The 66,066-nt window shown below is 38.3% G+C and overlaps 3 protein-coding genes, 1 long non-coding RNA gene and 1 other non-coding gene across 5 annotated transcripts; 3 read left to right on the forward strand and 2 right to left on the reverse strand.

The window, feature by feature from the left end:
• Positions 1-18,453: 18,453 nt before the first annotated feature.
• Positions 18,454-21,139, forward strand: LOC133803865 (protein CUP-SHAPED COTYLEDON 3-like). The gene is made up of 3 exons (XM_062242009.1): positions 18,454-18,713; positions 19,364-19,638; positions 20,087-21,139. Exons 1-3 carry the CDS (start codon positions 18,512-18,514, stop codon positions 20,942-20,944), a joined length of 1,335 nt encoding a protein of 444 aa, XP_062097993.1. The 5' UTR covers positions 18,454-18,511; the 3' UTR covers positions 20,945-21,139.
• Positions 21,140-22,050: 911 nt separating this feature from the next.
• LOC133804177 (uncharacterized) lies at positions 22,051-23,825 on the reverse strand. The gene is made up of 2 exons (XR_009878339.1): positions 23,441-23,825; positions 22,051-22,282 (listed from the first exon to the last, which is right to left on the reverse strand). It is a non-coding gene; the product is annotated as an uncharacterized LOC133804177 (long non-coding RNA).
• Positions 23,826-26,028: 2,203 nt separating this feature from the next.
• Positions 26,029-29,501, forward strand: LOC133807227 (monosaccharide-sensing protein 2-like). The gene is made up of 6 exons (XM_062245412.1): positions 26,029-26,227; positions 26,389-26,518; positions 26,780-27,340; positions 27,551-28,491; positions 28,582-28,769; positions 28,878-29,501. The coding sequence occupies exons 2-6, from the start codon at positions 26,440-26,442 to the stop codon at positions 29,320-29,322; spliced, it is 2,214 nt and encodes a 737-aa protein (XP_062101396.1). The 5' UTR covers positions 26,029-26,227; positions 26,389-26,439; the 3' UTR covers positions 29,323-29,501.
• Positions 29,502-29,706: 205 nt separating this feature from the next.
• LOC133807228 (protein MULTIPLE CHLOROPLAST DIVISION SITE 1) lies at positions 29,707-33,533 on the reverse strand. The gene is made up of 5 exons (XM_062245413.1): positions 33,410-33,533; positions 33,066-33,317; positions 32,793-32,965; positions 31,893-32,280; positions 29,707-30,186 (listed from the first exon to the last, which is right to left on the reverse strand). The coding sequence occupies exons 1-5, from the start codon at positions 33,452-33,454 to the stop codon at positions 29,983-29,985; spliced, it is 1,062 nt and encodes a 353-aa protein (XP_062101397.1). The 5' UTR covers positions 33,455-33,533; the 3' UTR covers positions 29,707-29,982.
• A 62-nt stretch (positions 33,534-33,595) lies between these two features.
• TRNAW-CCA (transfer RNA tryptophan (anticodon CCA)) lies at positions 33,596-33,667 on the forward strand. Its single transcript has one exon. It is a non-coding gene; the product is annotated as a tRNA-Trp (tRNA).
• The last annotated feature ends 32,399 nt before the right edge of the window (positions 33,668-66,066 follow it).

The following is a 66,066-nucleotide window of genomic DNA, read 5'->3' on the forward strand; positions in this document are numbered from 1 at the left end:
ATAATTTAGATGTTATGCACATAGAGAAAAATGTATGTGGTAGTTTGATTGGAACTTTGTTGAATATTCCTGGGAAAACTAAGGAGGAATTAAGGCTAGACAAGACTTGGCTGCAATGGGTATACGTGAAGGATTAACTCCGAAAATAGATAAGAGACGAACATACTTACCTCCTGCTGCTTACACCCTCACTAAAGATGAAAGGAAGGAAGTTTGTTCCTGTCTATTTAATGTAAAAGTTTCAGATGGCTATTCATCAAATATAAGGTCATTGGTAGACATGAAAAGTTGTACTCTGAGTGGTATGAAATCTCATGATTATCATATTCTAATGCAACACTTGCTACCAGTGGCAATTCGTTCTGTCTTACATCAAAAAGTTTGAGAGATTATCACAAGGTTATGTTTATTTTTCAAGTCATTGTGTTGTAAGGTGATTGATCCTATTAAGTTACCCAAGTTACATGATTAAATTGTTGAGGTCTTGTGTGAGCTGGAGAAATACTTCCCACCTTCCTTTTTTGATATAATGATTCATCTTACAGTTCACTTGGTTAGAGAATTGAGATTTTGTGGTCCCGTTTATTTAAGATGGATGTATCCATTTGAATGATATATGAAGATTCTTAAGGGGTATGTCAGAAATAGAAGTCGCCCAGAAGGGTGCATTGTGGAATGTTATATTGCTGAAGAGGCAGTTGAATTTTGTTCCGAATACATGGCTGGTGTATAGAGGATTGGGGTAAATGAAGTTAATAATGCTAAGATTCAGAGTCGTCGGGGTAGTGTTGTTTGCGCAGTGAGTCAGGATGAACTAGATGAAGCACATCGTCTAGTATTGAAAAATATTAATGAAATCCAGCCTTATATCAAGTAAGTTTATCTTCATAGATATAATGCATATGTAATGTAAATATGTGATAACTTTCACAATTAGTTCACTAACAGCATATGTAATTTTGAAGGGAACATTTTAACTGGATCAAGACAAAATTTCCATCAAAGTCAAGGAACTCCAAATGGTTACAAGACGAACATTATCGTACATTTAATAGTTGGATAGAAAATAAGGTATATTATGTTGATTTTTTTATTTTATTTTTATTATATAGTAATGTATGTTGTTTGACTAGTTTTATTTTTAATAGGTTGTCAATGAATTGAAAAACACATCAAATAATGTGTCAGACATTGTTAAGTGGATCTCTCGAGGCCCTTCTCATAGAGTCATCAAGTTTTCATCATATGTAATCGATGGTACACAATTCAATACTAGGGAGTGTGATACCAATAGAACCACACAAAATAGTGGTGTTAGTCTTGTCGCTAGAACTATGCAAATATTCAGTGCGAAAGACAAAAATCCTGTTCAAAGTGATATGACTTTCTATGGAGTAATTAAAGAAATTTAGGAGTTAAATTATATCATAACTCGAATACCTGTTTTCTTTTGTGATTGGGTGAAGAGTGACAGTGGCATAATATATGAAGATTTTGGTTTCACATTAGTAAATCTAAATCGACTAGGGCACAAATCTGACAGATTTATAATGGCTGCACAAGCAAAAACAAGTGTTTTATGTGAATGATCCTTCAGACAACCAATGATCAATTGGGCTTACAATGCCAACAAAAGAATGGAATACCAAAGATGGTGATTTGCATGATATACCTATTGAAGAAGAATCAATCATATTCACTTCACCAATATGTAATGATGAAATTGATGATGATGGTGTTTGTTTACGTGATAATGATGAAGGTTTATGGATTGATAACCTAATGTGAGGTATAATATAATTATGTTTGTCATTATTGCAAAAATGATTTTGGTTTGTTTATGATATGTTTTTGTTTGTCATTTTTTTTCTATATATATAACTTATCATATTGATTTTTATGTTTCACAGATGTCAGATCCTTTTGGTGATAGTGATGAGGAGAAAAATCCTCAACAAAATCCTGATACTGAGCCAGAGATTACAGATGATAAAAATGTGCGAGGACGCATATGGATGAATAAATTGATTAAGAATAGAAGTGAAGGAAATCTTTTACCTGTAAAGTTCAATGAGTATGGTCAAGTAATAGGTACCGCAAGAAGTAATCGATCTTCAACGTTGGGTTCTATGGTGAGGACTATTGTGCCCATCACCTGTAACTCCTGGAACGAAGTTCTAGCGGAGAACAAAACTCATATATGGGATTTAATGAAGGTATGATTTAATTTCTTCTATTTTACTTAAAGGTTTTAAAATATGTGATTTAATATGATTATTATTTCAAACTTGCAAAAAACTTTTCAGTTGGAATATAGCTCCAAAAAGCAGACAATGAAAGACGCAGCAAAGATGTTCAGACAATGGAAGACTGACACGACAAGGAAGCACATCTTCAATGCTTTAGAGAAAAGACCAGATGAGTTTCCCCCTAGGAAACCATTTGGATTTGAGGAGATCATTACAGATGAGCAATGGTTAGAATTTGTCAACTCAAGATTAACACCAGAGTGGAAAGATAAGAGGTTACAAATGCAAGAATATCGAAGAATGAACAAATACAACCACAACCTATCTAGAGGAGGTTACGTGCGTGTGGAAGAGATGCTTCAACAACAGACTGGGCAACAATTATCTGATATTGATAGAGCTTATTTATGGACGATGGGTCGACTGAAGAATAAAGAAGGAGAACTTATTGGAGAGGCAGCTGAGGTTCAAAAAAACATTGTAAGTTTTTATATATATATTGAACTTATATAATCTATTTATTTTAATATAACTAACTTAAATAAATTACTTTTATTTTACAGGCTCATAATCGAAAACTAATTGAGGAGGGTCAATGGGAACCCCAAGGCCCTGATGATGTGTTGGCAAGGGCATTGGGCACCCCCGAGCCACGAGGGCGTGTTTGGGCTAAAGGTCACGGTGTGTCCCCCGCATTGTTTTGGGATACTCCGAAACCTACCAAAATGAAAGAGAAATCGAAAGATATTGTTTCGGCTAGCGCTATGAGAAATGAGTTTGAGGAAAGACTTTGTCAACAAGAAGAACGACATCGTCAACAAGAAGTGCGTCTAGAAGAACGTTTTTGTAAACAAGAGGAAATGTTGAGATCTTTCATGGCCCAACAGAGTGGTTCAGGATCCAATATTGGAGTCCCACCAGTAGTTCTAACCCCACCGGGACCATCTTACTATGTGCCCGACCCACAAGCACCATCTTACTATGTGCCCGACCCTCCAGGGCCATCTTGCTATGTGCCCGACCCACCAGCACCATCTTACTATCAGCCTGAACCACCAGTACCATTTGTGACTAAGGTAATTTAAATTTGATAGTTGAAAATGACTATGTATGTACATGCATACACACATATATACATAATGCTACTTATTATAATGTGCAGGTACCTAGTTGTTAGTTATCCATTGGTTCGCTATCCAATATTGTTGCATCATGCAAGCTCATTGACAAAGAGTTGGGTAAATCCTACCAAGAGGTGATTACTGACGCTATTAAGCCGGCGACACCTCTTCCTTATGCAAAACCTAATCAGCATATGTACATAGTCATTCAGGCTATTGGGCATCCTATATCATGGCCTAAGGAATTGGTCATCGTATCTGATGATATACATGAACAGGTGATGTATCATGTTTATATAATCATATTTGTTATTATATATTTCAATTTTTTTGTAAATTTTCTAATTATTAATATTATTTTACAGACTTGTTCTAGAAGTAATAACATATCAGAACGACCAATTGCTCCTTCAACACAACGACCCCGAGAAAGAATACAACGTTTGAGTGATCCTCTGACACAAGACACCAGTCCTTTGGAACAGATATACAATATTATATCTCGTTGGAATGACGATGACTGTGTCAATCTAGGCATAGATGAGGATGTATTCGGTCAGGATATTTCAAGTCTTTACATATGCAAAGAGGACATACTTCAATTTATTCGAATGGAAAAGATTGGACAAGGAGTTGTCGTTTGCTACATGAGGTATCTCACAAGTTTTTTACTTAGCCTTTCTTATTTGATTTATTTTAACAACAAATTTCCTAAATTATATTTTTGACTACTACTCTTGTTTTAATAGGTTGTTATACAATTTTTTGGTAGAACAAGGGCGCCAAAATAAGTTTTTATTTGTCAATCCTAATGTTGTAGCCACTAAAGGAAGTTCATTTGAAGAGCGTGTTCAATTTCTGTTCAAGCGCTGTTGTCAATTAAGATCAAGTGAGCAACTTATGATTGTCCCCTGGAACCATGGGTAAGTTCAAAAATTTGTTACTGCCAGATACTTAGTCCTTATAACATTTGCGTTGGAGACTTATACCAAGTATTGTTTTTCTTGTGCAGTGATCATTGGATGTTGATTATACTGGCCCCATATGCATATTACGTTTGTTGTTGTGATCCGGTGAACTCAGAACTGGAAAACCGTGAAGAAATTGTGGCAGTAATAGTCAATGCTTTCAACCTTTTTCTGACCAGTCTACCAAAACCTCCCGAGATTCCAAATAATATAGAAATTGTGCAACCGAAAGTAAGTAACTAGGACTTTAATTATACTTGAATTTTACTGATATTTTTTATATTAATTGCTTGATATTTTATTTAAATATTAGTGTCCGCACCAACCAGACAATGTGGCATGTGGATATTATGTGATGAGAATGTTCAAGGATTACATTGAACATTCACGACCTGGACGTTACTTGAAGAAAGAGGTATGTATATAAATTTATACAAAGTTAACAATTTATTTATTATTAAAGTATATATAATCAAATAATGATTAACTAATATATTTTACTTTGTATTTTTTGTAGCTAAACACTACGCCATATACACAAGCACAGATTAATGAAATGCGACAACACTGGGCGAACCATATGCTACCGATAATTCAAAGTCATCGTCCCACATATTTGGTTTTTTTTTTACTTTTACTTTTACTTTTTCTTTTTCTTTCTTACTAAATGTTTAGCTAGCTAGTGTAATATTTGTTAATTTTGTATGTTTAACAACAAATATTACAATTTTGTATATTTAGCTAGCAAAAACATATTAGATATACACATTTCGGTTTTATTAATGAAAATTCAAATTTTAAATTTGTATATAATTTAGATTTTTTAATTAATATATTTAATTCTATTTCAAAAAAAATTAATATATTTAATTCTATTAATTAATATACTGAAAATAATTATTTAATTTAAAAAAAATATACAAAAACCTATGACGTCTCCCATGGGGAGACTTTGTAGACATCCAACGTCTCCCCCTAGGAGACGTCATAGGTTGTACACGTACACTCTATGACGTCTCCCGAGGGGAGACGTTGGATGTCTACAAAGTCTCCCCCATGGGAGACGTCATAGGGCCACTTTAGATGACCCCTGCAACAACGTCTCCCCTAGGGGGAGACATTAAATGTCTACAATTTCTCCCCCATATAGCCATTGTTGACCCAGATTTTGGTCAACTGACACGGAGTCAGAATATGCTTGATGTGAATGAATGCGTTGAAAAGAACGTAATGACAAAAATAATAAGAACACGATATTTTATAGTGGTTCGGCCCCAGGATCTGGTAATAACCTACGTCCACTTAGATTGTTATTGATGTGAGAATCAAATGGGTGATCAAAGAACTAGGGTTCAATGAGTTTCACTGGCCTCTGAAGAACAATACAATATCTAAGATAGAATTACTCTAGTCACAAATAATTCCAAAGCCAAAAGTCCCTTCCTTGAGCTATCTTTTTCTATTTATAGGCTCAAGGGGGATTACATGAGATTGTTACAGATATTCTCTCTTGAATAATCGGATACCCAGGAGATTGTGTGAGTTAATTTCGGGATTTACAAAGATCTTTATTGTAACATTATGTTGTATGCGGAACCATCGACCAGACTGGTCGCAGGAAAGACTGGGCCGCCTCCTGCCTATAATGTACCGTCTGGTCGATACACTAGCAGAGTTCCTCCAGGTGTCAGCCACGTGTCCAGGGATCACTTGCCACGTCATTAATGCCAATTTTTTGGATAACATTTGCCCCCCAAGTTTATTTATTACGAGCAATAAATAAACTTTTGAGTGAACGACCCTTCGATGACCCTGCCATACGTGTCAGAACCCTTCGTGTGTTCTTGGAAAAAGCAACCTACTCCTATCTAATCATGACTTTTCGGTTCCCCAGTAATAATTCGACGGCTATCTCGCTTCCCCATACTTAGAAAAAGGGGAAACTGATGATTACACCTTTTTAACGCCACAGACAAACTTATATAACATCTCCGAAGTTTTCTTTTTCTTTTTACGCACGCTATTACTCATTCCAGAAACCCCAAAACCAGAGCTTCCATCTTCTCCTGGAGACCGTTCTTTTGCGCTTTCAAGACTCGGCCAGAGAGTTCCTTGATCTCCGAAAACTCCTATCAATCTTCACGACCATTTTTCTGGTAAGTTTTCGAATCTTTATGTTTCGTATTATTGCAGTGCATGTTCCTGTATGCTTTCACTGTTGAGTTTATCTGCTTCTGGGTTGAGATGTTTGTCAGTAGAATGTCTTGTGGGTGAAAAGAGTTACAAGTTAGTTTGATAGTTGGGATCGTACTTTTTAGGACGTAAAACCGAAGTAAAAATTCAATTTTTAGGCCAGTCGAAAAATAGGTTTTTCCCGCCCTAAGAGGAGTTGAAAAAGCTTTTATGAAAAACTTTTTGCTTTCACCCTTGGATCCGTTTCTCAAACTGTTCGTGTGAAATTTTTTTAACTTTCGTTAGAATGCTGCTGTATAAAAGCTTGACTTTTATACTCGACCAGCGTTATTCTAAAAAGTCCTTAAAAATTCTCTATCCTCACCTCCCCATTCTTCTGTTTGCAGACTTTGATGCCAGATTTATGGGGAGGTGAACGGCCCATCGACGACGATCTTCTCGCCCAACTGCTCGAAGGTGAAGAACAACCGACCGACCGAATTCACGAGATTCCTTTTTCATGATCTTCCTCCAGACCTCGTCCTTCTCCTCCTCAAATGGCCCGTTCTAAATCCTTAGGCAAGAAAAGACCCGAATCCGAAGATAGTCCAAACTCTCCTGCCCATCCTGATCCACAGGCCAGGGTTTCCTCAACCAATGGCCGAGAAAATCCTGCTCCTGACCCTAACATCCAAGCTAGAACCCGCCCTCGCCATCAGAACCTGCCTGATGTCGAGTGGTATTTCTCCCCGACCAGCCTAGTGACTCCTAGGATGCTTGCTAACTACCTTAGGAAGTATCCTCTCACAGGGGTCACTCTCAAAATTCCTGCTGCAGACCAAAGGGCTAACCTCCCCGGAGGTGTATACAGTGCTTGGTCTCGGTATCACATAGAGGCGGGGGCTATCCTCCCTCTTCATCCTTTTTATCAGGGGGTGGATAATTATTTCGATGCCGCCCCCTTCCAAATTACTCCAAATGGATATAGAATGTTGGCCGCACTCTATATCCTGTACAAACTTAAAAAGTGGCCAGAACCTACCCCCCATGAGGTCAACTATCTCTTCGACCTCAAGTCCAACCCTCAACAGTATGGGACAGGCTTCTTCCATCTTTGTCACCAGGAGACAAACCGGACGTTCTTGAGTGACACCACGCACATATCCAACGTGGGGCAGTACAGCAAGGAGTACTTCCTTACTCCGAACATAACCAGCAACAACTTGACCTTCGCTCGAGGAGGTAAGTGCTACTTTTACTGGTCGATGCCTTTCATCAGCAATTTTTCCTTCATTCTTCTTAAAATACTCTTTGTCTTTCAGGCCCATGGTTACGTCCGACCCCAACACCAGACATGGTGTTGAGGTCCAAAGCATTGGCCAGGATGACAGACGTGGAAAAAAGCATCAAGTCCCTGGTTACTGATGAAAATTTGAGGCTATCTGGTCTCCTGGCTCCTCGCCATGAAACAAGAGGACCCGTGGTAGCCGATGCTGCTGCTGAGGGGGTTCCCGAGCAGCAACCTCCTGCGTCCCCTCCATGAAGGAGGCCGACGGGGGTTACAGTCAGGGAACCCACGGGCAATCCTTCTGCAGAAGGGCCTTCTGCTCCCCAAGGCAAGGGGAAACAAAAGACAAAAGAGCCGGTTGTGGACTTGGGGGAATCCTCCGAAGAAAACGGAACAGTAAATTCGCTTTTAAATAGCTTGCCAATTCCCTATCACTTGTTTGACGGGGAGGGCAACTTTACATATACTCCAAATCTAGGGCCAGACTTCTTCGTGCCAGATAGTGAGTGTGTGACTAATAGAGTCAATAGTATAGCGACCAGTAGTTGTAGCTCGGGTATTAACTTTGTGATCTCTTTTCTGTTTGGTAAAGAGTTTTTATCTGCCTTTATCTTATCATTTGCATGTATTTACTTGTATGCAGATATGGCCATTCCCAACGTTTTTGACTTATACCAGGCTGAGGAGGAAGTAGAAGTTCCTCTGATTCGGCGGAAGTCATCCAGGAGACACAACGGCGAAACAAGCCAGGGACCTCTTGCCAAGAAGGGTCGAACAGAAGATCCTTCCAAGGACGTGCCAACTGGGCAAACTTCTGCTCAGCCTTCGGCTCCTGCTGAAAAGGAAGCTCCGCGTGCGACGACGACTCCTCAACCTACAGCTGCCAAGGAACAGACTCAGCGGGACGAAGCCCTCGAGGCCAAACTCTCGAACCGCGCCCTGCGAGCAGCCAAGGACCGCCTTGCACACATCGTGAGGTACGACCGTTGCAAGGAGGCGATGGCTGAGGCAGAGACTATGGGGGTTGACCAAATTCTGAACAGGGCCCTAAATGAAATGACCAGCGTAAGTGCTTCTTATCTCTTTGGCCTTAGTCTTTTACTCTTTGTAACAGACTCTAACTTTATCCTTTGTCCACAGGCTTTGCTGACTGCAACTGCCGCTCGTACCCGCGCCCAAGCCACCATCGACCAGACTCGGGCAAAGGCCATCGAGAGGAACCAGGTGAAAGCAGCCGAGGACCTTTCGGCTGCAGAGGCCAGGCATGCGAAGGAGTTGGAGGCGGTCACCCAACAGAGGGATGCTGCGGTGACAAAGCTATCGGAGGCTGAAGCTTCGAAGGCAGTTATGAGGAAGCAGAGGGAAGAATATCAGGAGTCCAGCCGAGTCCAATATCGAGAATGCAAGAGACTGGGCGAGGAGCTCAAGTCCAAGGACGAGGCCATCACTACTCTTGAGAGCCAAGTAGAGCAGCTGAAGCTTTCAAAGTACAAGAATGCGACGCTCCGGTGTTTTTATAACTTCTGGAAAAACAATCAAGGCGCCAACTTCGGTTATCTTTCAGAAGATGTTAGAAATGCTGAGCTGGCTCGCTGCACTGCTCAATTGGCTGAAGAGGAGGCAAGAGCAAGGATCCCTGCTTCCCCAAGCATCGCTGGCGCAGAGGAAGAAAGAGTTGCTGAGGATGCGACCAATCAGAATGCTGATAAAGACTCTCATGCTCCTAACGCCTCCTGAGCTTTTATTATTTTTTCTTTCTTTTTACTACACGACCCACGGGTCGTGATGTAAATACTATATCTTTTTTGAATTTGCTGCATGGGCAGCAAACTTTTCCTTTTATTTGAACAGTTACATCCAAGCAACGATGCTTGCGGTGTAAAAGATTGCTTTATAATGTTATAATATTTTCATCTACTATAACATCTGTCCGTATGACCGAACTTAGCATAGTACTTTGGCTTGATTTAACAAAATATAAATTTTGAAAAATACTCTAAGTACCTTAGCATGCTTTCGCTCATTTTGTTCATGTGTTTACATACCTCATGGTACGCTTTGCTATCGATGTGCCTTATATGCCCCCCAAGTGATTGAGGAGCTTTAGGTCCTTGGTCACTTGCCTTGACCATGACCTGTTCGAACATTCCTGCTCAGGTGAAAACATAATACTTTGTAATACAGCAAAACAACACACGTAATGAACAAATACTTGTAAAAATAAATTTACAAAGGTTGGCAAGAATGACTGGCTGTGCACACTCCCTTATAATCTCGTATTAAAAATGGACTAAACATGTCTTTACGAGTGATTCTAAAGTAGAATCTTACATATACGAGCGATTATCCATACAACGTGGCTAACCCTCTTTGCTAAATTTGTACAAAGAAAATTTTAATACAAGCCAGTCCTTTTAAAAAGGACTGTTCACTGATAATACTTACGTAGGTGTTCTCCATTCCAATAACGTGGAACGAGATCTCCGTTTAGGCGTGCAAGTTTGTAGGTGCCCGGATGAAGGACATCTTCAATCTGGTAAGGTCCTTCCCAATTAGGTCCGAGTACTCCAGCACTGGGGTCGCAGGTATTTAAGAAAACTCGTCGTAGCACCAAGTCACCGACATTGAATTTTCTTTCTTTAACTTTGGAGTTAAAGTACCGGGCGACTTTTTGCTGGTACGCAGCAACTCGGAGTTGGGCCTTTTCCCATATCTCGTCAATTGAGTCTAGGGACTCCATCATTAGTTGGTTGTTCTGGTCCTAGTCGTATGTTAGGCGTCGATGTAAGGGGGGATCAAACTCGACAGGTAACATAGCCTCATGTCCGTAAGTTAAGGAAAATGGGGTATGACCTGTCACTGTTCGATGAGACGTTCTATACGACCAGAGGACTTCAGGCAGCTGCTCTGGCCACGCTCCTTTAGCATCTTCAAGCCTCTTCTTCAGGGTGTCCTTAAGAGTTTTATTCACGGCCTCGACCTGCCCGTTTGCTTGGGGATGCGCAACTGATGAAAAGATTTTAATAACTCCATGCCTTTCGCAGAAGTCGGTGAATAAGTCGCTGTCAAATTGGGTTTCGTTGTCTGAAATGATCTTTCGGGGCAAACCATACCGGCAAACAATGTTCTTGATGACAAAGTCAAGAACTTTCTTGGTCGTTATGGTAGCGAGTGGCTCAGCTTCAGCCCATTTGGTGAAGTAATCAACTGCCACGACTGCGTACTTTACTCTGGCTTTCCCCATAGGCAGGGATCCAATCAAATCTATCCCCCATACCGCAAAAGGCCATTGACTTTGCATCTGTTTTAACTCGTTTGGGGCTGCTCGTGGAAACTTGGAGAACCTTTGACATTTATCGCATCTTCGGACAAACTCCATTGAGTCTTCGTTCATAGTTGGCCAGAAGTAGCCTTGCCTTAGAATTTTCTTTGCCAAACTCTGCCCCCCAGCATGATCCCCGCAGAAGCCTTCATGCACCTCTTTGATGAGTTCCTTAGCTTTTTCAGGTGTAACGCATCTGAGTAGTGGCATTGAATACCCTCTTTGGTACATAACACCATCGACCAGTATGTACCTGGCGGCCTGCCTTTGTAGAGTTCTGGTTTTGTTTCTATCTGTTGGTAGCACACCGTTCGTCAGATACTCCAAGTAAGGTGCCATCCATGTATCCTCCATTCGAATCTCCATATTGGTCTCAACCGCTTGTATGCTTGGCTCACTCAGTCTTTCTACTGGCACAATGTTCAAAGTGTCAGCATCCTTCGCGCTCGCGAGTTTGGCTAAGGCGTCTGCGTTTGAATTATGATCCCGCGGAATTTGCTGGAGGGTGTACTTCATGAATTGGGCTAGCAGGTCTTTTGTTTTATTCAAGTAGGCCACCATTTTTAAGCCTCGCGCTTGATATTCTCCTAGAACTTGGTTCACCACCAGCTGGGAATCACTGTAAATATCAAGTGTCTTTATGCTCATGTCTTTCGCCATTCTCAATCCAGCGAGGAGTGCTTCATATTCAACTTCATTGTTCGACGCGGTGAAGTCGAATCTAATAGCGCAGTGAAATCGATGCCCTTCCGGCGTTATCAATATCACTCCCGTTCCTGCGTGGGATTCGTTGGACGACCCATCCGTGAATAACTTCCACGAAGGAGCTTTCTCTTGAGGCTCAGGCGCACTAGGCGATTCGCACTGTTCGCTGTCTGGGAGTTCTGTGAACTCTGCAATAAGATCAGCCAAGATTTGTCCTTTTACTACTGTTCGCGGTGAATAAGTTATATCGACTGTCCATTTTAATAATCGCCCAGCCGCCTCCGGTTTTTGGAGGACTTGCCGTAGGGGCTGGTCAGTTAAAACTGTGATAGGATGGGCTTGGAAGTAAGGGCGCAACTTCCTAGAGCCCAGGATTAAGCAATATGCTAACCTCTCGATTGGTGGATATCTTAATTCTGGCCCGATCAGTCTCTTGCTAACATAGTAGACTGCTTTTTGTACGCCTTCTTCCTCTCGCACTAGTACCGCGCTAGCAGCAACTTCAGTAATCGCCAGGTAAATAAACAAAGTTTCTCCTTTGATTGGCTTTGATAATATGAGAGGCTGTGCCATATGAGCTTTCAAGGCCTGGAATACCTGCTCGTAGTCTCCTGTCCATTCAAACTTCTTATTTCCCCTAAGTAGATTGAAGAAAGGGACGCACTTGTCTGTTGACTTCGAAATAAATCTACTTAGGGCTGCGATTCTCCCGGTTAAAGTTTGTACATCTTTGATCCTTTCTGGAGATTTCATGTCGATTAGGGCTTTTATCTTGTCGGTGTTGGCCTCGATTCCTCTTGAATTTACAATGAACCTTGAAAACTTCCCTCATTCGACTCCGAACGAACATTTGAGGGGATTTAACTTCATCTGGTATTTGTTCAATACATCAAAACACTCTTGTAAATCCCTTACATGTCCTTCTGCCTTCTTAGACTTTACCAGCATGTCGTCCACGTACACCTCCATGTTTACTCCGATCAGCTCCTTAAACATGTGGTTGACTAGCCGTTGGTAAGTCGCACCTGCGTTTTTCAGTCCGAAGGGCATTACTTTATAACAGTATAAGCCTGTATCGGTCCGAAAGCTGGTGTGATCTTCGTCAGGGGGATGCATGCTAATCTGGTTGTAGCCCGAATATGCATCCATGAACGAGAGGATCTCGTGTCTTGCAGTAGCATCGACCAGCTGGTCGATTCTTGGGAGTGGGAAGCAGTCTTTTGGGCAGGCTTTATTGAGGTTCGTAAAATCCACGCAGGTTCGCCATTTGCCGTTAGGCTTGGGAACCAGCACTGGATTGGAGACCCACGATGGATAAAATGCCACCCTGATGAACCCATTCTCCTTTAATCTTTCAACTTTTTCTTTTAAGACTCTCGATCTATCCTTATCGAGCAGCCTTCTTTTTTGTTGCACGGGTGGAAAAGTCTTGTCTATATTCAGGACATGGCTGATAACTGCAGGGTCTATCCCAGCCATGTCTTTGTGTGACCAGGCAAACACCTCCTGGTTCTTCCGCAAAAATTCCACCAATGCGTGCTTCGTGGTTGGTTCTAGGTTTTTCCCGACCTTTACAACTCTGGTCGGGTCTTTTTCGTCGAGTTGGACCACTTCCAGGTCCTCGATGGGTCCAACGTTCAAAATCCCCAAAGCGAGGATCTAGATCTGTGTCCTCACTTTGGGAAACACCCTATTTGGTGACTCCATCATCGGATTGGGCTTGTGTATCAACTGTCATCTGCAACCTATCCGAGGTAGTGCTCTTTGGTGTTCCATTCTTTGCCTTTGTGATTGAGGCGTTGTAGCACTCTCTGGCTTCCCTCTGGTTCCCCAATACGTGTCCTACCTCTGCATCTGTCGGGAACTTCATGGCCAAGTGCCACATAGAGGTGATGGCCCGAAGATCAACCAGTATAGGCCTTCCAATGACGGCATTGTACGCCGAAGGACAATCGACTACTACAAAAGTAGCGAGTAATGTCCTGGTAGCAGGCGCTGTACCTGTCGTCACTGGTAGTCTGATCGATCCGGTGGGGGCGAGCCCTTCACCAGAGAAGCCGTATATTGTTTGGTTGCAGGGCTCCAGGTCCTTAACGGACAATTTCATGCGTTCCAGCGAAGACTTATACAGGATATTCACCGAACTTCCTGTATCGACCAGCACTCTCTTTACCATCATGTTGGCCATTTGGATATCCACGACCAGCGGATCGGAATGTGGGAACCGGACGTGTTGGGCATCGTCATCAGAGAAGGTTATTTCGCCTTCTTCTGACCGAGCCTTTTTTGGTGCGCGGTCCTCCACAGTTATCATTTCGATATCCTGGTCGTGGCGCAGGGTCCGAGCATATCGTTCCCTGGCCTTTCCGCTATTTCCCGCGAGGTGCGGGCCTCCACAAATGGTTAATAATGTGCCAGTCACGGGGGCAGGTTGTAAGGGTGGCGAGCGTTGGCACGTGGGCGCCTGCTCGTTGCTACCCGGAGCTTCTCGTTGGGAATTTCCCGAGGCCTGTACGTATCTTCTCAAGTGTCCTTGTCTAATAAGGAACTCGATTTCGTCTTTCAGCTGGTTGCATTCGTTAGTGTCATGTCCGTAGTCGTTATGATAACGACAGAACTTGGTAGTGTCTCTCTTCGAAATATCCTTTCGAATGGGGCCAGGTTTCTTATAAGGCACACTAGAACTTGTGGCCTGATAAACCTCTCCCCGAGACTCAACGAGGGCGGTGTAGTTAGTGAACTGAGGTTCATAACGGTTACCCTTGGCTCGTTTATTGTCAAAGGTGGAAGGCTCATTGTGCGGCCGTTTTCCATCATTCTTTCCATTGCCGTTGCCATTCCCGTTGCCTTTGCCGTTAGGTTTAGACCCATTGGCGGCTTTGGCGGGCTCGGCAGCCTTCTTATCCTTGCCTGAGGGCTTTCCATCGTCGGCAATGGCTTCCTCGAGCTTGATGTAACGATCAGCCCGATCCAAGAATTCCTGGGTAGTTCTAATTCCATCTTTGCGGAGACTCTTCCAGAGGGGGGAACGATGCTTAACTCCTGCGGTTATGACCATCATTTTTCCTTCGTCCCCCATTGTTTTCGCTCCAGCTGCTGCTCGCATAAAACGCTGGATGTAATCCTTCAGTGATTCTCCATCCTACTGGCGAATTTCAACCAGATGGTTTACTTCGGTCGGATGCACTCGACCTGCGTAGAACTGTCCGTAAAATTCTCTTACGAACATCTCCCAGGAAACTATGCTTGCACGAGGGAATTTAAAAAACCACTCCTGCGCGGCCTCAGAAAGTGTTGCAGGGAAGATCCTGCATCGAGCGTCTTCGGACACTTTCTGAATGTCCATTTGTATCTCAAACTTATTGACATGAGATACTGGGTCTCCGTACCCGTCAAAGTTTGGAAGCGTAGGCATTTTGAACTTGCTTGGAGTTTTTGCCATAGCTATCCTTTGGACGAAAGGAGTGCCTTTCCTCTTATCGTGGTCGATATAAGATGTCCTTCCCCCGACTAGATGTTGCACTTCCTGGTTGAGGGCATCTATCTGGGCCTGTACAGCGACAGGAATCGCTGTGGCCTCTGTTGCTGGGGGGACGTTCTCGCCATGCCGATTGCGGCGATCGTTGAGTACGTCTCTTCTCCGCTGCTCGCTTCCCTGAGCCAGTTGAAGACATTATTTTGCCTGGGCTGCCCCCCAGCATCCCGTCCATTGGGTTGGTCATCTTGAGGTATCTGGCTCCCGCCTCTACCTCTTTCTTCATTCCTCCGACCAGCATTTCCCTTGCCTGAGTCGGCCTCATTATACCCATGGCCATCTCTGAACCTCGATTGGCTATGGTGGGATCGACTGTTCCCTTGATTTCCATCCCTGGCTGAAACATCCCGAGCGTTAGAGGGCGACCTGTGCTGGTCGTTGTGTCTCCATGCATTATCATGCCGTGGGGGACCCCGGACCGCAGAACCTAACTCTGAGTTCCTCCTGTTACCAGGAGGATACTGACCTCTGTTCGGTAGGTTTGGCTCATCGCCCCTACGGCGTCTAGGACTGCGAGGCTGATGCTCGGTCCTATTCTGCCTCTGCTGTGGGGGATTACCACAACCAGCTTGGGATGGTGGCTGTGCCTCAGGGTCCAGTGGGACATCGTCATGAGGCACCTGAGGCTGCTCGGGCCTTTGCGGACTTGAGGGCTGGATTGGTGGGCTAGGATTAGGACCCCTTTGGGGTGGCCCATTTGTAGGGTGTTCAGGCTGCGAGGCAGGTGCAACCTGATTCCTAGCCAACTGTAAGGCTGCCTCGAGGGCTGCCATGGCTTCGCTCTGGCGACGGTCCATCTCCGCCTGCCTCTCATTTAACTCTGCGCGCTGCCGTTCAATCTCCTGCTGCTGTCGCGCCATGACTTCGGCAGCACTCTCCTGACTGGCCCTCAGATTGGCCAGCTCTTCATGCAACGCTCCCAAAGTACTTTTCAGCGTCGCATCATCCATTTCTTCGTCCTCAAAGTCTAAATGTGGCTCATCCTCAGCCACGCTTGCAGGAGGAGGAGGAGGTGGCGGGTTTGACGGTGCAACGGTGGCCGCCTGTCCAGTTTTCTTTGCAGCTTTTGCCATTGGTTTTTTCAACGGTGATATATCAAGCTCTCAATGAAAGCACCAGAATGTTGACCCAGATTTTGGTCAACTGACACGGAGTCAGAATATGCTTGATGTGAATGAATGCATTGAAAAGAACGTAATGACAAAAATAATAAGAATACGATATTTTATAGTGGTTCGGCCCCAGGATCTGGTAATAACCTACGTCCACTTAGATTGTTATTGATGTGAGAATCAAATGGGTGATCAAAGAACTAGGGTTCAATGAGTTTCACTGGCCTCTGAAGAACAATACAATATCTTAGATAGAATTACTCTAGTCACAAATAATTCCAAAGCCAAAAGTCCCTTCCTTGAGCCATCTTTTTCTATTTATAGGCTCAAGGGGGATTACATGAGATTGTTACAGATATTCTCTCCTGAATAATTGGATACCCAGGAGATTGTGTGAGTTAATTTCAGGATTTACAAAGATCTTTATTGTAACATTATGTTGTATGCGGAACCATCGACCAGACTGGTCGTAGGAAAGACTGGGCCGCCTCCTGCCTATAATGTACCGTCTGGTCGATACACTAGCAGAGTTCCTCCAGATGTCAGCCACGTGTCCAGGGATCACTTGCCACATCATTAATGCCAATTTTTTGAACAACAGCCATTAAATGCCTATTTTGTTGTAGTGCAATCAAAATATGATGGTGCCTAATAGCAATGGTGATCTTATTAAAATGATGATATTATGCAAAGTAATTATAGATATATCGACACTAACTAAAGCTCAATTAATCCAAAAAATTAATATTTTTTCCTTTAAATGAAATCTATATCATTTACTAATAATACAATTTTTCGTGAAGAATCTTAGTTATACCTAAAATCACATGTAGTCAATACCAAATTATGTATATATATATATATAAATTTGTATCTAATGTTTTTAACAACTAATTTCATAATGATGAACAGTGAATAATCAAATCCAATTTTTCTCATTATTTTTCGTATTTGTAATTACAAAAAAAAATTATTTTATTGTTATGCATGTATATATATATAAAAAGTTTATATTTTTTTTCTGGACAATCTGTTTTGTTTTTGTCTGGATTTTGTATTTTGATAAATTATTTTTTAGACTTTATGTTTTGTAAAATAGTTCAAATAGAACACTAAACTCGATTTCGGTCAAAATTTTCTCAACTTAAATCACAAATAAATCACCAAACTAACAATTCAGAACAAAAATAAAATTATTCTGCTTAAAAAAATATATTATTATATTCAATTTTTTCTTTATCAAATTAAGTACATAGTTCTATTTGAATTTTTTTATAAAAAATAAACTCTAAAAATAAATTTTTTAAAATAAACAGTCCAATCATATAATAAAAAAAATCACAGTTAAAAGAAATTATAAACTCATATATATATATATATATATATAACATGTTTATGTTTTAGTACTTAAAATAATAATATTAGGAGTATGGAGTTTGAAAAAACACAACAAAAAGAGAGATAGATGATTAGGTAAGTGTGATATGAGTAGCACTGTAGACACAGAACCCTAATGTCATCCAACCTGAAAAAGAAGCTCTGCTCTCTCTCTCTTTCTCTATCTCTATCTCTATCTCCATCTCTCTCTGTCTATATATATATATATATATATATATACAGAACCAAGAAATATATGCTTACACACGCACGCATAAATCTCCACACACTCAACTTTAGCATTAAATACACACCTTCCTACTTCAATTAAAACATCTCCCACCGCCACAAATTAATAATAATTATTATTATTAAAAGTAAAAAAAATAAAATCATTATATTAAATCTTCCACAAAATTAATAATAATAATAATAAAAACACAGTCTTTGTCAGTTTCAAACGTAGGCCCCCACATCATAGTACCACCTCTCTCTCTCTCTCTCCCTTCCATACTCTTATTCACACCATTATTAATCGAATAGAATCGAACACTTATATAGGTCTGGTCTGCTGGTTTCCTTTGGCCACCATCTATATCTTTCTCAAACCCCACTTACTACTACTTTCTTTCTGTAACTTATACTCATCATCGTCATCGATCATGCTGGCCATGGAAGAAGTTCTACGAGAGCTGAATGGAGAAGGCATAAACGACCAAGGTTTGCCCCCTGGCTTTCGCTTCCACCCAACTGATGAAGAGCTCATCACTTTCTACTTGGCTTCCAAAGTCTTCAATGGCACCTTCTGTGGTGTCGACATTGCTGAGGTTGATCTCAACAGATGCGAGCCTTGGGAGCTCCCAGGTTAAGTTTCTCTCATCTCATCTCTCTCACCACTTTAATTATTCTACTTTAACACGTATATTTACATTTAGCCATATCTGACGATGACTCAAATTCCATGGTGAAAAGAGAAAAAGAAAAAGAAAAAAAGTCCCTACTTTCTACTCATGAGACAGCCCAAAACTAGGTCTTTACTATCAATCATTAGCTAATGGGAAGTGACAGAAATTAAGGGCTCAATGTAATTCATCTAAAAGAAAAGAAAGAAAGAAAAAAACACCCTACTTTATAAACATGAGAGGCCAAAACTAGTTCTTTACTAAAAATCCAACTTGATAATCCTTAAATTTGACTTTATATATGTATATTTATTTAGAGTTGAGCTAGTTTTTGGTCAAATATATTAGAACTTTTGATTTTTAGAGTTCATATATAAGCTTATAGTAGACATTTATATTCCCAAATCTAACTGCATATCTTTTTAACATCTTTCGACTTGGAACCATTTAATGCTACGATAGAGATTTCGATAATATGAGAAATTTTTTAAATCTGATGACGATGATGATGAAGTTAACTAATTATTCTGACAAATTTCAATCATTTAATAAATGCGTTATTAATTGTATTTATTATATATTTAAAAATGTTTTTTTTTTCCATGCATGCAGACGTGGCTAAGATGGGAGAGAAAGAGTGGTACTTTTTCAGTCTGAGGGACAGAAAATACCCAACAGGGTTGAGAACCAACAGAGCCACCGGAGCTGGGTACTGGAAGGCCACCGGAAAAGACAGAGAGGTTTACAGTGCCTCCAATGGAGCTTTGCTTGGGATGAAGAAGACCCTTGTCTTCTACAAGGGCCGTGCCCCACGCGGCGAGAAGACCAAGTGGGTCATGCACGAGTACCGCCTCGACGGTGAATTTTCCTCTCGTCACACGTGCAAGGTAACATGCATACATACACATGTTTATGGCCCCCCTCCTTCCTTCGTTCCTCCTCACACGTGCGACGTGAACTTCAAGTTATCAATGTATATACATATATATATATAGTTGTGTTTAATTTGTCGTTTTCTGGGTTGACTTATTTTAATGAATTGGTACTGTAGTGGTGATGGTGGTGGTGCATGCCGATGGACTAGACTATTTTCACTTTGATTATTAACCTTGCTCTTGCTGGGGGTAGTTTTTTTTTTTTTTTGATGTGATTGGATTAGATGGATAGATTTAACAAGCCCTTGTCAAATCAATTTAATAATATTCATTGCCTTTCTTTTTTATATAATATAGTTTTGGATTCTCTTTCATTTTGTGAAAAATTTGGATTAAGTTTCATCCACAACTGTATTAATAAATAACCTTAATATAACTGGGGTGAAATTGAAAAATGCAGGAGGAATGGGTTATATGCAGAATATATCACAAAACCGGTGAGAAGAAAAATCCAATCTTTCAAGGACGACAGTGTCGTTTGCCTGCGCTGCTAGAAGTCCAAACCCAAAGCACTCCAACTCCAACTCCAACTCCAACTCCAACTCCAATGAATGCATTATTGTTAGAAGAATTTGAATACCAAACTCAAAACCCAGTGCAAAACATCCCGAACCAAAGCCAAAATCGAAATCGAAACCCTTTTCTGAATAGTAGTAGCAGCAGTAATGATGACTTGAAAAGCCTCATTACTAATAACCCAGTTGTTTCCCAATCCCACCTCTTCCCAATACATGGTATATCCACTAGTAGTAGTAGTAGTTGTTGTGCTACCGCTACTACCGTAGCCACAACAAACAAAAACCCATCAACATCATCATCATCATCTATGCTGTTCATGTCCCTCCTCTCACATCAAGATTGCACTTGGAATAATAAGCAGCAATGTCAAGAACAACAATTAACTGTTCCCAAACAGTGCAAGACAGAGACCAACTTTTCCCATTTCCAAGCACCACCACAACCACTACCTTCCTCCTCCTCTGGTCCTCCTGATAATGACAACTATAACGATTACTTTCACCCTAATAATTATAATCATAATAACAATAATAATGCCTTGCTTTTTGAGAGCGATGATTATGGGGTGTTGGGGTTCCCCTCTTCATCGAATGCTGCTCCTCCTACTCATCTCCATGATATGTCCACTTCAGCAGTAGCCAACTTCAACAGGGCCGGCTTTCAGTTTCAGACTCTGTTATCAGATCCTCTCACCAAACTCGCTGGAGGAGAATCTTGGACACCTTTCGATGCTTATTAACTTTTTTCACTGTATTCTTATGTATACGTTAAATTTATGTATAAGTTACATTGCTGAATCGAACCATATATTCCAATGCTTTTTTTTAGCTAAGTGGGAGAGTATAACAACACTAACCTTATTATTATTATTATTATTATTTTGATTGAACTAAACTTATTATTATTGTTGTTATTCAAAAAATATATAAGATGAAGAAGAATCACGGGTAGCTACCTCTGACAGATATTTACATCTGATATAAGCAAAGGCAATCATAAAAAAAGAAAAACCTTTACAACCATGTAAAGACAGAAAAGAAAAAGAGCTAGGTACGATATGCAAAAATCAGGCTGTGGATTCCCTTCAATCTTCCATCAAAACTAATCGTTTTCTGCGCTAATAATAATATATATATATATAAATAGATTCATATTTTTAACGTTTCTTTCTGCTCTTCTGAACTGTGTACATTCCTAGCAATACATGATTCCAAAGCAAAAACTTATCAGCTAAGAATAATATACGGACACACTCTGGTTAGTCAGGCAGGCTCAACCTTTGTCTTCAATTTCAGAGCCCACTAAGAAAAAAACATATGCCTACAACCTGATGATCAATCTTCATTTTATTTATATATATATAAATATTTATACTCAGTCCCTCTTAAACTTGGCTGGATTTGATGAGTAGTTTTCCAAAGTGGCCATGCATGACAAGCAAAACAAAACAGAGCCACATGCATAGTCCTCTGTTTCCAGCATCGCTACTTGTCAGCAGCATCGCCGGTTTAAGCTCTAAAGATGACCCTACTACTAATATTTAGCAGAACAACAATAGTGACTAATCGTACCCAATCACTGCTCTACACACTAGACTATCACACAAAAGGATAGATTTAGATTTCCCAAAAATCTCTTGAAAATGAGAAGAATATTTGCGCCGAATTCCCCCACTTACGCAGCATACATACACCCCTTTTCGACTTTCAATTTTCTTACTTTACTGAAAAGACTGGAAATTTATCACTGTGCACATAAGGCAAGCATATCTGCTTCCTGCATTTTAATACTAATAATAATAAGCGCAACCAGCAATGGACAATGATTGTTGTTTAGCAATCCAAGTGAAGTGAATCAAGGTTATATTCATTGAGACAATATTATTTATTTATAAGACAAAAAAGAAAAAAAGTATCTTCAGAAATTTCCTGGTCAGTATTCCTTGAGAAAAACAAGTACAACCATTCAAATCTTCAATGAACATCAAATTGAGCAATTTGAGACCACAGAGGCTTATTACATGCTAAAATTTAAGAGCAAAGGCCCTACATCCATAATGAATTTAGTCAAGATGGTCCTGCATTAAAGAAGAGAAAAATCATGAGATTGGAAATTAAACAAACAAAACAAAATGGACATATTTCATAATCAGGGTGCATGACCAAGAAAACAACATCAACTCTGTTTCCAAATAGATTGATTTGATAAAAGACATATCAGAGGAAAAGTAAAGATAGGCCTGCCAAGTAATAATAAGCTAATAACCAAAAGAACCATATGATAAAATTGGAAATAATATTGGAGAAATAATAGAACTTATATGAAAGCCCACCACATTCAAAAAGATTTGGCTGAAGTAACATTAAACTAATCTCGGAAAGATTTGGCTGAAGAGGCATTGAAGATTTGGTATACATAATCAAGAATCCCATTACTCGGTAGGCAAGCTAGTTGGTTCTGTCATCTTAAAGCAAATTGATTCTGGGGTTAGTAAGTAACAAGCTTCTAGTTAGAGATTCAAGCAATGTCCGGAATGGAATACAAGTGTAAGTGGCTAATGTTCAAAAGAGATTGGCTGAAGTAGCATTGAGCTAATCTGAGATCAAATAGAATTCCTAGAAAAGGTACACCTCTCAAATGAGTGGTATAATTATCAAGAATCCAATTACTCGTTAAGGAAGCTGGTTGGTTAAGAGGCTATCTTAAAGCAAATTGACACTTGGTTTAGTATGTAGTAAGCTTATAATTAGACATTTAAAAAAAAATAAGCTTGTAATTTGAGATTCAAACAATGCCCAGAATGGCTAATTTGGTGTGTAGATAAACCAAAATACGAAGCTAGGCACACCAGACAGTGTGGAGGATCCAAAACCAGGAGGAGAAAAAACAACAGATGTAGAAGCACTTTGCCTCAATTAATATTCCTTGCTTAAAAGGGTGGTTGTATCTGTGAGTCATATAGCTAAAGACATAGTTATAAACCTCAAAGGAGAAATCTTGATCATATATGATGTTATCTACTCCAACATGACCAACCAAGGACCCATTCATGATTAGACCGCATACTTACTTATAAAACTCTTCGCGATTTCAAATTAGCACTAACAAATCAATCAAATTCAAATAAAAATAGAGTAATTATCTCAATTGGATGAATACAGAAAAATCCCTAATCCTGATCCTGATCCTGATCATGGAAAATAAAAACAAATTAAAGAAAGAGAAATATACATACCCATAATCGAAATCCCAGAGGCATCTATTTGATTGGTTTGGGGTTGTTCTTGGAGTAGTAGACATAATCGGGCGGCGAGTAGACGAGAGCAGCGATCATGGCGCCAGGCAAAACGGCGTACTTAGATACCAAGGCCAGCTTTCTTATCAGTGGTTCTCCCTTCAGAAACGCCATCTCTTTGATTCACTCTTTGACTCTTCTCCAAACCCTTCCTTCTTCGTCTTCGTCTTCGTCTTCTTCTTCGCTTTGATTTTAGATGTCACTGCTGAACGACGGCGTGCATTTCAGAACCCCAGCAGCGCAGTTGCGAAAGTGGGCTTTTGTATTGGGCTCGGTATCCCATTACAAATGGGCCCATTTCATCATCTCCCCTTGTTGATGGGCCTCGGACCATGATACATGACTCTTCTATTATTAGTCTTCATTCAAATCAAAACAGTCTTTTTCTTCCTAAAAGTGTAATTTTCTCCCAAAATAAATGGGACGGGTAACATGATGGGTTTAATTATTTTATGAATTATAATTAATTATTTTATACAGGTGTTATTGTTTTATTTGATAAATATGGTAGTATAAATGTTGAATCTCCCATTACCATCTCTATTTTATTCATGCATAGATAGACCCAAAGCATAACCCTAGTGTATCAACAATAGAAGTTTCTCACACTTAAAATAGAAGCTTGGATGGGTTCAAACCCCTAATGCCCACACCTATCTTATAGAAAGGGGATGTGTTATACTATTACACCAAACTTTTTTATACATATATATATATATATATATGGGTTTAATAGTGATTTTGGAATTTGGAGTAGGATCTACTAAACAAGAACCAAGTATTAAGTGAAACTCTCTATGTGGTGGAGTTAGTAATTAAGAGTGTTGATCGGTTGGTTTGGGTGAGTTGGGCGAATTTTCAATCCGTCCGTACTTATATTTTTGGTTGGCACTTGCCAATTCATAACCTCTCCAATAAAAAAAGAATTGGACCGCATCTCGACTATTAATTTGGGCAGGTTGCTGAAACTTTTCTTTTCTTAAACAAAAATGATTTTGCACTAAATTTTTTAATTATTTTCTCTATTTTTTATTTAAACTATTGTTACTTTAAAATTTAGGGTTTTTTTTATAAAAGAAAATTTCAATTTATATAATTAATAATTATATAAACTTATATATATAAGTTAAACAAATTCTTAATTTAATAACCCCATTAGTAACTAAATGCGGCTCTTAACCAAATCATATTTTTTTTGTGTTCTCTTTTTTAACATTGATCACATGATACACTTAATCAAAATTAGTATCATTACTTATAGATAAATTGGTGAAAATGATATTTTTTAAGTGATTTTTTACTCTGCTCTACTTTTTATCATTTTTTTCAAAATGACATTTGTTTAAAATTCGACCAATTGTATATATTTTTCGATCAACTATCTAAAATTTTCGATCAACTGTTTGAATTTTTCAACCACTTTTTAAATTTTCGACTAACTTTCTAAGTTACGAGAGATCATTTTTGCATAAAATTATTAAAATTAGACTAGAGTAAAAATATCTTAAACCCACTTATGGTACTCAGTTATGTGTCCAGCAAAGAAAATAAAGTAAACTTTGCCACATGACAACTCATGTACGGAGCTAATGGTCAACATAACATACATTTTGACCGGTTGATGTTCCATTGATTTTTTATTGTGTTGTGTTACTAACATCTCCAAATAGTTTATTATAGATAACTTTATATTTTAACTTCTAATAAAGATCTCTTAGATATGGCTATATAGTTCGACTAAAGGGTTGAAATTTATTGTGATGATTTAATACTTGACAAAATATGTGCTCTAACTAATTATAGACATGTGTCTTATTATAATTAATTAAAAGTAAATTAAATTTAAAAAAAAAACTAAAATTAAACCATAACAATTGCAATAAATTGAAAATGTGTGATGGTTAGTTATAGATATATAGTTAGTGTTGACATGAACTATGAATATACATTTATTTTGGATGGATCCACTAGATATTTTGAATCAAATTTATAGGTTCAAATGCTGTATATTTATTTATTTTTGATTTTGTAGTAATCATAATTTGTAGGTACGTATGAATAGCATTCAATCGTTGAGAAAGAAGAATCAAAGGGTCAAAAATGGAAAATGATCCAACCAAAATGATTGAAGCTAGACTGTTATCTTATGTTCTTCTGGACCACTTGAAAACATATTATCAAACGAATAGGTCCACTTTTATGGAATTATCAATCTGTCTGTACTAGACTACATTGGTTTTTTAAAACTTTATATAGTTACCATAGCGTTATTAAGTATCGTTATAATACACACACCAGAAGAAAAGATATCATATCAGAAATGAACGAGTGAGTGAGTGAGCTAGAGAAGTTACAACTCGGTTAGAAACTGGGTTTGACAGCGAGTTAAATAAGGTCACTGTTGTTGTTTTGAATGGTGGTTGGCTTGGTCCTTAGCAAGAGCTCCTTACACGCCTCTCTCTCTCCTTGACCAAGAAGCTGAACTTTCTATATCTCTCTCTTTTCTTTGTACTAAAAGAATAAAAAAAAAAAGATTTTTTTCTTCTTTTATTTTAATAAAAAATATTGTTTGAAAGAAAGATCAAGTGTGGCCCAACCTCCTCAAAGCTAATAACCCTTTTGAGTTCCAATTCTGGGTGCTTATAATTTGTAACATATAAAGCATTATCTGACACCCCTTTTGGCTTTGGCTCTCAAAATCAAGCACAAATCGATCTGGGTTATTGGGTATGTTATTGTTGTTGTTATGTATAGTTTATATTGTTCGTTGGTTCCTATGTATGGACTTTGGAACCCATTTGGCAGCTGCATGGTATATGAACAAGTAGTAGTGTTTCTTTCTTCTTCTTTTGTTAATGTGATATTGTTTTGTGCTACTTCTGTTACAGGTTAGATTAATAGGATTTTGAGGAACTTGACTTGTATATCAGTTGAAAAAGATGAAAGGAGCTGCCCTTGTGGCTATTGCTGCTACAATTGGTAACTTTCTCCAAGGCTGGGATAATGCTACAATTGCTGGTACTTTCTTCTCAAGTCTTTTAAGTTAATCATCTTAAATCTCGTCTTGTTGACTTATATTTTGAGGTGTATATAGTGAAACCCAAGAACGGTAATCTCCCACCATTGAAACTTTATACACTCACTCAATCTCACACTTTGTTTTTTTTTTTTTTGCTCACTAGGACACTTCTAATACTAGAATATGTTTTTTTAGATGGTGTAGATATTGAATGAGAAGTGTTGTTTATTTAGAGCTTGATTTTTCTTTTTTCTTTGAAGGGGCTATTGTTTACATAAAGAAGGATCTGGCTTTGGAAACAACTGTGGAAGGCTTAGTTGTGGCCATGTCACTCATTGGAGCAACAGCCATTACAACATGCTCTGGAGCTATATCAGATTGGCTTGGCCGAAGGCCAATGTTGATTGCCTCATCTATTCTCTACTTCATAAGTAGTTTGGTGATGTTGTGGTCTCCCAATGTGACTGTCCTATGCATAGGAAGGCTTTTAGATGGTTTTGGAATTGGTCTAGCTGTTACTCTTGTTCCTATCTACATATCTGAGACCGCTCCTTCAGAAATAAGGGGATTGCTAAACACTCTTCCACAGTTCACCGGTTCAGGCGGCATGTTTCTATCTTACTGTATGATTTTTGGAATGTCACTGTTGGACTCACCTAGCTGGAGGTTGATGCTCGGAGTTCTATCCATTCCCTCTCTTATTTACATTGTTTTTACCATCTTTTACTTGCCTGAGTCTCCTCGGTGGCTTGTGAGTAAAGGCAAGATGATCGAGGCGAAAAAAGTTCTTCAGCAATTACGCGGGGTGGATGACGTTTCAGGTTTGTTTCTTACTGATATTCTTCTATAAAACCATGGAATTATTGGGTGTTACAAATCACAAAAATGTTTTTTGAAATGTTAATACCAAAGTCTGACAAAGAATAAGTTGAATGATATAACAACATTGTTTGTTCTTAGACCTCTGTCATTTTTCATTTGATTGTGTAAATAAATCATATCAAACCTGCTGAAAAGTAATTGAACCACAGGGGAGATGGCTTTACTGGTAGAAGGTCTGGGAATTGGAGGTGAAACTTCTATAGAGGAGTACATTATAGGCCCTGCCTATGAACTTCAAGATGGCCAAGAAGATAGTGAGAAAGACAGAATCAGGTTGTATGGACCAGACAAGGGTCTTTCCTGGGTTGCCAAACCTGTAGAAGGACAGAGTTCTCTTGGTCTTGTCTCTCGCCATGGAAGCCTGGCAAACCAAAGCATGTCTCTAATGGACCCTCTAGTGACTCTATTTGGTAGCGTCCATGAAAAGCTCCCTGAGACAGGCAGTACGAGAAGTATGCTCTTTCCAAATTTCGGCAGCATGTATAGCACAGCCGATACTCGGGTTAAGCATGACCATTGGGATGAGGAGAGCTTGCAAGGACAAGGTGAGGATTACATGTCAGACGCTGCAGACGCAGACTCAGATGACAATCTGCACAGTCCCTTGATTTCGCGTCAGACCACAAGCATGGAAAAGGAGATGGTACATCCTGCTTCCCACGGAAGTAGTTTGAGCATGAGAGGCCATAGCACGCTTGTGGAGGGGGGAGGGGAGACGGTCGGCAATACAGGTATTGGTGGCGGCTGGCAGTTGGCATGGAAATGGTCGGAGAAAGAAGGTGAGGACGGAAAGAAGGAAGGAGGATTCAAAAGGATTTATCTCCATGAGGGAGTCCCTGTTTCTCGACGTGGATCTCTTGTTTCACTTCCTGGTGCTGATATTCCTGCAGAAGACGAGGTAATCCAGGCTGCTGCGCTTGTAAGCCAGCCTGCTCTTTATTCAAAGGAGCTCATGGATAAGTACAATGTTGGACCTGCAATGGTTCACCCATCCGAAACTGCTTCAAAAGGGCCTGTTTGGGCTGCTCTTCTTGAACCCGGGGTTAAGCATGCATTAATTGTTGGAGTAGGAATTCAAATCCTTCAACAGGTACTATAACTTTGTCACGATACATTTTGTGTTACTTCTGAAGTTGTTCTTGTTTGAGAATCTCTAATAATTCTTTGATTGTCTATGCAGTTTTCTGGAATAAATGGGGTTCTGTACTACACTCCTCAAATTTTGGAAGAGGCAGGTGTTGAAGTTCTTCTTTCGAACATGGGACTTGGTACAGAGTCTGCTTCATTTCTCATAAGTGCATTCACAACCTTGTTGATGCTTCCTTGTATAGGTGTAGCCATGAGGCTTATGGACATCTCTGGTCGGAGGTTGAAACCAAGCAAACTCTCACATGTTACTTACAACATAATCTCACCATCTTAATCTTATGTACTTACTAAACAATGTAGTTTTGACTGATGAACTCCATATTGCAGGCGGCTGCTGCTGGTCACAATCCCAGTGCTCATAGTGTCATTGACAATTCTAGTAATCGGGAATTTAGTAAGTTTGGGGACCATTGTTCATGCAGTAATCTCAACAGTCTGTGTTGTGGTATACTTTTGTTGCTTCGTGATGGCGTATGGACCGATACCAAACATCCTTTGCTCAGAGATCTTCCCAACTAGAGTTCGTGGCCTCTGCATTGCCATCTGCGCGCTGGCGTTCTGGATAGGCGACATTATCGTCACCTACTCACTGCCTGTGCTGCTGACTTCAATAGGGTTGGCCGGCATCTTTGGAATCTTTGCTGTGGTGTGCCTCGTCTCTTGGATTTTTGTCTTCTTAAAGGTTCCTGAAACGAAAGGCATGCCTCTTGAGGTCATTACTGAGTTCTTTTCTGTTGGTGCAAGACAAGCTGCTGAGGCAAAGAGTGACTGAATGAGCCATTGGAAGCACTCGACATTCCTTTCTTTCCAAGAGATTTCTAGAAGGCCAACTAAACATTTCTATTTTTCTCCCTTCAATTTTGAATTAGTGTATAATTAAAAACAAATTATTCGAAGATTCATCTTATTTAAAAATAAAAAGTAAAAAGCATCCTATTTTTATTTTTCGAATTCACCTCAATGGGAGCATCATAGTGCTACAGAGTGTTCTTGCCCCCCCACCCCACCACATGCCTTAATTTTGTTTACAAGCCTGATCTCACAAAATCAAGTATTAGTAACAACAACACAGTTACAGCATGATTCGAATTCAAACAAGTGTCCACAAAAATATATATATATATATATATATATAAATAAGAAATCAACACTGGTATACCAATTGAATGGATCTACAGTCAAAATGAAATGTGATATTATTATTACAACAAGGCTGGTCTTTGAAGAAGAAAAAAACAAGGAAATGTTCTGGGGGAAGCACAGCTGCAAGATGTACATGGTAAAGTCTCAAATATGAACTACGACATCCTATTTACAATCTACCCTTGACATATTTGGACCCGCCTTATAAAGATCAAAATTGATAGATCATTGTAGAGAAAATTAACAAGTGATGAAGATAGCAGTATCGCCAGAAAAAAAGATGCAACAATCATGGTTTTTGCATTTCTTCTGAAGATGGCGAAAACCCAGATGAATTTGAGGGCCGTTCTGGCGAGTTAGCCTTGGAGTTGCCTGTATGTTCATTCGAGGAGCTTTCCTCTCCACGTTCCGGTGACTTTGGATGTGACTTGAATGCTCTCTCAAAATCTTTAGCATTGCTAGAGTCGATTGTTAATTTGTTCAGTTTTTGTTCCTAACATGAAAAGGAAACAGATGTTCAGCCATTTCATGACCAAATTTTAATCGAAGTACTGTAAGCTTTGTCCGAGGGAAATTTGACATTCTATGTATTCAAATACCCACAATTAAATAAACATATGCCAAACAAGAAAAATATGCCTTTGAAAAAAAAGAACAAAATTGCCCCTTCCATTTAAAGCCCTCCCTTCTCTCAAAGCAGCTCTCTACCCACGACCATTAAGAAAAAACCATGGCCATTGACACCATCATTGAAGCACCATTTTTTTGTTTGTTTTAGTGATTAAAAATTTAATCCAAAACTTAAAACGAAGAAAATATTCACTTACGACACTAATTCATAGATTTTGAATAATTTTATACAAGATATTTTTTGTTTTGTTTGCGATTATTTTAAGATCTAGAAATCTGAAAATTGCATAATTTCACGCAAAAACGATGCTAAATTAATGGTCCCATAAAAACTTGTTATTTTTGGCTCAAAACAATGCTACATTGTTGATTTGCAATGGTCCATGAAAACATATTTTATAAGCCAAAAATGTTATGGTTTAAGATGGTCTCATGAAAACCTGTTTATTTAGGCCAAAAACGATGCCAAATGATGATTTGCGTTGGTCACACGAAAACTTGTTATTTTAGCCCAAAAATAATGCTAAATCGATAGTCGTGTGAAAAATTCATTTCAGCGACAAAAAAATACTAAAACAATGGTTTGCAATACTATTTCAGTTTGTTTGCGATGTTGTTTCAATGGTTTTGCATAAAAATTGATAAAAACTTTAGTGAAGCATAATTTTTCACTCAGTTCTTGGTTTGATTTAAGAAATACCAAATTAAAAAAAAAAATCACTTCAAACTGGTAGCCAAGGAAAAAATTATGCCTCACCAAGAGACCATCGCCAACCATCATTTTGGCATCAATTTTGGCCTCTAAAATCAATTTCCCAAGGGACCATCATCGCCAACCATCAATTTGGAATCGTTTTGGCAATGTTTTTGGCCTAAAAAAAACCAAATTTCCATATGGCCACTGCAATCCATCAATTTAGCATCGTTTTGGTAACCATTTTGCCCTAAAAAAATAAGTTTTCATGAGACCTTCGCAAACCATCAATTTAGCATCGTTTTGCTTGACATATTTCCATATCTGAAAAGAAACGCAAACAAAACCGAAAATTCTTGTATAGAAGTGTTCAAAATCCATAAATTAGTGCCTTAAAGTGAATATTTTATTTGTTTTAAGTTTTGGATCGGATTTTCAATGATTATAACATAAAAATGGTGCTTCAATAATGGTGTCAACGGCCATGGTTTTTTTTTCTTCTAATGGACATGGGTAGAGGAAGAAGAAAGGAGGGAGAGAGAAGGATAAAGGAGAGGTGAAGGAGAAAGATAAAGACGATTTGAGAGAGAGGTCATTGAATGTAAGGGGCAATTTTGTGGCATATTTTGCCTGTATTTTTTAATTTTGGCATATTCATTTAATTGTGGGTATTTGGATGCATAGAATGTCAAATTTCCCTTGTCCAATCCCACTAGTTTGTTTTCATGAATAATTTTTGTCACAATCCTAAAACTCCACTTGTAAATTTTCAACTTCCTAAACACAATTTCTTTGAGATGCTTGTTAAGACAGCATTTATATCTAAACAGGTGTAAACATACTAATCAAACTACAGGTGAGATGATTATACTTACACCATGCAGTGCTTCAAGCTTTCTCTGCAGCGCCTCATGCTCAGCTTGAATACGAAATGGAACACCATGCTTTTGCCTCACATTGTTTTGTGCTATATCTTCATCAATGTCACTGGCAGTGGTTGCAAAAGGATGATTAGAGGGAATCCACCGAACCGTATCAGGGTCAACATCAGGAGGTATTGAATCGCCTTCTTTGAGGAAAATCGTTGGTCTCTTCCACTGGTATGCCCGAGACCTCCTCCTCTGATGAACTGATTGTTGCTCTTCTGTAAGGGTAACTGGGGCTAAGCGGTATACTTTTCCACACATCTCCACTGTTGAATTGCCCTTGCCCACTTTCACCATTGGATTATTGAAAGGGTCATCATACTTGAGAGGCCTTGTTCTGTTTTGACAAAAAGAAGCATTAACAAGGAGACAGTTGTAAAAATGACTAATGAAAAAAAAAATTATTAGTAAACCATAAATTTGTACTGTCCACTATCAAGCGATTACAAATTTACACTGATTTATTAGTAAACTAGCTATTCAAAATATATATATTTACAAAATAACTTTCACTAATCGACTATAAATTTACACTAATCGACTATCAAGAGATTATAAATTTACATCGAGCGATCATTCAGACTATGAATCAACCATAAATTTACACTAACCAGCTATCAAGCCATTATAAATTTACACTGAACGACCATACGAATGAGGTTATTTTGCTAATTTTTAACTTTCACCTTGTCATTTTAGCCAATATCTCATTAACAAGAGAAAAAACAAACTTGTATCATTGAGCACATGATATTATGACTTTTGATTCTACTTGGGTTTTACATAAAAAGAGAAAGAAAAAAAAAAACATATTAGGACTGAATAAGGTATCAAGGATTGGAATCATACATGCCTCTTCTATCAGACCTCAGCTGGCCACGTCTGACAAGATCAGCTACAGAACCAGGATGATGATTCTCTCTTGATCTCTTAGCCATAAAGATTTTCACAGCCAAAACCAAAAATGCAGTAGCAACAAAAAACCCAATCGCAAAACTGGATCCCACTACTTGTTGTCTCATCTACACATAAACCCCAAAGCACAAAACTTTCACAGCAATGACAACATTAAAAAGAAGTCTAAATTCAAAAAGAAAAAAGAAAAAACACAAACTTTGTTACCGCATAAATAACTGGAGGGAAGGCACTGAGAGCACCTTGCAATTTGGCAACGGAATTGGTCAGAGTGTTCTTCACCACCTCATCTCGGGGAGCACCGCCAGAGCTGGCCGAGCCATCAATGGCTCTCAATACAAACTTGGGAGAGGAAGATGGATGTGGGTTCCAGCTGATTCGAGCATTCCTTGAGCCAAATTCAGGTCTGAGCACCACTAGATACGAAGGCTCCCGAAAGTTTGAACCAGAAATTGAGGGCTACAGTGAAAAAAAATTAAAAAAGCCAAAACAAGATCAATGAGAGATTTTGGCAACGACCCTTATCGTAATATTACTGATATTGAGCTTACCTGGAACCAAACTGGGTAGATTTGAAGAGTTCGAAGGGAAGCCATTGGAGGATGTTGAATACGTTGATGATGGCGTTTCTTTCTCAGTACAGTAGACACTAAAACACTAATACTGGCTACCAGTGAAAGGGTTTTATTAAAAATAAAAAGGTTAATAACTAACTTAACTGATAAATCTGAACTAGTGGATCCGTGGCGCAATGGTAGCGCGTCTGACTCCAGATCAGAAGGTTGCGTGTTCGATTCACGTCGGGTTCAATTCCCTCACTTGTTTTATTGGCCCATCATAGGCCCAAACTCTTTTCTCCAGGCCCATTAGGTGATTTGCTCTAATTTTTTTTAAAAGAATAGGAAAATTCATCTATTATGCATCTTTTTCTTTTGTAAAAATATAATGTTTTACAGTTTTTTTTAGTATACATTTTGTATCAGATTTTTTTTAATTTTATTTTAAAAAGAAAAATCTAAAATAATAAAAATTAGTTGTGAAAGAATTAAACTCAGTAAAAATTTTAGAGAAATTTACACGGAGAACTATATTAAGCGAGAAAATAACAAAAATACAGTCACGCGGAACTTTTTTCATTTATATAGTTCAAGTTTTTTTTTAATCTTTACGATGTTTACTTCTCCGGCAACACCTCAAATTTTCTAAATGGTTCATTGATTTTCAGAACTTCATGGATCGCGATGATGGGGAGCGCCTGAGCTTGTTTATGCCGGCAATCGTGAGTGCAACCACTAACTACGGCCATGGCTGATGAGTCCCAGCTGGAGAACGAAGAGTGGCAATTTCTGGTCACATTCGAAACAAATATGAAGAGTATCAAACACTACTCAGTCCTAGTCGGAGACTCGGAATGATGGCTATTCCATTTCTCCACGGCGTTTTGAAAGGACCTTTCTGTTTTCGAATGCATCCATGAGTTCTCTTCACCGGCAGTGGTATGATGCGGCGTCAAAGAAGATAATCATTGGGTCTCTAATCATTACACAAATTACAGCCTGTCCAAATGGTGTGGACCACAAAAACAAATTTACACAGGTGCCCTTTATTCCTTTTATTCCTCTGGCTCCATTTTCTTCACATCCCCTCTCAAACTTTGTGGGGTGTTAACGACACCAAGTTTGGCAATTAACGAGTGAAACTGACTGTGTGACAAACTCTTTGTAAGACAATCGGCTACCTGCTCCATTGATGGAATATATCTGACCTCCAACATCTTGGCTAGAATTTTATCTCTAACAAAGTGTATATCCAACTCGATGTGTTTCGTTCTCGCGTGGTAAATCGGATTAGCTGCTAATGCACTGGCAACCATATTGTCGCACCATGTGATTGGTGTAGCACTTAGTGAGAAATTTAGTTCCTGTAACAGAGCTTGAATCCACGATATTTCAGCCGCAACATTTGCAAGGGCTCGGTACTCCGATTCCGTGCTTGATCGAGATACCACAGATTGCTTCTTTGACGACCACGAAACCAGAGCATCTCCAAGATAAACGCAATACCCAGCAACTGATTTACGATCATCCGGGCAACATGCCCAATCGGCATCCGAAAAATCAGTTAGAACAAGTCTGTCACTGTGAGGGATGTGTAACCCATGGCATGGTGTTCCTTTGATATACCTCAGTACCTGTTTAGCCGCACCAAGATGCACATTAGTTGGGGCTTTCAGAAATTGGCTCAACTTGTTTGTAGCATAACTAATATCTGGTCTGGTGTAAGTCAAATATTGCAGTCCTCCTATAAGACTTCTGTACTCTGTTGGATTCGACAGTGGTGTGCCATCATTAATAGACAACATCTTGCCAACAGCCATTGGAGTTGGGCACGGCTTCAGATGTAACATTTTGGCTTTTTTAAGCAATCCTTCAATATACTTGGGCTGACTTAAAAACATTCCAGTCTCATCTCTATGTACTTCGATTCCTAAGAAGTAGTGTAGAGGGCCAAGGTCGTTGAGAGAGAAAATCTGATGCAGTTTGGTGATGAATTGCTTCAGTTTTTCAGTATTATTTCCCGTAATAATCATATCGTCCACATAAATTAGAACCAATATAACAAGAGATGATGACCTGTAGAAGAAGAACGATGAATCTGCCTTTGAGTTTTTAAAATTCCAGCTAAGAAGTGTAGATTTCAGCCTATCAAACCAGGCTCTTGGTGCCTGTCGAAGACCATACAGGGATTTACTCAATTTGCAAACATAATCAGGATGCTCCTTGTCTTCAAAACCTTTTGGTTGAGCCATAAAAACCTCTTCCTCAAGGTGACCATTCAAGAATGCATTATTGATGTCTAGTTGTCTTACTTCCCATGATTTTGCCACTGCTATAGTTAAAACAATACGGACTGTGGACGCCTTTATGACAGGACTAAACGTTTCTCCAAAATCGACACCAGACCTTTGAGTAAATCCCTTCGCCACCAAACGAGCCTTGAATCTCTGAAAAGAACCATCAGCGTTCCTTTTAACTTTGTAAACCCACCTATTGTCAATCACGTTCATTGCTGGTGTGCGAGGAACCAATTTATAAGTGCCATTCTGGATTAGTGCAACAAGTTCATCATTCATTGTTGTCCTCCATCTTTTGTGACTGAGAGCCTCTTCTAACGACTGTGGCTCTTCACTAATGGGCTTCCATTCTGACTTGCTCATATACGTTTTAGGCTTGAAAATACCTGCTTTAGCTCGGGTCACCATAGGATGCGAAGGTTGAACACGTTTTTCACCAGCTGTAATAGTTGTGTCTGAGATAGATGAATCTGTTGCTAACTGAGTGACATCAATTTCTGGAACTTGGTCTGGACTAATGGAGGACTCAGCAGATAGATTAGTCATTTCAAAGTGATCAACAACATGCTCATGGTCACTTACCTGATCCACGTTATGGCTGGACGAAGGTGCTGGTGACAAGGCAGAATCACGAATAGGATCTTCAGAGCAAGTGGCAGCGGAAGAGGATGAAGATGATGAATTTTTCTGGGAACTTTCAGTAGAGGAACTCTCGGGAAGCATGGATGAAGACACTGAATGATGAAGGGGAGTGAACCATGTGGGAAAGAACACAGATACAGTGGACTCGGGTTGATGGGTATTTAGAAAACCATGTTTAAATGGAAATTCTTGTTCATTAAAAATGACAAGCCGCGAAATATATAAACGACCAGTGCTACTAAGACATTTATACCCCTTGTGGCTATCACTATAGCCAAGATTAACACACATAGTGGAATGATACTGAAACTTATGAGTTTGGTATGGTCTAAGGCAAGGGAAACACGCTGAACCAAAAACTTTTAGGAATTTGTAATCTGGTTTTTTGGAATAAACGCGTTCGAAAGGGGTTTGATTGGCCAAAACTGGTGTAGGAAGTCTATTAATGAGGTAGACTGCGGTTTGGAAGGCATCCCACCAATATTTTTGAGGAACACCAGCTTGTTCAAGCAATGTGAGACCCATTTCCACAATGTGTCTGTGTTTGCGCTCTGCCCGACCGTTTTGGGCTGAGGTATGTGGACATGAATGATCAAAAGCAATGCCACAATCTGTGACGAACCTAGTAAACGCTTGATACTCTCCACCTCCATCTGTGTGAAGAGTTTTGATCTTTTTCTCAAACAGATTTTCTACCAGATTTTTAAACTGAACAAAGGCTTGAAGAGCTTCTGATTTGGCTCTAAGCGGATATATCCAAGTATAGCGACTGTAATCGTCTATAAAATGAATATAAAATCTAAAATTGGTATTGGACATGACTGGGGCAGGACCCCAAATATCAGAATGCACCATTTCAAGAGGTTGTTCGGCATGAAAATGGTTAGTTTTAAAGGGAAGATAATGAGACTTTCCGAGTTGACATGCATCACAAAAACTTTCATTCATTTTGGTATGGTTTACATTTAATTGCTCTAAAACAGAATTCAAAATTCGAGATGATGGGTGACCCAAACGGTTATGCCACACATCTTTGATTGAAGCAGAAACAGAACCAGTTTTCGGCTGGTATACATTTTGTTTGGAACCTACAGAAAGACCAGAAAATAAACTAGACTTGTGGTGTGGAGAATGACTTTGATTGAGCTGAGTTCTGGTGGGCACTTCAAATTGATATAAACCATCTTTAAGTTTCCCTTGGAGCAGCACCTACCTTGTCACCTTGTCCTTAACATAACATAAATCAGAAAAGAATTCCACAAACACATTATTGTCAGTAGTTAATTTTGAAATGCTAATCAATTTTTTTGTTATATTTGGCACATGTAAGAGCTCATGCAGAGACAGATTTGAATTAATATAAGTGGGTAAAGTACCAATTCCAACGTGTTTAATTTCAAGTTGACTGCCATCACCAATCATAAGAGTTTCCTTACCATTATACTCCTCTTTCTGCTGCATTTTCGCAGAGTCAGCTGTTATGTGACTTGTTGCTCCACTGTCAGCAAACCAGGCCTCATGATCAAGAGTGTCAGGAGAAGCAACAAACGCCTGAGCTCCCTGTAAACCTTTGTTCATATTTGAACTGCTACCAGGTGCATTTCCCATGTAAGTTTCATCATACCTATTATAGCAATAGGCAGCCGAGTGTCCATACTTGCCGCACACTTGGCAAGTGGGCTTAGATCCACTGTTATTCCTTCCTCCTCTGCCTCTGAAACGACCACTGCTATTTCCACGATTGAACGAGGATGACCCACCATTTCCAAGATTGAAAGGGAATGTACTTCTGCCTCCTCCACCATTGTGATTTCCTCTGTTCGCCACATTAGCTGATGGATTTCCTCCTGAACTGTTTCCAAGCTTGCTAGTGTTAGAGAAGGCAGTGAGTCTTTCCATCTTGCTGTCAAAGCTTAGCAACATATCTTGGAGCTCCTGCCAGGTGGTGGGTGGTCTTGCTTCAATGAGAAGAACTATAGGCAGATAGTCGATGTCCAGACCTGAAAGAATATTTCCAACAAGAAGTTTTTCAGGATACGGGTCTCCTGCAATTGCGAGAGCAACGACCCACTGTCTTTTTTGTCGAAGATAATCTGGCATGCTGAGAGATCCTTTCCTGGCTGTTTGTATTTTGGTTCGATATTCATCCATCTTGGATTTGGAATGAGCTCCGTACAGTGCTTCTAATGCAGTCCACAAAGCAGCAGCGGAATCGCATCCCATGACTTCCGAAGCAATCCCTTCTGTCATGGAACTGTAAAGCCACCCAAGGAGTAGTTGTTCGTTGACGATCCATTGCTCAAAAATGGGGTTAACTTCACCTGTGGGCACTTCATTGCCATCAACATTAGTATAAATAAACTCTTGTGGTCTAGGAATGGTACCTTTGAGATAACCATCAAGTCGATGCCCACGAACTATTGCTGACACCATGGTTCTCCATAGTGTAAAATTTTTGCGATCTAACTTCAAGGCAAATGGCTGGTTTAATGTGCTCCCAAAATGAGGCACGATTGTGTTCTGAGTCTGAGCCTGACTGTTGCCAGCAACAGTATTTGACACCATCTGCTGCACAGCTGATGTCGTCTCCTTCTGACCACCGTTGTCACCTTCGGATGAGGCCTGTGGTGTTCTTTCTCCAGAAGCAGCCATGAAGACAAGCGTCCGAGCTAGCTCTGATACCAAGAAGAAATAAAGGGGGAAATGCACAGAATTGTAAAAATGCTCAGCTCAAGTATTGCTGAGATGAGACCATTGTATTATATAGCCAATGTACAGAATATTCCAGATATTACACGTATATGTAACGGTACAAAAAGGAATAACAAATTTCTAACAGAATTGGGTCTCTAATCATTACACAAATTACAGCCTGTCCAAATGGTGTGGACCACAAAAACAAATTTACACAGGTGCCCTTTATTCCTTTTATTCCTCTGGTTCCTCTGGCTCCATTTTCTTCACATTCTCTTGGGCCACTCTTGTTGTTTGTTGTCCCTCGGATGAGTTGTCAAAAAACGACTCCAAGTTCAAGAGATGATTCTTTGACTTGATTCACGAGAGCTGCAACGTCTCCGACTTGCATTCGATGGAGTTTTTCCAGCACAATGAGCTTGCTATTGCCCATGTTATGCAGCAACAACTAGGCTATGCAATTTCTCAGGTACCATATTTAAAAGACACCAAGCGTTTGTATGTTGTTTATGGGCAATGAGAAAGACTATTTGATATATTTGTATGTTATATATATATAAAGAGAATGGTACGACATATAGTTACCAAAAATGTCTCTGATGAGTACTTATTTTAAATATTTAATATGTATGCATTGTAAATTATGGTCCTTGTAAGCTCAGTATATATGTGCATATGTGGTTAGAATATGTTTCGTTGCCACATGCATATGATGTTATATAGTGCATGTGCTTTCTTTTGACATGTATTATTTTTTACTAAATTTAATTAAATTGTGTGTGATTTTTTTTAATTGATTTTGTACTTTTAGTGCATTGTTTATGAATATATATATTTTTATTTTTTATTGTTGTTGTGCAAGTTGATTTTTTTATTATATATATTTAGTTTTCTTATAATTTTGGTTGATGTATAGTTGATTTCAAATTGAGTAAATTTTTTATAATTTTTCTGGATCAATTTAGTTGTTTTTGTGTTGTTTAGATTTATGTATGAATGTTTTCATGTTGTTTTTTTAGTTTTTTAAGTTTATATATAGTTGTTCTATTGTTGTGTTGATGTCTAATTATTGTTTAGTTGTTTTCAAATATATTTTGATTTTTTTAAAACATGTTAGTATGCTATGGGTTGACTTCTAGTTGTTGTCCAATTGGTGTTTTTTAGTTATTTTTTAATGTGTTAGTTTGTAGTGGGTTAATGTTTAGTTGTTTTCCAATTGTTGTTTTTTAGTTTATTTTAGATATATATTTAGTTGTTTTGAGATATATTTGTAGTTGTTTTGAGATATATTTTAGTTTATTTTTTACATATTTAAAAATGCAAGGAAAACTTGTTTTGGTGTTGTTTTTTAGTTTATTTTGAGTTAATGCAATGAATTGATGTCTAATTATCTTTTCAACACTGTATTATTGTGAGGTTGTTGTCGTGTTGCATTTAAGTTGTTTTTTTTATATTGTATTGCCGTGTGTTGGTGTGTTGCTTTTTTAAAATGTAAGAAAAATATTTTTGATGTTTTTTTTTTGTAGTTGCAATGGGTTGCACTGTGTTGTTGTGAGATTGTTGTCGTGCTGCCTTCTTGTTGTTTGTTTAACGTTATGTTTTGTGGGTTGATGTTTAGTATAAATCGTATTTTTGTAATTTTGAAACATTAAAATCGTATTTTTGAAAACTTGAGTTAGTAGAAATGTAAAAAAAATGAAGGACCGTAAAAATGTAAAAAAATCATAATAAGTGGGTATTTATGAAAAAACCCCATAATTTTAAGTGGTGTTGTTTGTTTCGATGATGAGTCTCAGAGCATTTCCAATAGAGTGCTATAAAAGTGGTGTATATAGATTTTTTAACCTATTTTCACAAAATTGAACTCCAATGGTGGTCTAAAATATGTGACAAATTTGACATATGCTAAAGGTTGTGCCAAATTTGGCCAACAATAAATATTATGTTTTTTAATTACTTTTTTGTCACTTATTAATACGAATTGTTAATTTTTAAAATTTTAATTTATCTTTTAATAAAAAAATTAATTGTGTTTGTATATTTTCAATGAACATTAACAACTATATTGACTTTTTTTTTTAGCTAGTTTGCATCTTATGCATTAAACTACAAATATAAAAAGTGAGTCAAATATATAATTGACACATATTTTGGGTTAAATTTGACATAAATTATATACATTCCATTGGAGATGGTCTTATGTGGTATTTTTATTGGATATTGTGCCAAAAAACTGAGTATATCTAATCAATGCATGTAATGAGTGTTTTATATAGTTTATATGTAAAAATTTCATCGGCTAGTGCTATTTGAACGGGGAATGAGTTTCATTACCTTTGTTTATTTTCCTTAATTTTTGTTAGGAATGAGAATAAACTATGTAGGACTCACACAAATTTAGGATTGAGGAATGGGATTAGCAATCCCATGAGAATGGGGATTGTCATTCCCATTCCTTCTCAAATTATAAAATATTATTTTTGCCCTTGTTTAATTAAAAAATTTACAATTGAATAAAAATTTTAAAAATAAAATATATACATACATGTTATTTTTTAAAATATTTATAATGTATATTTCAAGATAATATATCATTTTTTTTAAATTAAGAGCATATATAATCTATTAAATTAATAATTTAAATATTTAATATTTATGATTTTTTATTTGTTTCAATAAACAATAATATAAATATATTAATTAAATAATTGTCAATTTTTATTCATGTTTTATTTAAAATTACTAATTTATTTCATTTATAATAAGTAACGTCCTGGATAGCCAAAATCGTTACACTGTGCATTTTAAATAGTGCTAGGCTCGCTAATCGAGTCATTTGGCCATAAACGTGCTACTAAACGTGATTAACGGTTTAGGGTTAAAAATTTCGGTCAAAATGAATGGTTATTTCGTTAAGTTGTACATGGGATCCCATAATAAATGTTTACAAAGTTGTTTACAATTCCAAAAGGGTAATTACAACTCAAAAGTTACAACTAGCCGACTAAAGCGGCAAAATTAGGGTTTGACCCTAGTTCCTCTGAGAAACCCCGGCCATGATGGTCGAGCAGCCGCATATGTACACATCGCCACCGAAGCTCTCCAACTCATGGCTTGTCCAACTTCCATTTTCCCTTACCTGCACAACATAGCACCAGTGAGCCAATGCTCAGCAAGAAAACTTAAACATGCTCATAAGTAGTTAATAACACGTTACCATATCATAATAAGAATGCATAGCACTAATAACCCTACTCATGCATGCATATCATTCATATAAATTACTACAGTGTCATATGGGGCCAATTGCCCTAATGACATGTTAATGAATCATACCGGGGCACGTTGCCTAAACTACATGATTAATGAATCATACCTGGGCCCGACCCTAGGATATGGGACTAATAAGCCACCCCGGGGCCCGTTGCCCTATCCTCTGTATAACCAGCCTTGGAGCTGGCCCAACGTACCTAGCGCTTAATTTTCCATGACCATTGGATCGGAAAAGCGTATGATGCGCTCCTGATTAGGCCTAACCAAATCTACTAGTGCTCAACGCGCTATTGCTGCCCTTAACTTATAAGTCAATACTTTCGACCAGCGTTCAGCGCACTATTGTCGTTCTTGACTTATAAGTCAACTCTTTTCAATCAGATAATGCAGACAAGCATATATCATATAGCAAATATCCAGATACAGAGCATTCAACATGCTTAATCAACAATCACAGGCATAATCATAATCATGCACATTTACAGGGGCCCAAGCCCTTATCAAATATATATTCAACATTCGGGTCAAGCCCTAATCATGTATTAGGTGTCGTTTTCTTACCTCAAGTCAGAGTGTAATGTAAAATAAGAACGACTGTAATGACCCAAATTTCCTAATAAGGTTTAGAACCTTGATTAGGAAGACGGGAGGGCCATAATTGATTTATAATGCCATTAAATGATTATGTGAATTATATTATTATATGATGATAAATGCATGCATATGGGCCAACTTTTCATTATAAGGGCATTTTGGTAATTTGGTTGGTTGAGGGCAGATTTGTATATTTTCATGCATGTTGGTGAATTATGAATGAAGCCACGTTATAATGTGGATTTGTTCGAGCTATTTGGTATGAGACAATCTTTGAATACAAGTTAGCAGTTTGGTCATACTAGGGTTAATTTCGGGGCTCAGGGTGAGTCTTGGGGCAATTTGATGATTAGTACATTACCGAGAATTAAAGGGTAATGAGATATGATTTATTAGCATTTGAGAATATTGGGAATAACGGGAATTTGTGGACGTTAATTATGATTAACAGGATTAGAGAAGAAATGACGGTTTTACCCTTGGTAGCCTTATGAGAGAATTTAATGACCTAGGGGCATTTTGGTCTTTTGACCCAAGTGTATATATCAACTAGAAGGCTGTAGAACTGAACAAAATTAGAGCCTCTTTCTTCTTCCTCTCGATCATCACTTCTCCTTCTTCTTTCTTTGAATTTTTGAAGCCCTAATTGAAGATTCAAACTAGGAAACCAAGCCTTGAGGGTCTAGGGTTGTGTTCTTCTACTGAAGAGGGTTCCATCTTGAGTTTGAGGTAATTTTTTAACCATGGAAAACTCTATTTTTACTCTGTTTTCCTATTGAGTTTCAGTTGGAATTTTGAAGTTGATAATTGAGAATTGATGGAAGTTTTTAGCAAAGATTGATTGGGTTTTGATGCCTAGGACTTGTAGGATGGGTATTTGGGTTCATTTGTGAGTTTGGTTGAGGTTTGGAATCAATTTGTGAAGATTGGAAAGTGGAGAAGTCGAAGGGGAAAACCCAGGGCTGAATCACCCTAGTTCTAGCGCTACAGCGCCTAAGGGAGGGCACTACAGCGCTGTCCAGGGCAAGCCATCCCTGTTTGTAGCGCCTAGGGGCTAGGGGGGCAGCGCTACACTGTTTTTCCAGGGTCCTATTTTGGGCACTTTTGAGGGTTTTTGGCTCGGGGTTTCAATTTCTAAGGCTCGGGATCGAATCTACTAACCGTTTGAGTACGATTCGAGGACCCGGGAGTGAGGTTTAGGTCAAGAACCTTTTATTGTTGATTCATTAATTGTATTCCATATTTGGTTATGACTAGGTGACCGCTAAGGGATCAAAGGATCGATCGTTCTCAAGGGACGTTCATTTATTATTTCTCGCTCGAACCAGAGGTAAGAAAACTGCACCTAGTATGTGACATGCATGGTTTTTTATGTAGCATGTTGAATGCTCTATTTGTATATCTGGAATGCATATCAAATGCTTGGAAATTTGTGATTAGTAGTGAAAAAATGCATATTTATTAATTCTAATGGACAAAATAGATTATGTTTAATTAATATTTTCATGGAATTAATATATTTTATTTTCTAAATGAAAATATTTTATTATGATTTAATTTATTGTTATTTTTTAAAAATTAAAGTGCATTTTGGCATGGAGAAAAAGAAAGAAGAAATAAGAGATAAATCTGAAAATAAATTGAAAAGTGGCATTCTTGAAGCCCAAAAATAGGCCCAGAATTCGGCCCAAAGACTCAGGCCCGCCAGCCTCCTTGCTCCCCAGTGCGCCACCTGTCTGTGCCTCCTTGCGCCACCTGTCCAAGCCATCTTCAGCTTCCCCCAGCATCAAGCCTCCAACACCCAACGTAGCTGAAGCCCAACGTAGTTGAAGCCCAACACACCTTCCAACAGGCCTAGTAACTCTCCAGGCCCAACACACCTTTCAGCAGCTCTTGCACCAAGTCTCTAGCGGCCCAATGCAGCAACCAGGCCCAACCTGAGCTATCTCTCTCCCAATCAGCCGTCCACGTGTCGCCTCCTCATTGGCTGGAAATGGGTCAAAATCCTCTTGTACCACCAGCCACCTTCAACCCATGTTTTGTGGGTATTGGGCCTTGCGCATTACTATTTTGAGCTTTAAAACTCATGATTGTGTGGTATTTTAGAAAAGGGAAAAATGACCATACACCAAAATAGCTAGGTTAATATTAATAATAAGATTTGATTTTTCAAAATTATATTTTATTATTAATATTTCAGATTTATTTTGTAAACCCCTTTTTTTTTTTAATTTCTTTTTAGGCATTTTCTCCCTCTATAAATAGGGCCTCTTTCTTCACAATTAGAATGGAATTTTGAGAGTAAAGAAACTATAGCAAAATTTATACTCACTTTCTTCTCATATTTTCTTCTTAGAATTTTGTGAGAATCATGAGCATAATGACCTAATCTTCCTAGGAAGATTAGGGATGATTCCATATGCTAGTGATGTTATTTTGCTACTTTGATTTACTATGTTCTTAATATAATGTATTTGAGTTATTTATGTTCTTACATCCTCATCTTTATTTTGTTATCTTTATTTACTTGCACTAATAGTATATAGGATTAGTCATGCTCTTTCTATGTGCTTCTAATTAGTGAAAGTAATATTGATACATAATTTTATATCCAATCTTCTATTTCATTATTGCCCTTGGGTATTTTGTCATTTTTAGATTTTTCATAAGATTAACATTGTGCTCCTAAAGTAAAGAACTTTATAACTCAAATGAACTTTTGTTAGAAAAGAATATGGACTTTAATGTTAGATTTTTCAAGTAAATGTTGGGATGTGAACTATTTACTTATGTATTTTTGTAAATCAAGTAACTAAGTAACCAAACAAGCATATGGATGATTCTTAAAACCTTATATTTCTCAAACTCTTGATTCCACCTTACTTTTATTTCACTTGTCTCATTTTATCATTTCATCAAAAAGACAACACCAAAATCTCAAATCTCTTTTCATTTCCATTTTTATTTGTTTCATGTTACTAACTTTTTTGTGTTATTATTTTACTAATCTTTTGGTTTTAGATTACCTCCTTGTGGATCGACCGCCCGATTTTAATACAACTACCGCTTAGTGGTTGTCACATTTAGGGCATTAAACAAATTTTTGCGCTGTTGTCGGGGAAAGGCAAACTTCCTTCCCAACCGAAATTCAATGTGCAAGGCCAACACATGGCCCAATCTTCAAGTTCTAATGATCAAAATGTCAAGGAAGTAAATGCCATCATGACTAGAAGCGGTAAGACTTTGCAAGACCCACCCATAAAATCCAACTCTCCCAGTATTCCAAAAGTTACTTCCGAAATTCAACCACTCAATGCCTCTCCAAAAGTACCATTTCCCCAGGCATTGAAACCTGTTGGGAAACTTCCTGATAACTGAGCTGAAATCCTTGAGTACTTGACACAAGTGAAGATTAATCTTCCTTTGCTTCACATCATTAAACAAGTGCCGGCTTATGCCAAAATCATCAAGGACCTATGCACTGCAAAAATGAAGTACCATGTCAAGAAGATTGCTTTCTTGACTGAGCAAGTGAGTGCGGTGATTGAACAAAAGGCACTGCAAAAATACAAAGATCCCGGTTGTCACACCATTTCTAGCAAAATTGGGACCCATGAAGTTAGCCAAGCCTTACTTGATCTTGGCGCGAGTGTAAACCTCATGCCTTACTCTGTATACTCGTAACTCGGTCTTGGAGAAATGAAACCAACATTTGTTGTGCTACAGCTTGCTGACCGCTCCACCAAAAAGCCTAGGGGTATTGTTGAGGATGTTTTAGTTCAAATTGAAAAATTCTATTACCCCGTGGATTTTCTTATTCTTGATACCCAATATGTGGTAAACATGGAGTCTAAAATTCCTATTATCCTCGGAAGACCATTCCTTGCTACTGCAAATGCTTTGATCAATTGTCGGAATGGTCTAATGAAAGATATCGTTTGGAAACATGACTCTTGAAGTCAACATCTTCCACATCGGGAAACAACCCCGAGAAGATGATGAATGCTATCAAACATTCATGATTGACTCTTTAATTCCTGAGGAGGTTCAATTGCGAAGCAACTTTGATAATCTTGATGAACTCCTCCTTCTGTCTGACAACAAAAGTCACAGTTCTATTGAGTTTACTCTTGCAAAATCAGATCGCATAGACTCACGCAATAGAAGGACTCAGTTTTGGCAACCTCGCTTTGAAGAGCTACCTCGTGAGAGGACACAGCTGAAGAGGTCCCAATTGTTCAATTGACCCAACTTCCTGAGGGTTTGAAACATGTCTTCCTGGGAGACGGTGAAACATTTCCAGATATCATCTCGTCCAACCTTCAAAATTCTCAAGAATTGCAGTTACTCGAGCTACTGCGAACGCATAAATCTGCGATAGGTTGGACACTTGCTGATATCAAATGTATTAGCCCTTTAATTTGCTCCCATTGAATCAATCTAAAGGACACGACTATCCCTCGAAGAGACCCTCAAAGGCGACTAAACCCCACAATGAAAGAAGTTGTAAAATATGAACTTTTGAAATTGCTAGACGCTAGTATTATTTACCCGGTAGAAGATAGCAAATGGGTCAGTCCAACTCAAGTCATGCCCAAGAAATCTAGTGTCATCGTGATCCAAAATGAAAAAGGGGTCCTTGTCCCCACAAAAATTGTGACAGGGTGGCGCATGTGCATTGATTATAGAAAATTAAATGTCGCCTCCCGCAAAGATCATTTTCCACTCCCATTCATTGATCAAATCCTTGAACGTGTAGCTGGTCATCCTTTCTATTGCTTTCTTGATGGCTATTCTGGCTATTATCAAATTGAGATTGCATTAAAGGATCAAGATAAGACCACTTTCACTTGTCCCTTTGGCACTTTTGCTTTCCGGCGTATGCCATGCAGCTTGTGTAATGCACCAGTTACTTTCCAAAGATGCACGATGAACATCTTTAGTGACATGATTGAAAAATTAATGGAAGTATTTATGGATGACCTAACCATTTTTGGAAACTCCTTTGACACATGTCTTCTTCATCTTGAAGTTGTTTTAAAACGGTGTATTGAGATAGAACTTGTGCTCAATTGAGAGAAATTCCATTTCATGGTGTCTTCTGGCATAGTCTTAGGCCACATTGTTTCTGAAAAAGGAATTGAGGTTGTTCAATCCAAAGTCGACCTTATCTCCAACCTGCTGACTCCTAAGACTGTTAAAGACGTTAGGTCATATTATATTTTAATATAATGTTTTGATTGATTAAATAAGTGTTACAAAAAGTGATTATTTAATCTAAGTGGGGGAATGTTATATTATTTTAAATAATATAATGTTAGATTAAATAATGTGACATAATGTGATTTGTCACACCTTGTAACATATTATTGAGAGTCACAAAATTGGACACATGTATGTGCCCAAATGTGACATATTTTGGAGTTACAAACTTGTAACTCCCAAATATTACCCAATGATGTGTAGATTTGATATTACACATTTTTATTTGAATTTATTAAAGATATATGCGAAATATGGCTGTTAGGGATGTGATTTTAGCTCCCATTATGTGTATGGAAGTTACAAAATCAAGTGGGAATGAATTTGGAACGTTTTGGCAAATTTGGAAAATTGGTTGCTGAAAAAAACGACTTAGGCTGTTGCCTATGTTTTTCAGGCTGCGGCCTAAGAGGCAAAAATAGGCTAAAACACACCGTAGGCCGCGACTCGTGTTTTTCAGGCCGCGGCCTGAGCGGCTGATAGCATTTTCCAACTTCGGTTTTTTTATCCAATTTTGAACGTTTCCAACAACCAAGTAACTCCCAAATCTCTATTTTAATTCCATAAAACATCCAATTAATCATTGGTAACAGCCATAGGGGTTGGTGGAATTTGAAATTCAAAGGGTGTCTCAAAACTCTATAAATAGGAGCCTAATGATCACTTGTAAGACACCATTTTTCATCCACAAAGCACTTGGCTGAAAAATACACCTTGAGGCTTGATTATTCCAGAGAGTTATTTCCTAGAGAGATCCCTTAGTGCTTAGAGAATAGGGGGAAATAAGCTTTTGGACAAAGGTCTTGAACCTTGTTCAAGTTGGTGATCCCCACTACTCTACACTTTGGTTGTGTGAGAGTTTGTGTTTTCATTCTTTTGATCTTGTTGTTCTTATTTACTTGTATTATTAATGTTTTGAGTTTGTAATCTTCTTCTTCTACCTCTTTATATTTACTTGTATTTTGAGCAATTGAGTTGTAATGTTTATTTAATCAATATTATCTAGTCCATTGTATTCTTGGCATAGAGTTGTATTTTTGGTTTTTCCATATTTCCATTGAGCAATAAAATATATTCTCTAACAATCAAAAGCTTAGGTTCCTTTTCAATGGAAGGAGAAACCATAGAGATCTTGTGAGGATCCAACTTTGAAAAGATGGTAAGATAAGGTAATGCTCTTCTTTGGTTTTCTTAGAAGATCTAATGATTTTCATATAGTGATAGAAATGAGAAGAAGAAAAAGTTTATAAATAAGGTTCATTGTTTTCTAATCTTCTTTGTATATAGTGGTTAGATTAGAAGATAATATAATACCTTGAGTTTTTGTTATATGTAAATAATCTAGTAGATTATTGGGTAGTATGCTAGCATGTCATAGAACTTATTTTGTGTTAATGGGAAATTATTTAGTGACAATTTATGAGTTTTATATGACATGCCTATATATTGATTTTGTGAATCAATAGAATATATCATTATGTGGATATGTGAATTATTGTATGATATTTGTGATATATTTACAATATTATTATGAGATTAACAATGCATGCTAATATGATGGATGTATGTTGACAACTATGTGAAATCATAATCATACAAACATTTGTGAGATGTTAATATGTTTTATTCTCTATTATTGCAATGTGATGAGTTACCATTTATTTGGTAAATAAAAAGAATAATTTGAGAAATTAAAATTCTCAATTAAAGTGTTGAACATCTCAATTATGAGATAAGAAAAGATGAACCTAAGGGGGTTACATCTTTTGATAAGTGTCTTGCCATTGCAAGAAAAAATGAATCAAAGTGGATTAAAAAATTGTGGGATGACATATTGACTCAATAGACTTATAGTCTAGAGTGTGGTCAAATAAAATATATTTGAGAATTATTTAGTGACAATAATTCTTAAATATTCAATGAGGAGACATTTCAAAATTGGAGAAGAAATTTTGAATTTTTACACCAATGGTGAATAAAAGAGAACTTTATTCATTTTGGTTAAAGATGGTGATATGTTTAAATTAATCTCAATGAGGAAATAATTTTAAACAAAAACATAAGAAATAAAAGTGTTTAAATAAATCAATAAGGGTTTATTTTCTTTGATTTAAAGTGTTTTAAAATTGACATCTTCATTTTGATTTTGATGATAAAAACAATGGATGTTAAATTGGTATTTTCAAAAGAATCTCAAAGAGACTCTTAAGAAATACACAAAAGTTGTTTAAGTGATTTTGAGATTATTTAGACAACTAAAAGTAAAAGTTGCTTTGAAAGAAATGTGTCTTGCTTTAGCAAGTAAATAAATCAAGATAAACATTGAGGTTTTATCTTGAGAGTTTATCATGTGGCATAGAGGACTCATGATGAACTTTGAGAATCATAGGTCTAGATTTATCTTGGAGGATAAATGACTTAATAGAAATGAAGAGATTTCTATTTTAAAGTGATATTTTATTATCACTATAAGAGAAATGTGGGGGTGATACTCCAAAAGTTAATCAATTTATTTTGTTGATAATAATTGACTAATTTGGTCAACCTATCAAATAGGTAATTTGGAGTTTCACATTCTAAATCACATTGGCTATATGTGTATAGAATTAACAAATCTAGACATGCTTGGTGTCTAAAGTTATTGTTTGTAATATTTTGATTCAAGAAGGAATCAATTTAAAAACATAAATGAGAATTCTAGAAACAAAATAGGTTTCTAGAATTAATATTCAAGGAAAGTGTTTATCTTGGATATAAAACTATAAAATAGTGGGGGTGTTGACTATGATCAAAATCACTATTTTAAAGGGTTAACTATTTTAATCAAACTATGGCTAGCAACAAAGTTTGAATAAAATAATGAGAGTGTCTAAGTATGCATACATGAGAAAAGAAATGATTCAAATGGAATCAATTTTACATCTCAAGGGGTGGGACTTAGACTCCCTAAAGAGATTCACGATTGATGGTAACCTATCTTAATACTAGTCACCAAACTAGTATTAGGTTCAATAGGTAATAACAAGTCAATCAAGTGAATAGTAATAGTACTCAAATTTTGTCCCATATGAGATATGAGTACTAGTGTGTTACCAAAATGAGGGTTAAAACCGAAAGGTTCTTTAATAGAACTCAGTCTTGAAAAGACAAGTATTTTAGGGTAACAAAATACTGTAAGAGTTCTACCTATATAGACCTAGGGGTGGTGCCGCCCCTCATGAGAATTGGGAGTCATTCTCAAGAAAAGTCTATGAATGGAATGTGCACATGGCCATTAACGGTGCAAAAGCGAGACATTGAGGTCTCAAGTGAACATTGCAAAGGTGTGTGTGTTGTCACCGGTTTGTTATCAAGGGACAGTGGTTCAATGCTTCGGCAACCAAAATTTCAACAAATTTTGTGATAATTACACTAAGGTAAAATTCAAGTCGAAAGACATTTTACTTTATGCACCAATGCAAAGGTTTCTATAGAGAGTCATTATTTAATCAAGTGAGGGAATATTATATTTTAATATAATGTTTTGATTGATTAAATAAGTGTTACAAAAAGTGATTATTTAATCTAAGTGGGGGAATGTTATATTATTTTAAATAATATAATGTTAGATTAAATAATGTGACATAATGTGATTTGTCACACCTTGTAACATATTATTGAGAGTCACAAAATTGGACACATGTATGTGCCCAAATGTGACATATTTTGGAGTTACAAACTTGTAACTCCCAAATATTACCCAATAATGTGTAGATTTGATATTACACATTTTGATTTGAATTTCTTAAATATATATGTGAAATATGGCTGTTAGAGATGTGATTTTAACTCTCATAATGTGTATGGAAGTTACAAAATCAAGTGGGAATGAATTTGGAACGTTTTGGCAAATTTGGAAAATTGGTTGCTGAAAAAAACGACTTAGGCCGCTGCCTATGTTTTTCAGGCCGCGGCCTAAGAGGCAAAAATAGGCTAAAACACACCGTAGGCCGCGGCTCGTGTTTTTCAGGCCGCGGCCTGAGCGGCTGACAGCATTTTCCAACTTTGGTTTTTATCCAATTTTGAACGTTTCCAACAGCCAAGTAACTCCCAAATCTCTATTTTAATTCCATAAAACATCCAATTAATCATTGGTAACAGCCATAGGGGTTGGTGGAATTTGAAATTCAAAGGGTGTCTCAAAACTCTATAAATAGGAGCCTAATGATCACTTGTAAGACACCATTTTTCATCCACAAAGCACTTGGCTGAAAAATACACCTTGAGGCTTGATTATTCCAGAGAGCTATTTCCTAGAGAGATCCCTTAGTGCTTAGAGAATAGGGGGAAATAAGCTTTTGGACAAAGGTCTTGAACCTTGTTCAAGTTGGTGATCCCCACTACTCTACACTTTGGTTGTGTGAGAGTTTGTGTTTTCATTCTTTTGATCTTGTTGTTCTTATTTACTTGTATTATTAATGTTTTGAGTTTGTAATCTTCTTCTTCTACCTCTTTATATTTACTTGTATTTTGAGCAATTGAGTTGTAATGTTTATTTAATCAATATTATCTAGTCCATTGTATTCTTGGCATAGAGTTGTATTTTTGGTTTTTCCATATTTCCATTGAGCAATAACATATATTCTCTAACAGGTCATTTCTTGGTCATGCTGGTTTCTATAGGAGGTTCATACAAAAAATTTCAACGATTGCTCGTCCGCTAAGCAACCTCCTAGCCAAAGATGTCTCTTTTGAGTGGACACCTAAGTGTCAGGAATCATTCCGGACGCTTGTAAATTCACTCACTTCCGCTCCCATCATTCAGTCACCCGATTGGAGTCTTCCTTTCGAGATCATGTGTGATGCCAGCAACTTTGTTGTGGGAGATGTGCTAGGACAACGAAGGGAGAGGAAACTCTTTGTTGTCTATTATGCAAGTCGAACTCTCAATAGTGCTCAAATGAACTATTCCACTACTGAAAAAGAGTTGCTTGCCGTCGTCTTTTCCCTTTAAAAATTCCGATCTTATTTGATTTGATCGCCTATTACGATCTTCACAGATCACTCCGCCCTTAAGTATCTCCTTTCCAAAAAGGATGCTAAGGCGCGATTAATACGGTGGATCCTTCTCTTGCAAGAATTTGATATAACGATCAAAGACAAGAAAGGTGTTGAAAATGTCATCGCGGACCACTTGTCCCGACTTGAATTCAGCGATCCCGCTGATGGTCCACCTATTCTTGATGATTTCCCCGATGAACAATTGCTTTCCATTACTAAGTTACCGTGGTATGCTCACATTGTGAACTACTTAGTAATAGGTGAACTCCCATCTGAATGGAGTTCACAAAACAAACGCAAATTTCTGGTCGAGATGCGCAATTTCTTTTGGGATGACCCATACTTATTCAAGTATTGCCCCGACCAAATCATGCGAAGATGCATCCACGACGATGAGGTGTCTAGTGTGCTGAATTTTTGCCACAATGATGCTTGTGGTGGTCACTTCGTTGTGAGGAAAATCGCTGCAAAAATCTTACAATGCGGTCTTTACTGGTCCACTCTGTTCAAAGACACCAATGATTTCTATCGTTCTTGTGTAAGGTGCCAAAAGTTAGGTTCCTTATCCCGTCGGCACATTATGCCCTTGAACCCAATTCTTGTTATGGAAATATTTGATTGTTGGGGGATAGACTTTATGAGACCATTTCCACCTTCTTTTAGCAACCTTTACATTATTCTCGCTGTGGATTATGTTTCCAAATGGGTCGAGGCTGTACCATGTTGAACCAATGATAACGCTACAATTGTCAAATTCTCGAAAGAAAATATGTTATCAAGGTTCGGTAATCCTCGCATTATCATCAGTGATCAAGGCACTCATTTTTGCAACAGATCCTTTGAGGCTCTTATGCGCAAGAACGGTGTACTTCATAAGGTTGAAAATGTCTATCATCCATAGACTAATGGTCAAGCTGAGTTAGCCAATAGGCAGATAAAACACATTCTGGAAAAGATGGTAAATCCCGACCACAAAGATTGGTCTACACATCTTCTAGACGCTCTTTGGGCATACCGCACTGCTTTCAAATCCCCTCTTGGGATGTCTCCCTATTGGCTTGTCTTTGGAAAAGCCTGTCATTTACCTGTCGAGCTCGAGCATAAAGCGTATTGGGCTATCAAAGCCCTAAACTTTGATCTGAATGCCGCAGGTATCAATCGCAAACTCCAATTGTCCGAAATTGAGGAATTGAGAAGTGATGCATATGAAAATTCCAGGATTTATAAAGAAAAATTGAAAATCACTCACGATAAACAGATCCTGCGGAAACACTTTGAGCCAAATCAGAAAGTGCATCTGTATGATTCTCGCTTGCACTTGCACCCCGGTAAACTGCGATCGCGATGGACTGGTCCATTTGTAGTGAAGCAAGTATTTCCCAACAGTTTTGTTGAGGTCGAGGACCCAACTGGTGGGAGAATTTTTCGAGTCAATGGCCAAAGACTAAAGCATTACATTGAGTGTGTGAGTCATGTTGAAGAGGTCCTTCTTAAGGACCCAATTTATACACTCTAAAGTTCTAAATGATTTGTTTGTTTTTTTTCTATTTTTTCTGTCTTTCTTTTATTTTTGTATGTTTTTCGTTCTTGTATTTTGTTTGTTTTGGGGTATTGTTATCAGGCTATTTACGCTCTCGCCTCATGGACACGGTCATCATCCAGGTGTTCTTTTTCCTTACCTTTTTCATTGATTATTCATTTTGACATTGAGGACACTGTCTAATTTTTGGTTGGGGGTGGTGAGCATTCATTAACATTCATTTGGAAAATATTATTGTTGTGTCATTAGCATTCATTTGGAAAACATTATTGTTGTAACGCCCCAACTCCAGGGACCGTTACGGTGTGCCTTGTAAACAGTGCTAAACTCGCTAATCGAGTCATTTGGCCAAAAACGTGTAACTAAGTATGATTAGCGGTTTAGGGATTAAACATATTGGTTAGGGTGTAACGTTTCACTAGAACATTTAATATATACATTGGGATCCCGAAAATATAATTTCACAGTTTATCACAGAAAATATTTACAACAGGCCGTTCTACGCGGCAAAACAGGGTTCAACCCTAGTTCCACTTTAAACCTCGGCCGTGGCGGACGAGCAGCTGCATATGTACACGTCATCACCTAAGCTCTCCAACTCAAGGATGGTCCAGCTTCCTCTTGCCTTTACCTGCACCACATAGCACCCGTGAGCCGAAGCCCAGCAAGAAACATAACACTTTACATAAACATTATCAAATGATTATCATTATAATCACACCGAGCGTAAAGTTTTCAAACCAATGAGTGAACATCCCATAATTCGAGAGGGAGAGTGGCTGCTAGGTAAGCCACTAGCCTCCAAGCTCTTATTTCATTCATCGACCCTCAAGGTCGGTCTGGCATTAATGCTCTTTGAGTCATTCAATGCTGATGGTCGATTAGATCTAATCTTTGTTGGCTTGCGTGATACACGCTAAGGCCGTTCTGACTAATGGGTCAGCGCTATGTGATCAGTGTCCAGCATCACTGCCAAACCTGACTAATAAGTCACAGCTTCACAGTTGATATTAACACCTTTGCCAATTCTGACTGATGAGTCAGTGCAACGTGACCAGTGCCCAGTATCACTGCCGAACCTGACTAATGAGTCACAACTTCACAGTTGATACTAGTCCCTTTGCCAAATCTGACTAATTAGCCAGTACCATGCACAAGTAAGAAACGCTATCAATATGTATCATATGCCAGTTATCCAAGAATAGGGCATTCAGCATGCTTACTAAACAGTTGCTAGCATAATCATGATCATGCACAAACCCAGAGACTCAAGCTCTGACCAATCTCATATTCATCATTCATGGCATGCCCTAATCATATGTTTCTTGTGCATCACATGCATCACACTTAATCATCCAGCATGCCTCAATAATAATCATATGCAAATGGGCAAGATTGCCAGGCATTCATTATACTATCAGTGTTTACATTTAAACATCCAACATGCATCAATCATAGCCATGCATGTCACATATGGGGTGCAGTTTTCTTACCTTAGGTTCGAGCGAGAATTAATAAAAGAAACGACCTTTGAGAACGATCAGTCCTTTGGTCCTTTAACGGTCACCTAGTCATAACCAAAAATATAGAATACCATCAATAAAAATGATCAACATAAGTTCCCAAACCAATACCTCTTATATTATTTTATAATATAATGTAATATTATATTATTTTATAATATAATGTTTTAGATTAAATAAATGTGACATAGAGTGTTACATATTGTAACATATAATAGAGAGTTACATTATTTGGATATATGTGAAATATCCAAACATGTAACATATTTGGTGTTACAAATTCATCACAAATTTGTAACTCCTAAATATCACCCATTATTGTGTAGATTTGTTGTTACACAATATTGAGATGAATTTCTTAAAGCCATATGAGAAATGGCTGATAGAGATGTGATTTTAACTCCCATATTGTGTATGGAAGTTACAAAATCAAGTGGGAATAAATTGGAACGTTTTGGAAAAAACTGAAAAAATGTGTTGCTGAAATTGACTGAGGGCCGCGGCGCCTGGAACAAGCGCCGCGGCCCTAATGGCTGACAGCTTCATATAATTTCGGTTTTTATCCAATTTTGAACGATTCCAACAGCCAAGTAACTCCCAAATATCTATTTTAATTCCATAAAACACCCAATTAATCATTGGTAACAGCCATGGGGTTGGTGGAATTTGAAATTCAAAGGGTGTCTCTAAACTCTATAAATAGGAGCCTAATGCTCACTTGTAAGACACACCATTTTTCTATCCACTAGAGCACTTGGCTAGAAACACCTTGAGGCTTGATTATTCCAGAAAGCATTTCCAAAATCTGAGAGAGATCCCTTAGTGCTTGAGTTAGGGGGAAATAAGCTTTTGGACAAAGGTTTCAAACCTTGTTCAAGTTGGTGATCCCCAATCCTCTTCACTTAGGTTGTGTAAGTGAGAGTTTGTTTGTGGTTTATGTTCTTCCTTTTATTCTATTGTTCTTCTTCTTATTCTCTTGTTTTATTTACTTGTATATTTTGTTTAAGAGTTGTAATCTCTTCATTTGGTCCAAACACTTTATTTTATTTGTAACTTTTGTTTTGAGTTGTATTTTACTATTCTCTTCTTCTTCATCATCTTCTTCATTTCCTTTGTTTTATTTGTATTTTCAGTTATAGAGTTGTAACACTTTATTTAATCAATCTTGTCCATTGTAATATTTTGCATAGAGTTGTAACATTATCTTACCATTTCCATTGAGGCAATATTATTTTTCCTAACAATACCTAGTCTCCAGGACATCAATCCCCACTTAACCGGGTACTAGGATCAACCCCAAGGCCTATGGCAAGCATCCCTAAGCTAAAAACACAATTTCAGTCAAAAATGCCCTGATGGGCTGCGGCTCACCACAGCCATGCCGCGGCTCATCACCCTGACAGAGGCATATTTTCCTCAGAAGCCACCCTAGGCCGTGGCACACAAAAGCCAGGTCGCGGCTCATTACCCAGATCAGCCAAAAATCAGCAACGCACCAGCTCGACCTCCCCTGCATATTCCCCTAGAACCAAGCCTTCAAACCAGTTCCAAACCTTCTCCAAACACACAATTAAACCTCTAAACATCACCCATAACTCCCCCTCATCAAAACCCAACCAAACATACACAAAAACTCCCCTTGATTCTCACTTTCTACATCAAAAACCAAAAGGAAAATAGAGCATAACCTGAATTCAATGGCTAGAACTCACCTTAAAAATGATTTTGAATCCCCTTAAATGTCTGAATCAAGTTCCCTAGCTCCCACCTTTGATCTCCTAGCTCAACTCCTCAATTTGGGCTCTCAAAATTCAAATAAAAGTGAAGGGGAAAACATGTACGGGAGAAGAAGGAGAGGGGATGAGGATGGGGCTCTGTTTTGTTCTGTTTCTACAGCCTTCCAAACCCTAAAACTGATATAAATCCTTAAGGTCAAAAGACCATAATGTCCTTAAGCCAAATAAACCCCTTTAAAGGCTTCCAAGGGTAAAACCGTCATTTCCCGCCTATCTCGTTAATTATAATTAACGCTCTCCAATTCCCGCTATTCTCAATATTCCCAAATACCAATAAATCATATCCCATTACCCTTTTAATTCCCGGTAATGCTCTAATCATTAAATTCACCCCGAGACTCACCCCGAGCCCCGAACTTAAACCCGTTATGACTAGACCGAACACTTACATCTCATGATCGTCTCATGTCAAATAGCTCGAACTAATCCACCTTATAATGTGGCTATATTAATTAATCACAATCACGCACCCAAAATATACAATTACGCCCACAGTGGCCAAATTACCAAATTACCCTCATAATTAACATGTGAACCCATATGCATGCATTCACCATCATATAATAATATAATTCACGTAAACATGCATATAATCATTAAATACTATAATAAATCAATTATGGCCCTCCCGGCCTCCTAATCAAGGTCCTAAACCTCATTAGGAAATTTGAGGCATTACAATTGTCTTGTTGAATTTTTAAGTCAAATTTTCTCAAAATTATCCAAGCATGAGTATAACTTGTTGGTTTGAGTCAATTCTTACCATGTTTAGCTATTAAGAAGTGATTTTCAGAGTTCTTTTGTGCACTTTTCAAACACGTGATAAATTGGTTGTTAACACAAATAGTTGAGAGAAATTTCAAGTTTAAACTTTTTCATTTCTTGGTGAGTTGTGAGAGTTGAGAAAACAACATTTTGAACTTTTATTGATCATTTGAGTTGGTAAAGTTACATATTTGGAATTTAAAACATGACATTTACTAGAGGGATGCTTTTCATATAAGAATGAGTCTTTGTAATAAAGTTTAAATTTGTGTTCTATTTATTTTATTTGTAATTTCCTTTTATTTTTGTGTTGCCTCTTGTCAAAAAAAAAGAGGAAAAAAAAAGAAATAAAAAAAAGGGAAAAGAATGATGACAAAAAAAAAAAAAAAAATGTTGAAAAAAAGTAAAAAAAAAAAAGAGAACAAGAGCAATGCTTTCCTTTATTATTTTTGTAGTTGTTGAAAAAAAACAAAAAAACAAAAATCTTTCTAGTATTTTTATTTTTTTTGTAAAAAATAATAATAATAATAAAAAATATATATTATTAATAGTTTCATTTTCTTATTTATCATTTCTAGTTAGTTGTCATTTTATTTTTGAGTTTTCTCTTGTAAATCCCAAAGGTTGTTTGTCATTTAAATTCGGGATAATAGTGGCAAAAGTACCCAAAGTTTAGGTTTTGTACACGGCATAGACTCAATGTTTATTTTTAGTGGCAAAAGTACCCATAGTACCAAAAAGTGTTATTTCGTTTGATTCCGTTTGGTTTACTCCGTTTGTGGCTTCTGGGTGTACACGTGTACGCACCAGATAATTCATAACCTTTATTTAAATCTATTTAAAAAATAATGAAAGAAAAATTATTTCCTAAAACAAATGAAAATAAATAAATGGGAGCTTTCCATTTAAACCTTCTCCTTCACATCAGATGAAGCCATTGCCGTAAAAAACCATTCGAACGTGGCTTAGGAAGCCATTGCCATCGACTTAATAATCCATCGGTCGAGGGTCTGTGGCATTTTAAATGGCAGCAAAAGGTTCATTTATTTCTCTTCCTGCGATTTCCTCGAACCAAACTCAACCAAAACTTCTCCAAACCTTTGCTGTAGAGTCCAAGAACTTTACTTAGCTAATTGTTTAGTAGTGTTATAGTATGTATAGTATTATCTTTGTTACTGTGGATTTTTGGTTCAGACCGGGAATTATTTGGACACTCATAGTAGTACTTATAGATTTTCTAAGTTTAACCTATAGTTTAAGCATATTAAGTATAACCTAAGGTTTGATTATATGACTGATAATTAAGGATTATATTTATTATACTATAAGGTTTAGATATCAACCAATAGGATTTTAAGCACATGTTATGAATGGTGATTAAGGATTAAGTATTTTTGAGGATTAAATTAAATAAGGGTAAAGTTTGAATGTTATAGGGTCAGTCAGCAGCTTTGAATACGTCGAAGGCTTAGTCAAGGCTGTTTACTCCATTCAAACTTAGCTAAAAATGTGTAATTTCGTGTTTAAATATTCAGCGTGTGCCAATATATCGCAGCTATAGGGGGCGATATATCGCAGCACGTAGATACGGAAAACACGAGACAATGCACGGTCGCCTCGGGCATACTGGCCCAGGCGATATATCGCCTACAGGGGGCGATATATCGCCTCCTCCAGCATAAATTCAAACATTTTTGAATTCTTTTCCTTTCAGCCATTCAAATTTCTTCAAAAGTCCAGCATCTTTTGAACGAGTCTTCAGCCTCTGCTGAACGATTATTCAAATGATTTTCACCTAAAAAGCCATTATTTTTATTCAAGTAAAATCAAGATACTTTCATTCCCAAACTCTATAAATAGGACCTAGTACCCAGCCATTATTCACCTTTTGCTCTAAGTTCAGAAGCTGCTAGTGCTAAGTGAGTGTGAGAGTGTAAACACCTGGTTTGGGAAATCATAAGCTTATCAAACACTTTGGGAAGTGAGGTTCTATAGTATTTCGGTTGTGGTATAGATTGGTCTTTCAAGTCTTTGAGGTAAACCAAAACTTTAGTTCATTTGCTTTATGTTATTTCCTCTTTCATAACCTTCTACTCAGTCCCCTAACCTCATTCTTATTTTGGTTAGGGAATCCAAGTTCTTAAGCACATAAGTTTCGGTAAGTATGTTTTTCAATGGGTTAGTCTTTCCATCCTTTTCATTTCATCTCTTTTCTTCTTTAGACTCACTCTTTTTAATGGTTATTAGGAGTGTTCCAAAAAGTCCCAACTCAGTCCACATATCCCGGTAACTTTGGTAAGGAAAATAGGCTAGAATCAATATGTTATATGCTTATGTTATCTTATGTTTTATGTTATTAAATGTGTTATGAATATGTATGTTTGTAGGCTTGGGCTTATGCCCTATTTGACTAACAAGACCCCAAAAAGATTATGGGCATATGCCTACTTAGCTAGTAGGACCCCACTAGTCTCATGGGCATAAGCTTGTTTAGTCTATGGGACCCCAAGTAATAATGGCCATTATAATAAGTGTATGTATTAAGTGTTATGATATGTCTTTACGTTTATTATGAAATTTATGTGTATGACTATGTGTTAGATTTTCCTTGCTGGGCATTAGGCTCATTCCTTTTTGTTTTATGTGCAGGAAAATAGCTTTAGAGGCGGTAAGATTCGTGACGCTTAGAGGATGTGTATCGATGATGAATGGAGTCAAGGGGCCGAGCGTTATTCGATTCGAGGATGTAGTCTCATTTTACTTTTTTTATGGTTTTACATGTATTTTCCGCATTTTCTATGTAACTCTTTTCATTTCAAGTTATTGTTGTTTTAAAGACAATGGGTACCCATATCCTACTTATTTTTATGAAAGTAACCTTTGTTTCTACAAGTTTATAATAAATTATGGTATTTTCGCAAATGTATGTTTTAATAAGAATTTGTATGTATAGTTCGATAATGGTCCAAGAGTCTAGATTAGTGGGTCATTACATTTGCCAACCTCAAAAACAACCTTATAAACATACTCCACTCATCCCAAGCACCCCAAAAACTCAAAACCCAATCACATGCATCTCTAATCCCAAAATTCACCATAGTTGTCCCTAAGCTCAGAAACTCAGCAAAACCAGTCAAAACATCAGAGTTAGAGGCTTAGAATTCACACCTTTAATGGAGTTTCGATTTCAAGACAGCCTCTACACCTCCTTAGCTTGCCCTTCCTCACCCTTTGGTCTGAATTCCCTAAAGTTCCCATCAAACTCAGCTTATGCACCATAGTTCAAAAACTAAAACCAGAAACTGAAGAAACTATAGAACCTTACCTCAAGTGTTAGGGTGTTCCTGCTAAACCTCTGCCAATTCTCCAATCCTAGCTTAGGATTCTTGATGCTTAGCCTAACCCAGCTCTCCTCTGAGCTTTGCTCCAAGAAAACCTCAGAAAAGTGGTGAGAGAACCACAAACCGACCCAAGAGAATACAACTTTGTTTTCCCTTCCTTTCCTCTTTTCTTTCTTTTCCTTCTTTCCTTTCTTTCAGACTTCTATTACTTTCTACAATTCCCACTAACATAAAGCCTCAACATATCTATCCCTTGCAAGCCAAATGACCTTAATGTCCTCCCTATTAAGTCTAAACCCTTTAATCCACTTAGGGGCATTTTAGTCATTTTACCCAATTCCCGCTAACTCCTCGATACCTAACTAATCTCCAATTATATTCCTCGATGTTAAAAATAGACTCCGATATACTCACTAAATTCCCATTTATACCCTTAGGCTCACCCCGAGCCGGGTATAAATCCCCGCCATGACTTTTTCGCTAATCTGCTCACTAGGATCGTCTCGAGTCACATATCACAGATATATCCACATAATTTAGTGGTCTCAACATTAGCCTACCAATATACACACAAGTACACAATTACGCTCTCAATGAGCCAAATTGCCAAAATACCCTCACAGCAGAGTATATAGCCCCATGCACACCTTTATCATCATATAATAATATGACCCACATAATCATGCATATAATCATATAATAGCACAGTAAATCAATTATGGCCCTCCCGCCCTCCTAATCAAGGTCCTAAACCTTATTTGGAAATTTGGGTCGTTATAGAAGATCCCTCGACTCTTGGGCCAGAGACATGCTCGTATGCACCTCGTTGGTCAGCTTATAATTAAGTTGTGCCGAAAAGACAAGGGCCTAATACATAGAGGATGAGTTAGAACACAAACCAAGACATAAACAATTAAAGAAGAGTTGCAAAAATTACCGCGGCAGTAAGTTCAATACTCTTATCATAAAGAGTATTACAGTCTGGGGCCTTATGCACATGATCCCAGTGGTCAGCGCCGAATCCTGAAAGACTCTGATCCATTCGAGAAAGAACGTCCGAGCCAAGTACAACCCCTTGGGTCCTAGCAGCACCGTCAAGCACGAACTCTTCAACATGAGGTCGGGCTGTCGACAGGAGGACCTTGGAGATGGAGGGTTTCTTCGGAGGCCGGCCGATTGTTATTTGAGTTACAGCCGGAGGAAGCAAGGTGGGCGCGGTCGAAACAGATACATCGACCTGGACATTCGGCTCCTCGGCTGTACTCGCAGCAATCTGAGCCGTTGGGGTCTTCTCGGTGCGTCTGGGGACCTTGGATGGCCGATCGGATTTTCGCGCGCCTCTCGGGCGCTTACTCTTTTGAGCTCCGTCATCGCTAAAGAGCATGGAATCGAGGTCGGGATCCATAGCACCTGCACAGTTCCAATCGAAGTTAAACATAATGTTAACAAAACTTGGAAGATAAAAAAAAAAAACCAAGTAGAGAAAGACCTAACTGGAACTCTCCCCCGAGCTTGAGCTCGAAGACCATGAAATTCCCCCATCTTCAGAAGAGGCAGGGGGAGTACCTTCCCTATAGGTGACGTCAACCTCGAAAGGTCCCTATAGTCATTGGTCCCATATTGAACGGCTATCCCGTCCCACACCTCGTTCAGACTGTACATAGTGTCATATTTTCCGAGCAAACTATCAAACCTATGAACCCGGTCATCTACCCAAGTCCATATATAGAAATGGTCCCTATCATCTGGGCATAATACTAACCTATCGGGTTTGTGTTTTAATAGGGTGGGGGACCACATTTTCGAGCTAAGGATGACTGTACCTTGATCATCCGAGTCCGAGCTCGAGGCTTCATCGTTAGCCTCGTTCCCCGATTGCAGGCTTCTTTGGTGAGCTGGAGGCGGGGGCCTCACCTCTCTCCTTGGAGGAAGGATGCCTGTTGGCAAAGGCACGAGCTCCCAGTGGTCGTACTTTTTGTTGGACCAATCCGAGGTGGACTGGCCATCTCCCAAAAGCCCGTAGGCTCGGAGCTTACTCTCATACAAAAGATATGAGAGAGACCTCTTGCCATAAGGGAGGTGGAGCAGAGCCTCTCTATGCTCCTTCATTACGTCATCGGGAGTAGGACGGTGAAAGTTGGCTGGAAAACAAAACACATTTCAACTAAGTACAACCTACAGACAGAAGTCCGAGCATAGAGATAAAGAAGGTTGGGGTACTTACGAATCCGTCTGAATGAGTAGTATCGAGACGGGGACAAGCCATCTGTCCAGAATAAGGCTTTCTTAAAGTCATGTGGATGGTTAGGAAGGTCCTCAAACAACTTTTTCTCTTTGGGGTAGCTCGAGAGATAGTAGAAGTCGTCTCCTCCCCGAGCTCGGGAGGGATTGCTTTTCAGACAGAAGAGATACATAATCTCCTTTGGTGAAGGTCCTTTCCACTCAAACTCGTGGTATAACGACCTCAGGGCAGACAGAACCCTATAAGAATTAGTGTTGAGCTGGAATGGAGCCAACCCAACAAAGTCCGTGAAGTCCTTGAAGAAAGACTTCAAAGGTAGTAGCACTCCTGCCTTCATACGCTCCTGACTCCAAGCCGCATACCTCAGCCTGTTGTCAGGGTTTCCATTCCCTGGAGCATAGCAGCTTCGTTCGCTGGAGGTTGGAGCTTGACACCTTAAGGAGCTTGACAACCTAAGACTGTGGAAGGCCAGGATATCAATTATCTGGTTTATCGAGGTAACCGAGCTCCAGTAGTGCTCGGCCTCAAAAAATTCCCTCCTCGGTTGCGAGGTAGAAGGCTCCCCCATCAGTGAGAATTGGAGCTCTCCCGGACTGTACACAATGGTCACTTTTAACCTAGGGTCGAGGGGGATCGGCCTGGGTCCTGAATTAGATTCTGGATAAAGAGCCTCTCGAAGGGTTCTCCTTTTCTTTTCTATGACCTCGACGATTTGGCGGCGATAGTGAGCTCGGGTTTCTTCCTGTTCGCGCGCGAGATCGTATTCACGAATCAAACGTTGGTTCCGAGAAAACAGCGATTCTGGGCTCGGGGATTTTGGCGAATACGGAATTTCCAGCAACGACCCCCACCGTCTTTCCAGATTCTGTGACATCTAGCGAGAAAGAAAAAATGGTGAGGGCCATGCATGCAAGAACTCAAGAATTACGAGCTTGACAAGACAAACTTCGGAGAGTGCTCGGGCACGAAATGAGCTCGATACTAAAAACCCGGTTAAGAGTCGAAACGTGTATTCTACGAGAAAAAGGAGGGGAGTGGATAATTTTTTTTGAAAATCCCAAAATATCAGGGAAAAAGGGTGACAGTTATTCAAAAATGGTAATCTTGGGTGTCGTGCGTTCTTTAAAACCAAGATTGTGTACCCGATATCTTGGTGTGCAAGATATGTCTTTTAAACTTTGGAAACCCAGAAAAAATAAACCTTGTTCTACACCAAAACTGGATTTAGAACCAGTGATTTAAACTTAGCATGGAGACTTAAACGTGAAAGCCTATCAGTTAGAACTTCCTAGCGTATCATACTAAGAAAATAAACTAGTGCATTCTCATAAATAAAAGAACAACGCAGACAGAAACCAGCATAAAGGAAAACAAAAAGATCATCAGATACTTACACAATGATGGCGATTGCAAAGAAATCGTTGATTGGAGGAGAGGCTTCAGGTTCAACCTTACGGTCTCGAACAAACTGGCGGTCATTTGTTTCTTCGGCTGGGAGAACATGCACAAGCAAAAAGTTCTCTGGGATGGCTTCTGGTTTTGCCTCTTTTCTTTTTTCTTCTGATGAGTGTAAAATAAGAGGAAGACGATGACTGGGGTCTTATATATAGATGGTAAAAAAGGATTAATCTCTTATAAAATC

This window comes from Humulus lupulus, chromosome X (assembly GCF_963169125.1).
Source record: "Humulus lupulus chromosome X, drHumLupu1.1, whole genome shotgun sequence".
In the NCBI taxonomy this organism is placed as follows: Eukaryota; Viridiplantae; Streptophyta; class Magnoliopsida; order Rosales; family Cannabaceae; genus Humulus; species Humulus lupulus.

Coding starts and splice junctions, on each gene's coding strand:
- LOC133803865 (XM_062242009.1), top strand. CDS start 18,512: ATGCTGGCCATGGAAGAAGTTCTACGAGAGCTGAATGGAGAAGGCATA. Junction 18,714..19,363: donor CGAGCCTTGGGAGCTCCCAG/GTTAAGTTTCTC, acceptor CCATGCATGCAG/ACGTGGCTAAGATGGGAGAG. Junction 19,639..20,086: donor CCTCTCGTCACACGTGCAAG/GTAACATGCATA, acceptor TGAAAAATGCAG/GAGGAATGGGTTATATGCAG.
- LOC133807227 (XM_062245412.1), top strand. CDS start 26,440: ATGAAAGGAGCTGCCCTTGTGGCTATTGCTGCTACAATTGGTAACTTT. Junction 27,341..27,550: donor CGGGGTGGATGACGTTTCAG/GTTTGTTTCTTA, acceptor ATTGAACCACAG/GGGAGATGGCTTTACTGGTA. Junction 28,492..28,581: donor GAATTCAAATCCTTCAACAG/GTACTATAACTT, acceptor TTGTCTATGCAG/TTTTCTGGAATAAATGGGGT.
- LOC133807228 (XM_062245413.1), bottom strand. CDS start 33,454: ATGGCTTCCCTTCGAACTCTTCAAATCTACCCAGTTTGGTTCCAG. Junction 32,966..33,065: donor TCCCTCCAGTTATTTATGCG/GTAACAAAGTTT, acceptor GTTTATGTGTAG/ATGAGACAACAAGTAGTGGG. Junction 32,281..32,792: donor AGGTCTGATAGAAGAGGCAT/GTATGATTCCAA, acceptor TTGTCAAAACAG/AACAAGGCCTCTCAAGTATG.